The sequence below is a fragment of the Marmota monax genome, unplaced genomic scaffold (assembly GCF_021218885.2).
Source record: "Marmota monax isolate L192 unplaced genomic scaffold, Marmota_monax_Labrador192_F-V1.1 WCK01_AAM20220418_F8-fsc00039, whole genome shotgun sequence".
NCBI classification, from domain to species: Eukaryota; Metazoa; Chordata; class Mammalia; order Rodentia; family Sciuridae; genus Marmota; species Marmota monax.
In genome coordinates, this window is record NW_026693602.1 from 1,445,990 (window position 1) to 1,518,078 (window position 72,089).

At 37.9% G+C, this 72,089-nt stretch overlaps 1 protein-coding gene across 2 annotated transcripts; it reads left to right on the plus strand.

Moving 5' to 3' along the window:
* Positions 1-13,715: 13,715 nt before the first annotated feature.
* On the plus strand, positions 13,716-43,629 carry LOC124103095 (glycophorin-A-like). 2 transcript variants are annotated; one of them, XM_046459582.2, is made up of 8 exons: positions 13,716-13,884; positions 15,705-15,782; positions 16,824-16,898; positions 34,549-34,638; positions 36,173-36,208; positions 37,633-37,718; positions 39,076-39,154; positions 42,383-43,629. In XM_046459582.2, exons 1-8 carry the CDS (start codon positions 13,848-13,850, stop codon positions 42,385-42,387), a joined length of 486 nt encoding a protein of 161 aa, XP_046315538.1. In that variant the 5' UTR covers positions 13,716-13,847; the 3' UTR covers positions 42,388-43,629. The 2 variants fall into 2 exon arrangements, with proteins under 2 accessions (XP_046315538.1, XP_046315539.1); XM_046459583.2 differs by lacking the exon at positions 16,824-16,898 and having other exon boundaries at positions 13,719-13,884.
* Positions 43,630-72,089: the final 28,460 nt, after the last annotated feature.

The window sequence follows — 72,089 nt, forward strand, 5'->3', positions numbered from 1 at the left end:
ATTCCTTGGCCCTCTTGCCTTTGTGCCTGTGGTGGCATTATGACAGGCAACATTATGTTGACAGGTACATTATGACAGGCAACCTATGGCAGAAGAGGCTGCTCATCTCATAGAAGCCAGAACGCACAGAGAGAAAAAGAAGGAATCAGGGCCCTGATGTCCCTTTCAAGGCCATGCCTACAATGATCTAACGTCCTCCCAGTAGGCTGCATCTCTCAAAGGTCCCTACTGCCTCCCCATAATAACTTGGGATAGCTGTCAAGTCTTTAACACATGGCTTTTGAGTGACATTTAAGATCCAAATCACAACACTACCTCTCTCGTCCCTCTTATCCACTTAAATACAAGATGATCCAATATTAAGTGCTAAAGTTGTTCAATCAGTTCAACTGACTCTGCAAAGTCATATTGGATTTACTCCCATTTCAACTTCTACAGACTTCTTTCTGTTCTTGTCCCCAATCTCTCTTCTCCAACCTGTAGACAGCCTGGCTCTGCCCAGCTGCATGGCTGTCAGTGGCTCACCGGTTGTGATGACTTTTCCCACTTCTCATTCTTTGATCCATAGCCATAGTGAGCCAATATCACTCCTCTAAGCAGCATGTACCTGCCTGAGGATCCCGAGAGAGGCATCTATCATTCAAAGCCTCTTTGAGCACCCCTGTACACAGCAGCGTCCTCATTCCAGTATTTGACCTATCCCTGCTGCTCTGAACAATGCTAACCGACTTTTTGTCACGTGATCTCATTCAGCAGAAGGGAGTGCAGCTTACAAAGAATAAACCTGGGCTTGGATGACGAATGGCCTGGGTTCAAATCCTGGATGTACCACATGCTGTGGGAATGGTCCCTACCACATAGAATGATGAGGAGGGATAATGTGTATCCCATAAGAAGTACTGAGGACAATGCCTGACATGTGGTTAATACTCAATGACATTTTTTTTAATTATATGTTTGTCAGCAGCAAAAGTAACAGAGCCCACAGAGTAACAATGTGGTGAGCATTCCCTGCATTATAATCTAAAACTAAATGTATTACAATCTCTGGGCTCAGCAGAGTTTCAGGGTCTGGAGAGGCTCATTTGTATTTGTTGCCACCAGTTTCTGCCTTCTGACCCCAAAGCTGCAGTCAAGAAAGTGGAAGTAGGAAGGACATTGGGATCTATAGTCCTAGAATTTAATGAAACATCACCAATTGCTTTGGGTCAGTTTTTAAAGCAACTGGCAGCCTGTGCCGCAGTCTGGCTGGGCACAAAATCACGAGCCACTCACAGCCTTGTAGATTCAAACAGCAATTCTTTATTCCCGAACTCACACCGGCACTCTACACACATTCTGGGGAAATCCACGTTCTCCGCCCAATTCACGTTCTGGGCGAAATCCCAAATACTCTCTGAATCCCTCGAGAACTCAATGGGAACTCAAGGAGCGGGCGCGCCTGAGGCAGCAGGATACGCCCTATTCCCAGCAGGGTACACCTTAAACCTGGAACCGCCCTAAACCCAGATTGTCCTAAACCGGGAACACCCTAAACCCGATCCGCCCTAAACCCGGATCCGCCCTGGTCCTTGAGCAAGGTCACCTTACATGCAATGTCACTGCAAATGACCTGGGTCATGCCATGCCTCATTCTTACTTAGCAATGGCCCTCAGCAAGCCTGGCATTAAAAAATTACAGTAGATGGGGTAGAGAGAGAAGATGAGAGGGGAGGGGAGGGGGGATAGTAGAGGACAGGAAAGGTAGCATAATACAACAGTTACTAATATGGCATTATGTAAAAATGTGGATGTGTAACTGATGTGATTCTGCAATCTGTATTTGGGGTAAAAATGGGAGTTCATAATCCACTTGAATCTAATGTATGAAATATGATATGTCAAGAGCTTTGTAATGTTTTGAACAACCAATAAAAGTCAATTAAAAATTAAAAAATAAATAAATAAAACTCCCACCAGAGACCTAAAAGCAGTTGATATACCCAATCATGTTTTGGAACTTCTAAAATCATGAGCCAAAATAAACCTTTTTTTTTCATAAGTTAAAAGAAAAACTGGAAATAGAAAAATGGAAAAAAAAATGACCCTTAACTATTTGCTGATTGATCATTGGAAACATAATATAACTACTCCTCTTTGGCATATTGACGAAAAAGGCAGGAATATCATCAGGAAAATTCCATCCCTTGCATCATAGAGAAGTCATAGGGAGGTTGCAGAGTGACATGGGGGACATTTCTCCTTTCCCTAGGGAGATTTCTCTTTATTTGTCTCCGGTAGGAACTGAGTAGATTGTGAACAGAAGGACTTTTAGGGAGTGGGGCCAGGGGCTGGGGGGATAAACCACCAGAGAGCATTTGGTGAGTAACTGGAGCAGCACATCAGCTTAGGGACCAGAGCCCCAGCCTCAAGGTTACTCTCCTCAAGGACACTTGCTGAGTGTTGGAATGGCACAGTAGGCTGGGAGGCGAAGTTGGAAAAACAGCAAATCCTACTAGAGGGGAGGGACCTGCAGTATATCATGATGGATCTCTTCCCCACGACATCTCCTTTGAAGCTGCATGGTGGGGGGGGGGGGCAAAAAAGAGAAGCTGGATGACCTACATGTGGGGCAAAAATCATTAGCCACTCAGAGACATAGAAAAGTCTGGCAAGTAGTCAAGATTTTTAAAAGTAGAAGCTGGTAGTTGTACAACACTGTGAATACATGTAGTGTTGTTGATCTGTACACCTAAAAATTGTCAGAATGGTAATTTTCATTATACACATTTTGTCATAATGAAAACATGAGAATAAAATAAAAAGCTGAATTATAGGTATCTAGATATTGGAATCAAAGACATTAAAATAGCTATAATGTATATGTTCAAAAAGGAGAGTAAAAGGTATCTAGGACAAATACGAAGAATTTCAAGTCTTAATTGGAACCTATAAAGTTCAATCTTCAATATCAAAAACCTCATGATATAACTTTAATAGCAGCTTAGACATAGTGGATAAGATTACTGGAGATCATTAAGAAGTACCCAAACTAAAAAACTATATGTAACAGTTTTAAAAGTTCTAAAATGTGTATAATTGAAGTCCCAAAAGGCGGAAAAAGACCTTACTTGAAAATATTTGAAAGGATAATGGTAAAAAATTTTTTGATGAACATATCAACCTACAAATTTAAGAGACTCAACAAATCCCAAAGAAAATTATCAGCAGACACATCATAATCATGCTCCTGAAAATTTGAAACAAAAAGAGAAATATTAAAGACAACCAAAGGACAAGAACACACCTGGTCTTCCATGGAGGAACCAAAAGACTGAGTTATGTTTCAATCCAAATTGTGGAAGCCAGAAAATAAAGCACCAATGTCTCGTACCTAATGAAAAAAACTGAAAACCTAGAAATCTATACCTACTTAGGATATCCTTCAAAAATTCAAGAAAAGTAAATCTATATATTTAAAATGATAACATACTAGGTATAGCTTGTCTTATTCTAGGAATGGGTGGTTGTTTCAGAATTCAAAAGTAAATTTATGAAATTCATTCAAGTAAATAAATAAAAGAGAAAATCACATAACAGTTGCAATAGCTTCAGAAAAAAAGCATTTGATAAAAGTTAATCTTTCATGAAAAAATGCTAAGATTAGAACTTCCTTGTTTGATAAAAGTCATCTACTAGCATCACTTTATGTGGGAGGCCGCCATAACATGTGACCAGCATCTTCCTTTCCTGATTGGTGAGGCTCTGTCAGTCACTTCCCATGATCTGGCCACATCAAAGTGGCCAGACAGTGGCCCTGACCCTGAAAGTCATAAAAATGTTGCCAAATGTGTCTTCATGCATGGGCGTGCCTTCCTACAGCCCCAGGGGTTGAGTTACCTTACCTGTCCTTATAACCCGGCCCCTCTTGATCTTTATTGGATAGAAATTTCTAAAGAATGAGAGTTCCCCAAATAAAAGACCACTCCCGAACATGACATTCATCGCTCCCCCATTTGGAGGGCTTGAGGCCGAGGGCAGAGGAGCCCTCCTGGGGCTTGAATTAAAGGTAAATTGTGTGTCTGTGTTTTATTTGATGCCTTAGGAAATTCACTCCAGCGACCCTACTTTAGCTGCCCACGCTGGTCGGGGGCAGCAACTTTATTAAACATTTTACTGGCGGTCCTAGTGTTACGGAGCTGGGGCCTTCTAAGAAACTGAGGCAGCGTGAAGATCTCCTTTCAAACCCCAATTCTTGAGATCAAGTCAGAAAGATTTCAGACAAGTCACTCAGAGTAACAGGAATGAGTTAATTGAAAGGATAGGAAAAGGGAAAGGGGACACTCTCAAGGGAGAGAATGAGTCCTCTCAGAGAGGAAAGGGACAATGTGCCTCTCCTGCATTCCAGTTTTATTGGGGATCCCAGAGAAGTTTCCAGAGAGTCCCACCCAGGTCCACCTCTTGGCTTTTGGTTAACAGTAGGATGACATCAGATTTTCAAATCCCCACTGTAATGACAACTCTAGGCCCATGCTGATTGGTTCTAATATAAGGATATATATATCCTTATATCCCAGAGTCACAGGATCTGGTCACAAAAGTCTCCTGGGTTCCTCACATCAACATTATATCGAGCCTGCATTTCTCCTGCAGTAAATAGGAGGTTCGCTGAGGAATGTCACATATTCTTTCCATTTAAGCCAAGCAGGGCTGCAGGTAAATTCCTTCTTGGAAAAAGAAACAAAACATGTGGGGTCAGCACAGTGGGCACATTTGATAGAACTATTCTCTTCACCTCATGTTCCCACCATCCTCATCTATCTGTTCTCTTAACACTAGGTAATGCAAAGTAGGCAACTACATGTGTATGTATAGGTGTGTGTGAGTGTGTGTGTGTGTGTGTGTGTTACATGATGTAAACTGGAAATATTGCAGATTGATAAGATTATGTATAGTGAACATACCAAAAAATCCATTAAAATTATTAGGATTAATAAGAGAATTTTAACAAGGTTGCTAGAAACAAAATTAAAATGAAAAATCATCATATTTCTTTCTATATACCTTTAACAAACATTTGAAAATTTAATGTTAAGCTCTTACAACAGCATAAGTTTAACAAAAACTGAGCAAGACTTCTATTCAAATAATTATTAAGCAATGATGAGAAAACTTAAAGAGGATCAAAATAAAAGGAGAAAGTTACTATTTATAGATTGGAAAATTAATATTGTTTATGATTTCAATTCTTCCCCCAAAGATTTAATGATTTAATGCAATTCTCTAATAGATTCCTTTGGTGGAAATTGGCAAACTGACTTCTGAAGTTAATATGTGAAAGGACATCTTTGCCCCCTCCAAATAAAATATGTAAAATAAATAAGGCTATATCAAAAAAGAAAAGCAAAAGAAGGAGTCTGACTCTACAGTAAGGTATGAAATCCAAACAATCCCATATGGGCACAAGAGCAGAGAAACAGAGCAGAACAAGAGTCAAGAAGACCCACCTGTTACAGGTCACCTGCTTTGCAACCATTAGCAATTCAGTGGGGAAAACAAAGGGTCTTAAGTTAGCTTGATAAACACAGGAATATAAAAGAAAGCCGAAAAAGCAACCCGAGTGAGTTTCTCAGGCCTTATATTAAGGAGGGAAAATGCCAGACACAAAGGGTTCATCCTGTACCCTTCAATTCCCATGAGGTTCAAAAAGAAGCAATGGTGTTAACAGAGGCAAGGGTTAAATGGCAAAGAGCAAGAGAGAAGTTGCTGGGAGTACTAGAAATGTTCTGTTTTCTGATCTGAGTGATTGTATGTTGCTGAAGTTTCAGTCCTTGTCCCCAAGGCCAATCCGATAACAAGGACACAGTTTTGAGAAAAAGGAAAAAAAAAAAAAAGGTTTATTGCTTTGCTAGCAAAGGAGAAACACAGGGGACTCCTGTCCTAAAGGATCTGATTCTTCCCATCAAGGGGAACCGGAGGCTTTTAAAGAGATGATTTAAAGGCTACATTCAACTCTGTTGAAGTTGTAATTCACTTGTTAATTTGGAAGATAGATAGTCATTTCTGAGCTCAACTTGTACCACCCCCAAAGTCTGAATTACTTCATTCCTATGGTGGGTGTGTACTCAAGAACAGATAAATTTGCCTAAAATGGGGAAGAAAAGTAATTGTGTTTCACCTAAGATTAGGGCCAGGGAGAGATTAGGGAGGAGAAACCAGAGAGGAAGAGAAAGAAACATGTCCATTTTAAAAATAAGTTGCATGGAGGAGCAGCAAAGACTGTATTCAAAGCATAAAGTCGACCACTGTTACATTTCCCCACTGAAGAATTCTACATTCCATTTCTATGGAAAAATGGGAGAGGGCATCTCCAAACTGCTTCCTGCTGAAAGGGGGCAAAGTTGGGGGAAGTGACTGTTGAGAGCCACAGCCGAAGGGGCCCCAGCAAACTTCCAGCTGCCAGCAAACTTCCGGCTGCCAGCTGATGATTGGCTCACAGCGGCCCCAGCAAACTTCTAGCTGCCAACTGATTGGCTCCTCTGCAGTGATGCTCATTGGGCTGTTTCCCCGCCCTTTCAGACCACTGGGCTGCTCATTGGGGGACTTTTTTGGGGGCTCCGCCCATGCGACCCAGCCAATTGGCCTCAAGAGCAGGAGGAGTGGGGGAGGTTGAGAGGCTTGTGGGAAGCCGGTGGTGGCAGTTGGGATCTGAGGGGATTCCTGAAGAGCTGTGTGGTGCGGTGTGTGTGTTCTAAAACTAAAGTTCGTTTCTTTTGACAAGTGGCTCCTGAATTGTGCCCAGCCAGACTGCGGCAAGTGATCCAAAGTCCTTGTTCTCTATCAGGTGGAGCAATGGATAGTTAAGGGCATTCAGCATCAGAGCAGTTCAGAGGTCCACTGTGACTGATGGCAGGTGATTGGACAAAGGATACACGGTCAGGGATTATGCTTAACCAACAGTAAATAAGAGAGCAAAGCATTACTTTCTTGTGAACAATTAGCACAAAAGCAATTAGTATTTCAGTTAGTGTCTGAAAACCATGAGGACAGTAACTCTTAATCTTATCAGCTAAAAATAGGGATCAAGTTTATCAATGCAGGAGGTTAGGAAGCTGTGTAGATCCATGAGATCAGACTCAAATTAACTCTGGCCAAATTTGCAACTCTGAAGTCCTCTGAAATCATTATTATTAAGTACTCTCACACAAGAATTCTTCCTTTATAGCCTCCAGCTTTTGGTAGGGCTGAGACAAGTGTACCTCTAAGTTACATTAAGAAAATCATTGTTTTTCCTTTTAAATGTTCATGTAGGACTGTGCTTTTAAGTTGTACTCTCCTGCCAGGTGTTTAAGACCAAGTTGGTCAAAACTGACCTTGTTCCTATCTATTTTTAAGGGTCAACTGAGGGCTAGAATTGTGGCTCAGTGGTAGAGCCCTCGCCTTGCATGTGTGAGGCCCTAGGTTCAATCCTCAGCACCCCATAAAAAATAAATAAATAAATAAAGGTATTGTGTCCAACTACAACTAAAAAATAAAATATGTAAAAAAAAAAGAATCAACTGAGATTCCTCAGAGATCACTATTGCAAACATGTGTGAAGCCTCTCGGCTCCTTTAGCTTTCCTCTACCAGTGGTGCCATCTTCTAGGATGGATCAAGGTCCTGCTGACCACACATGGTTTCTCTTGGAAGCATCCATTTCCAATGAACCTCCTCTTTGCAGAGTGTGCACTGATTGGCTTCCTGTTCTCTAGAGTCCTCTCCATCTCCCTGATCAGCAGATGGGGTGATTCATCAGAGTTGCAGAGCCCAGAGAGTCATCTGTCGTTCTCTGAGTCCTGGCTGACCTTAGAGGGTAAGGGCCAAAATGTTGGCTACTTTTTCCTTGGCCCTTTTACTTCCTTGACTTTGGTCTCCAAATTTTTGGTTTTAAAAGTCCAACAGGCCAGGTTCACCAGTTTTAAAGAGAGAATAACAGGTAATAACTTCAATATCTATAATTTTACAGTTACCACTTTCATTTAATTGGGGTTACTATTAGTACTGGAAGTATACTCCAGTTTTAGTACTGGAATTATATATTAGGTCCTGTAGGTGATGGCTTATTATTTCAAATTAACCCATGTTGTTTTTTGATTGTTTGTTTGTTGTTTGAAGCAGTACCTCTGCAAAACAATAATAGGCAACAGTTATAAAGTTTACAAGGAAAATACAAAATGAAATTAATAGAGCAAAAACATATTCAGTTTGTGTAATAGCTATGAGCCAAGAAGAATGATTTTTATAATCTTGAACCTTTACTTAGTTATATATTACATCCCCTGTTTGAGATCACAGTAATCTTTACAACAAAAATCAATCTTTTGAACACAACTTTAACGTGCTGAAGTTTAGCCTATTTTGGAACCATTCTAACATGGAGAGCCTTATCTCATGTAAGGTGAGGCTTTTCACAAATAACACAATACAACATTATATCCGAAACATGAACTGAAGAAAGGCTAAGAGAGCTTTTAACTTTCTTTTTGTGGAAAAAGTGGCAGAATGCTTCCATGTTTTACAATGTCACCTTTATACAGATCAGCTCTCATTATCTTCCAAAAATGCATTTAAATTCCAATTCCAGTGTGAATAGTAATACAAAATTTTACAAGGTATTTTAACCAGCTATGAAACATCAAATGACATAAATAAATCTCAACCATATTTGTTATTTCTATACAAGCTTGAGTCTTTTGCTACAGATACTTTTGGAGAACACCAAATTGGCAAAGTGCTTGTCTAAGCTTTTTATTTAAATAAGTTTAATATTTAAAGTACAAATTAGAATCCAGAGTGTATGGTATAAATAATCACAAGTCTGCATGGGTTAATGAAAATCAAAGGATAGCCTTAAATCTTTTATACATTAGGAAACAGTGTTAATGATCAGAAATTGACTTAGTCAAAGCAAACAGATATAAAAGGTCTTCAAATGACAGTGTGGCCCTTCTATATAGATGCAATGTATAAAAGAGTGCAGCTATTGGTTATCTTGACTGTAAACTTACATAAGCTTTTGTTTTATAAACTTTTATATAACACTTAGACAAGGCTTAGACTGATACAGTTCTCAGATGCATACATACACATTTTCACATATACTTAGAGTGTCAACTATATTGTTATAACTTAAGTAACAGTTGTTTGTTTAACCAGTTACAAAGGAATAATTTATTACTTTAAAACAGGTATAACCCTAATTCCTTTAAGACTTAGTTTCCCCAAGTAATAAAATGTAACATATACAAGAGAATTATCTTGATAAATAAGAGCAGATCAATGTTTCAGGCTTTGTTTTATATCAGTACATTAAAGTTCAAATAATTTTGACTGTGCTAATTACAGCCAATTGAATCACAAACACAAAGTTTTTGAGATTTACCTTGGACAAACCTTCTACAATTTGCTTCTTTCACACCTTGTTTTTGTTTCACATCTTTGTACTTTAGCTTGAACTTTAGCCCAAGAATACTTTACCAGACAAAATACTTTCTCATCCAGAAATATTTCTTTGACCTTATAATTTTCCATACTAAAATGTATTTATATACCTATAACCTTCTTTTATCTTTTCTAGTTTTGGATCCTTTCTTAAATTTATATTCTGAAACAATCCTTACAAATGTGACCTGTGAATCTAATTTCCCCAACAAATTTCATCCCAGGAGAGGAATCAAACAATCTGGAATATACATAAACTGTGTCTTCATCTTTTCTCTCTCAGGTGGCATTCAAGGGGTTGGCTGGAGTATAGAATATTTTTAAGCCTGGCCTGTTTGCCTTATCATTTTCACAATGCCATCAACTTAAGTGAGTTCCCCACTGTCGATTGTGCCCTGAGGTTCCTTTGGGGGCTTTTTCTTATATTAGGCATATTGATAATGCAACGGAGGAGGCCTTTCCATCCTTTTCTTTAAGGTTTCTTTAAAGATCCTTCTGCAAAGGCCTTAATTTCTGCCTTTTGCCTTTTCTGGGTGCAGTTATTTATTCGGCCAGTCTCCCCAGGCATTTAGTTTGATGGGACACTGTTATAGCTTCGCCCCAATAATGAATACCCCTGGCCAAATGGGGTATCCTATGAGATCTTAAAAGGGGAGACTATTCCTGACCCCAGGTCATAAACTAACAGTGCTGAAACCTACTAGCACATCCTTTGTGGCCACAGCCTCCACCTTCCATGGGCAAAAGGGGCTGGAAAGCAGGGCAGAGGCCAGGTTCTCTTTGACCAGTTTTCTAGGCCCAGGCAGCTATTCTGGGATATTTTCCCCCCAGTTTAGGACTCAAGTCCTTGACTCACAGTGAGATGATCTGGGGTTGCCTCAGGCAAGGCTTAGAAACAGTGCTGGGAGAGCCAGCTCTGGATTTAAAATAGTTAAATCTTTTTAAACGTTTCTTCAGGTGTCCTGCTCTCCTTACCCCATAAGTAGTGCCTTTTGGCACCTTCAACTTAGTTCCTGATGGTTCAGACCCCTTATCATGCAACTGCATCAATGCCTGTACATACAGAATCTCCTTCATATACTTTGCCCCAGACAGACAAATTTCAATGTCAAGATTGTATAATAATCCAGAAAAAAAAAAAAACAACGACATTTAAAGACCATATTGTGTTGCAGTAAACCCTCCTTCTCTTAGACTTATCCCTGTAGGTGGCCCAGGCAGCCAAGATCTCTCTGTTCAACAGACTACTGGTAAGATCAATGCAGCATGGCCCACGTCTCAAAGGGCCAGTAACCGACAAGAACCCAGACAAGAGAGGACCACCAAAACCAGGGCTGACAGATGGGAACCTTTAAAACAGAGAGACCCACACAGACAAATTTCTTCCACTTACTTTACCTTTGACAGACCAACTCCAACTGCAAGATGGTACAATACTCCAGAAAGCTATTCAAAAGCCAGATCACTACAGTAGCACATTATCTTAGACAGGCTGATACCTATAGATGGCCCTCTCTTCAACTCACTTTACTGCTGGCAGATTCTTATTTCAAGATTGCACGAAAAGAAACAGAGAGAGAGACAACCAGAGAGGAGCCCCAAAACCATGACTGACAGATGGGAACCTTTAACTTGACAGTCAAGATCTTTCCCAAGAATACACATAGAATCAATACAGTGCTGGCCATGTCTTAAAAGGGGCAGTAACAATACAAACCAAACAAACAACCAGAGGGAATTCCCAAGGCCAAGGAACAGATGAGAACCTAGAACGGATCAAAAGGGAGTAAATATCCCTACGTTCTCGAGCCATGCTTAACTGTGACTTCTATACCAGTGGCACTGCAGACATCCCTAGAAAGAGGGACTAAGTGTTCCCAAAAAGAAGAACCAGATGTGTGGAATCAAGAGTCTCAATGTGCACACCGGGGGACTTACCAAATGACCAAGTGTGGCAGGACTTTATTAAGTTCAGTTTCCTTTTTGTCAACGTGGACCATGATAGAGCAACCTGAACCATTCAGGGAGAGAAGGTGGTCTACTTTATGCTTTGAATTATAGTCCTTGCTGCTCTGCCACAGCAACTTATTCATATATATATATATATATATATATATATATATATATATACACACACACATACATATATGTATATATATACATATATATTCATATATAAATATATATATGAATGAATGATAATATCTGTTCTACCTCTTTAACAGGGTTGTTTTGAGTGTCAGATTTGTCTAACTATATATATATATATATTTGTAGATGGACACAATACCTTTATTTTATTTATTTATTTTTATGTGGTACTAGTGGAAGGACACTTGCAGAGTAGATACAAAGTCCAAAGACCAGTCCACACACCGGAATCTCACGCAAGAGGTTTATAGTCAGTAGAAGGAGACAAACCGACAAGGCTGTTCCTTTGGACTTTGAGTGGACTCTGAGAGTGTCCTTTCAGCTAAAGATCAAACCAACCCAGTGCCTCACAAGTGTGAGGCAAGTAAGTGTTCCACTACTGAGCTACAATCCCAGTCCTAACCTTATATATATTTTAAAACTTAAATGATATGCCAACAAAGAAGCTCAAAGGAAGTAATTAGACCACTCTGGCATAGCAAGATGGACATTCCTAAAGATAAGATGGACATTCCTAAGGTGATGAAGTACCAAGGAGGCTGTTAATGAAAACCATTATGACTCAACTTTCCTACTCCTCCCTTGTTTCTGGGTCCTTCACACAAAAATAAAAAGCAGATTTCTCCAGTGGCAGATCAGATTAACAGACAATCGTCTTCAGGAATGACCTGGGTCTGAGCCTGAAATAGTTAGGAAATAAGTATAGGCAAAAATGAATGGTTGGGGGCCTGGAGTTATATCTTGGCGGTAGAACACTTGCCTTGTACACGTGAGGTACTGCGTTCGATTCCCAGCACCACATAAAAATAAGCAAAATAAAATAAAGGACCATCAACAACTAAAAACTAATATTTTAAAAAATGAATGGTTGGTCATGAAACAGGTGAGATATTATTCTGTGTTGGTCCATCCAAGTTGATTTTCTGGTATGATATTCTCCTCTTTCTGTTTGACCATGTCATAACAGTGACTCATCCAATGACAATAAGGAAAAAAATATCCTGAGGACATATAGTACCAAGAAATTTTTATGTGATTATCGTATTTGATTCAATGTTTCACAAGTATTTGCTGGTTTTGAGGCAGATTGAAAATTCTCTAAATTGTCTAACACATTTGAATGATATATTTTATAGGCAGGATTTTATGATAATCCCGAACATGTGTTTTTGCAAGAATATAAAGGAGTCTGGGGAGATGTCTGAAAGTGAAAAGTGTCATCTGACCTGAATTTTTTCTTGTGTCTTTTCAGGACACACATTTTCCCTTGCATTATGCAACTATGCCACTAGAGGTCACTGTGCAGCTCTAGTCCACACCCCAGTGCCTGTTGTGGGTCTGACCTCTAATTTCCACAGAGAACCCAGCAGGGTTTGCCTTTCTTCAGTCCAGCCAGGCAGAGCCAACATGCCCACTGGAAGGAGGCTACAAACCTGTGTTAAACCAAGGTTATTGAGAGTCGGTTGGTCCTCCAGGGGACCTCCAGCAGAGCGTCCACTGCTGTCCTGGGCCCTATGCTCACATAGGAGCTGCCTATGATCTATACTTTTTTATTCTCTCTTCCTTTAACAATGATCTTCTTAAGATTTCCACACCTGTGATTTAATGTGCTTTACAACAAGGTTTTCAGTTTGTCTGTTTTGGGTTTTGAGCATTTGCATGTATTGTCTCCGTATTAATTCATTTCTCTTGTGTTTCTTTTATTATTATTTGTCCTGTCATGAGTTTCATAAGTTTTTTAAACCTCAGAGCACTCAAATGGTAAATAAAGTTCTCAAACGACTTATTTCACATATAAGAAATAACTTCATCTTGGACCTCAAGGATCCCCACATATAAATGAGGAGATTCATAATTTCACAATAGCCTGGCCGGTACTCTGACCTCCGGCCTCTTCAGTCTGATCCTTTGTCCAATTGAGTAGGTTTTGGTGACTAATTCACCATGCCCACTTAACTTATGCAAAGTAAGTTTAACACATAGCAGCCAGTTTTTTGAAGATTTTACTTACCACTTTTATAGTTACAGTTAAGCAGATATTTGTGTATCTTTATTAACAGGCACTTAACAACTATGCACTATTTAAAATGCCACCCACTACCTATCAACAGATGGTGGCCTCAGGATGGTAAGCAGGAAAGATAACAGAATCTAGGTGGGGCCAGATGCTGATACTTTCCGCCCTCATTGGTGGTTTTCTTGCTCTGACTTTGCAAGCCTGTTCATAATTCCAGTATGTATGAGAGAATAACAGTTGGATTACTATTGTCAGGTAAGAGACTTTTGTTTTAGCTTGATGCTTTTTTGGACATGGCTCATGGATTAAATGTGAGATGCCCCCATTTTAGTTCTCTTACTTAAATAAGTTTAAGTGAATAGTAGCTCAGATTCCGTTCTGGTAGATGGATTTTATTGGGATTCAACTGACCATGTGGGGCAGTGGCATAAGGGAACCCAGTACTGGGGTGCTGATTCAGTATTTTTCAGATAGGAAAAGCTTTCTTCAATTCTTGCTAGAATGAAAAGCATTTTATCAGATATGAGAAATACCTTTGTGTGAATAAATTTGTGGCTTGGTTTGAGTTATGAAGAGATTCATTTCCAAATCAAAGAGTTATTAACGGAAATTATGGTCACCACATGGTTCTCTGTTTTTAGAAAGTGTAATTTCCTACTTCTCCTACCAAAAAATGGACAAGCCACAGGCTTAAACTCTGAAACCACAGGGAAGTCATTCCCTCTCTCTGTGGATCTGTTTATTGAGGTCTGATGCAGGAAAAATGAAAACAAAATACAAAATTTTTATTGACTTAAGTGTTATGTAGTTTGGTGAGAAATCTAAATCTATTCATTAAAATAAGGAAATTGCATGGAAGTATTATTAAATTCTATTAAATTAACCTTATTTGGGGCCTCTATCTGAGGACATTATAGGTAATGTCTGTTCAAATTCAGTGTATCTATGTTGGAAATACTAGCACTCAGCTTGTGAATAAGGAGCAGCCAGTTACTTGAAGTCTTTTTAGCCCATTGGCACATAGACATTGCCGTGACCTGTAAATATTAAGGATCTTTTGTAGACACAGGGAAGAGAGTCAGCATCGTCTAAGATATCCTAGGGGATGAAAGAGAGTAAGAGCACAGACAGAACTGCATTCAGATCTGCTTCCCCATTTGAATTGGGAAACCTTAAGGCACAATACTTACCCCTCTTTGCCTCAACATCCTCCTCTGTAAAATGCTGGCAATGTTGGTACCTGCCTCACAGCAATAGAAGAGGGATTGATCAAAGTATTTAGTGTAGTGCACTTAACTCCAGTGCTTCATATGAGGTCAAGTCCTATTTACTCACTGCATATTATCTACAGTAATTATCATAATTAACAAGTGTTAATAATATATATGTTATTAACACAGATATTGGTTTTGCTAATAACGATGGACTAGGGAGCAAATATGAGTGCATGGCTGAATAGTACTCTGTTATGTACACTACCATGTTTTCTTTATCCATTCATCTCTTGATGGGCATCCAGGCTGATTCCATATCTCAGCTACTGTGAGGAGGGCTACAATAAACATGTGCGTTGAGGTATCTCTTTGGCATGCTGACTTCATTTCCTTTAGATGTATACCCAGCAGTGGGATTGCTGGATCACATACATGGTGGATCTAGCTTTAGTTTTTTAAGGAACTTATACTGTTCTTTATACTGGCTGTATCCATTTACATTCCCAACAATGTATAAGGAGTTACTTTTTGCCACATCCTTTCCAGCATTTATGTTATTTAAATAGCCATTCTAACCGGGGTGAGATGATATGTTGGGTTTTAATTTGAATTTCCCTGATTGGTAATGAGAGTGAGCATTCTTTCATATGCTTGTTGGCCATTTTTCTGAAAAGAAGAAATACATTTTGGATCATTTTCACATTTTTATTTGGACTACTGGGTTTGTTGTTGTTGTTGTTCTTGTTAAGTCTGTTGAGTTTCTTATATATTCTGGATATTAATCCTCTATCAAGTGAAGAGTTAGACGGTATTCTCCCCCATTCTGTAGCTTTAAGTGATTTCTCCACCTCATCTTTACAGGTTACTTTTTAACAACAAGTGCCAATGCTGCACTTACAACCGAAGTTTCTTCAACTCATTCCCTACAAGCAAGAACAGGTGGGACCTATATTTTTACATAAAATTTTAGCCTTTGTTATCATATTCATATCTTTAAAATGTACTTTGTGCAGTTTTCTGATAAATGAGCTAAAACTAAAATATTGAAAAGAAATCCTCCAAAGTGATCTCTAGGTGATGGTATTGCAGGTAACTTTTTTCTCTTTTTTTTTGGGGGGGGGCAGGGAGGGATACCACAGGGATTGAACTGGGGCACTCAACCACTGAGCCATATCCCCAGCCCCTATTTTGTATATTTTAAAAAATAAATTGAAACAATTTCTGCTTGCTAAAAGGTCTATATCATCGAGCGCAGTGACAATGAACATAGAAAACACATTGCTAATAGTTTCCCCAGTTTCAGTTTTTGTAGGACTTGTTTCTATTATTCATTACCAAGCCTCACCTCCAGTAACAAAGACTATCAGGACATATTATTATCCAAGAAACTTCTACCACATCCCAGGAATCAGGCAGTGTTCCAGTCCAGCCTGCCTCAGCAGTGAATGACCCCCCTGGCATTCTGAATCGACAAAGCATAAGACATCATCCACCCTTCCCTCAATCTCCCACCACCATGCTGGCCCCGGTGCAAAGGGTCATCTCTGTGACTTTGTCTCTTTTGATGCTTTAGGCCAGAGTCAAATTCACCACTTTGTTTTGAGATTCCAAAGTAGAAGAGCTGAGTTTCTCTCCAAGGTGTGTGCAGCCCTCTGAGGGCGTCACTACATGTAAGCAATTAACCAGATAAAACAAGAAAGATTCATTGACCCTGGGAAGAAACGCTTAGATCCCTGGCAGTCAGCCTGGGGGACAATGAAGTTAAAGGTGTTTTCCAGTTTCTTCCAGTTCAATTTGAAAATGGACAACTGGGTTTTGTTGTTGTTGTTGTTGTTGTTATTGTTGTTGTTATATCTGTTGAGTTCCTTATATATTCTAGATATTAATCCCCTATCAAGTGAATAGTTGGATGGTATTCTCCCCCATTCTGTAGCTTCAGGGAAGTACATTTTAAGTGATTTCTCCACCTCATCTTTCCAGGTTATTCTTTAAAAAGTACCAGTGCTATACAGGCAACCGAAGTTTCTCCAGCTCATTCCCTACAAACAAGCACAGGTGGGACCTATATTTTTACATAAAATTCCAGCCTTTGTATCATATCCACATCTTTAAAATTTCATGTGGAACACTAGGCCTTTTAACTATCAGCCTCCTATAAACTCGGCTGGTCAAGGTTTCTTAACAGTTTTCAAGCAGGTAGAAATTGCAGATCTTCCATTTTTACTTGTGAACCCACCGGGGACCTTAGGCACTATGTATCCAGTGATTAAAAAAAGAAGAAGAAGAAGAAGAAAAAAAAGCATCCAGTGGTAGAGAAAATGAGTTCTCAACATCACAAACATCAGACATGAAGAAATTTGATTTTATTGCTTTTGTTTGGGAAGGGTTATGACCTATATCTTAAGATTTCATATATCTGTCTTGGAAAAATGAGAATTTACAGATATCAGTAGTTCTACCAGGTGCCATGCTAAGCCTTTTTACATGAATTATTTCATTTTATCCTGACAGTAACTCAATAAAGTGGCTATGCCCCCATTTGCACAGATGAAAACACAATAAAGAAAAAACAAAAAACAGAAGTTCAAAAAGTTTTTTTAAAAAAACTTGTGTAAGGTCACAGAGCCAGTGAACAGTGAAACTGGAATACAAACCTAGACTGACTGGAGAACCCTCGTGCTTAACCAACAGCCTTCTCCAAAAGAGGATGACAATTATTTGGTATACTAGCTAGCAATAAGCCCTGTTGATATTATGGTACGACTTTCTCAGACACTTTTTCCTACATGTTTATAAATGTGTACTTACAATTACTCTTTGTAGTACTCTGAAACCTGCCTTTTCTTCATGCAACAATTTTTCAATATTACAAAATACACATGTAGAACATTTTAATGGCTGTACCGCTGTAACATTAAAGCATTATGAATGTGTGCAGCTGCTGAATTTGGCAGGTCGGATTGGATAGACAATAAAGACATCCTCTTTATACAAGATGGCATTTATCTTAGTAATAATATGGAAGCAAGAGCAATAGTAAAAGTGATAGGTGAGTGCGGAGAAGAGAAGAAGCAGGGGTGGGGGGTGGTATCCACAGAACAGGAGGAGAAACACCTGATCATGTGCGTGGGGAGTCCCAGGGCAGCTATTCAGGGTCTTAATTAGGAAGTGCAGGGCAGAACATCCTCTTGGCAGTGAGACTCCAAAGGCTAATTCCCTAGTGGGGTTCCTTAAGTACAAATTAGAGTAAAGAAAGCCCAGCTCTAACAATCTGCATGACCTAGTGATCTCCTCAAGGATTGGCCACATCCTGAAGGGAGGGGGTGATAGCTTTGAGATAAGTGAATAACTGTGAGTTCTCCTGCATGAGCCAGTGAGTCAAACACATTCTTTAGACATTCCTTTAAGGGTGGGTGAAGGTCATGGCAGGCATATATTTCCCTTAGAACTTTAGCAGTATGACCTCTCACACACAAAACAAGTTGACTTTGCTTTTGAATATTTGTTTCTACTTCACTGTCTTTTAAACAACAGGGGGATGGGCACATTGGGTGACTCCTTTTTCTTCATCAGAGTCTGCACATTTTACAGGGTTTGATGATTACTACCAAATTTATTTCTAAAAAAAAAAAATCATCCTCACTTAGACACCCATCAGTGAATCATGAGAGTGTCCACCTCCGTGTTCTTTTGACAAATTGTGAAAGACGTGTGTGCTTGCAATTCAATTTTTGATTTCCTTGACTATGAGTGAAAGTAAACCACAACTCTGTCGCTTTTTAACATTTAACATGCGGGCACTTGGATGCACTCATTCAGAGTGTAGCAGTCAGAACTGGGACCAGGTGGAGATGTGTTGTGCTCACTCAGGGTCCCGAATTCAAAGGGAAACCAAAAGATTAATAAGGAATTGATGTTTTAATGCAATCATGCAGAAACCCAAAACTGATTTTTTAAATACTGGATACAATATTAAAAACTTCAAAACAGGATCCATCAGGGTCAGCTTAGAGTGAGGTAAGTCTAGCCAGGGCCAGCTCAGATCCTGGAAGAGGAAAGTGAAGGCAATCCATCAGCAACTGAGGGAGTTGCAGTCAGCATGCTGTCTTTTCAAGGGCTCATTCCTGCTTCCAGTCATCCCTCCTTCCAGGGATAGCGGAAAGCTGGTGGTGAATGCCAGGCTCCCCTCTCTCTGCTTCTCTCCACATGGGGTGCTTATTGTCCTGGGAACCTCTTTGACCCTCCCTGGGTTGTAGGTTCACCCAGAGTTTTCTCTTACTGTGAAAGGGGGACCTGTGTGCCATGGGCCAGCCAGCTCTCTCTAGAAACTAGGTTCTCTATTTCTCCAGTTTCAGAATCATTTGGGAAAGTTATTCTTTAGACACATGGTTGGTCCAGTGTTATCAGGATAGAAAAGACTTCAAGGAATTAATTATCATAATAAAATTATCACGATTTAAGTCTTCAAATCAGGAGCACGTCTTACCAGAGTCATGTCTTCCTAGATGTCCTCTGAAGAGTTTGACACTGTCTTCAGATAATTTTATGTATTTTCGTTTTTGAGATTTATTTCATCCATTTTGTTATTGTCTTAATTAAAACATCTTCTTTATCTTTTCAACCTGGTTGTTGATGACACAAGATGAATCCATTACTCCGTGTATGCTCATAACTAACTTTATTTGTTATAATAGCAGTTTCTTTTCAGTTTCCCAACTAGACAATCATGTTCTTCATAAAGATGATAATGTGTTTCTTCCATTTAAATATTTATTGCCACTTCTTTTCTTATGTCACAGTTGTTAAAACTCCTAAAACTGTTATATAATGATATCATGATGATGATGTTAGTCATCCTTGTCCTGTCTGGAATATGAATGTCCTACCATTAGTTAGGTCTCTTACTGTGTGTGTGTGTGTGTGTGTGTGTGGTGCTGGGGATCAATTTCGTCTTATTTTCAGTAGGTAACCTTTATTATATACCAAGATTGCCCTAAAGTAAGAAATTTAATCAGGAAAGATATTGAGTTCTATAAAATAACAATATTACTACTTATTCTGTATCGTAGTTGAAACGTCAAATGCTCAATCCTATGGTCCAATGGCATAATTAATGTTAACAATAAAGTTCCTGACAGCTACCGAGAGACAGAGAGAGAGAGAGAGAGAGAATCTTTTATCCCCACTATATTAAAAACTCTTTCGAAGCTTTTGATTTATTTTCTACAAGAATATCTCTTAGCTTTGTGTTTATATTAGCCTCTATCAGTGTCACTATGTCTTCTTTAATATCTTATGAGTTCCATCAGTGGATATTTTAATATTGAACTATCCCTCCTATTCTGATTTAAATTACATGGCCACTTTACAATATTGTGCTGCAATCAATATTAGTTTTCTAAGGTATTGCAGGGTTTAAATTTTTTTCCCTTTAACGATTTTTTTTCTTAACTTTTTTTTTCACATGAATTTCTCATTTTATTTATTGTACTATGGATTCGATTCTACTGTCTATGTGATTTCTACTTTGGGTTATTTATTAAAAATTTCTTTGTAACCCAAATTATTGTATGGAAACACTGGAAAAGTAGGTGCAGCCTTTGTTTATAGTTTGACAAAGTTCTATAAATAGATATTTAATACACTTTGATATGCTCATGGCTGAGTCTGTTTGTGTTGGTATAACAAAATACCTGAGCCTGGGTAATTTATAAGCAATAGAAATTTATCACTCATGGTTCTGGAAGCTGAGAAGTCTAAGATCAAGGTGTGATGGGACTGGTGTGTGGTGAGAGTTGTTGTCTGCTTCAAGGTGTTGCCTTGTGGCTCTTCCTCCAGAGGGGAGGAGTGCTGTGTCCTCACATGGTGAAAAGAAACAAACCCAGTTCCTCAAGTCCTGCTATAAAGTCCCTAACCCAGAGCCCTCGTGAGTTAATCTCTCTTAAAGGCCCTGCTATCCAAGTAGCTAATGAATTTCAGTGGATGGATTTGGGGGTGCACAATCAGAGCCTAGCAGTTTATCCCCCAGATTTGGATACAATAAATTAGTTTCTGTAGGTAGTTAGGTTCTGAATGACAAGAGCCAACACGAATAAAGCACTTACTTTGTGCCAGTGACTAACATACACTTACAGTTTTTAGTTAGAGTGAAAAACGAATGACACAGTGTTCATCACTGTGACTACTTTTCAGTGTCTGGTTTGGTGGCATTTAGTAGTTCACTCTACACGTTTGTCAGCACTATCTTGTTTCAGAACATCTTCAGTATTCTAAAAAGGAAATCCCAAACCCATTATCAGTCTCTCACCATTCCTATTCCCACCAGCCCCTGGATCACCAATGATTTGCTTTCTACCTGGATAGATTTACCTGTTTTGAATATTTTATGTAATAGAACTGTGCAATGGTAGCCTTTTGCACATGGCTTCTTTCACTTAGGATAATGTGTTTCAGGATCATTCATCCACATTGAAGCATACAGTATTCATTTGTTTTCATGGCTACGAATTGTCCCATTTTATGGATATACCAAATATGTTTATTCATTCATCATTGAGTAGAAATTCAGGTTATTTCTAACTTTTGGCTATTATGAATTATGCTACTCTGAATATTCCTGTACTAATTTTATTGGAACACACAATTTCAATACTCCTGGATATATACCTAGAGGTAGGATTGTTGGACCACAGTATTTTATGTTTAGCTTATTGAGAACCACCAAACTGTTTTCCACAGGAGTCTACTATTTTACATTCCCACCAATAGTGTATGAGGGCTCCAATTTCTCCACATATTTGCCAACCCTTGTCATTTTCCATTTTAAAAATTACAGATGCTGCTCTACTTACAATGGGAAACCTATTTTGACTTACAACGTTTTCAACTTACAATGGGAAACCCGTTATGAAAATAATACAAGTCAAAAATGCATTAATCCATATAGAGCACAATTTTTCAAGTCACTGATTGTACACAAAGTATTTTCACACCATTCGTATCTTCATGAATTGCATTCTTCCATCATGTATAATAAATTAGAATAAATAATTTAACTTTAAAAAGTATCTGAAAAGGGTAAAAAATATGCATTAATACAACTAAACTACTGAACATCATAGCTTAGCCTTTCCTGCCTTAACACATACATTAGCCCATAGTTGGGCAAAACCATCTAACACAAAGCCTATTTTATATTATAAAGCATTTTGTATCTCTGTAATTTATTGAATACTGTACTGAAAGCAAAAAAAAAAAAAACAGGATTGTTCTATGGGGTGTGCTTTCACATCATCATTTGCTTAAAATCATAAGTCCAACCATCGTAAGTTGAGACTCTCTATAGCCATTCAATAGAGATTCTAACATGGAATTTCATTGTAATTTTAATTTGCATTTCTCTAATATTCATAGATGGTTCAGCTTTTCATATGGTTTTGTATTTTGAATATATTCTTTGGAGAAATGCTTGTTTAATTTCTTAGTCCATTTTTTTAAAAAATGTGTCTTTTTGTTGTTGAGTCAAGAGAGTTCTTCCTGTGTTCTGGATATAGTCTATTGTCAGATATAGAATTTGCAAATATTTTTTTCCATTCTGTGGGTCATCTTGACTACTTTAGATGGCATCCTTTGATGCATAAAAGTTTTTGCTTTTGATAAAGTCCAATTTATCTCTTTTTTTACTGCTTATGCTTTTGATGTCATATCTAAAAAACTTTACCAAATTCAATGCCATGAAGATTATTCCTATGTTTCCTTCCAAGAATTTTATAGTTTTGATTCTTATATTTAGATTGTTTATTACTTTGAGTTAATTCTTGAACATGGTGTTAGGTAAATGTCCAACTTCATCCTTTTGCACGCAAATATCCCAGTTGTCCCAAAATCACTTATCGAAAATTATGTTCTTTCCCCTCTTTATAGTCTTGGATTCTTTTTCAGAAATCAATTAATCATTGATTTCCTCTAGAACCTCAATCTTATCCCACTGAGCTTTAGTCTATCCGTAGGGTGACAACAAACTTTTGATTACTGTTATTTCATTGTACATTTTGAAATCAGGAACTATAAGACTTCAAAGTTCATTCTTCAAGATTGTTTTGGGCCACTTGAGTTTCTAAAAGTTCTTTATGAATTTTAGGATTGGCTTTTCCATTTCTACAAAAATTTACATTCATTTTTAACTTGTTAGATCTCAGCTAGTCTTAGTTGGAGTAGTTTAAACCCAAGCAGTCTTAGGCTAGAGTCTGCACTCAGTGAATCCATTGTATTGAAAGTTGGCTCTTGTTTGTCTCACAACATTATCGCTTATTCTGCTTGTTTTCTCTAAGGTAATATCTTTCATAAGAGTTGATGGCCTGTCTTCCCCTTGAGGTATAGCTAATGGATTAAATATAATTACTATTTTAGGGTTTTTTTTTTTTACATGAGCTAATTGCTTTTAAAATCTGGGGGCTTTGATGTTACCACTTATTTCCCTATGGTTATTATATTTGAAAGTCAAAAGACAATAAACATAAAATGCAAAACCTGAAAAGCACAACTACTCAAGATTCCTGGATCATGGCTCCATGAATGTATCATGGCATTGATATTGCCTCTTGTTGGGAGAAATACCGCAGAAATCCACCCCTTGTCTTCTTTCTGAACTATTCTGTCAGATACAGATCTCAAAGACATTTCTTCAGGCAGTGCTGCCGTGTCCCTTCAAAATGCATATATGGGGTTGGGGATGTGCTCAGTGGTACTGCACTTGCCCAGAATGGGTCAGGCCCTGCATTCAATTCCCAGTATTGAAAAGAAAAAAAAAGGGACAAAGTGCATATATGTGAAATGTGGAAGGCATGATGAAGTCTACCCTCACTTATTCAGAAAGAAGTAGAAATAAGTAGCTTGTGATGGCAAGGCAGATATATTTCTGATCCTTTCAGTGGTTTTTGTTTGTTTGTTTGTTTTGTTTTGTTTTTTTAATCTGTCACAATTGGGGACATTTGTTAAAATTTTTTATTGTTATTATATTTCTGCCAATTTCTTTTTTCTTTCTTTTATTGTACCAGGGATTGAACCCAGGGTTGCTCAACCATTGAGCCACATCCCTAGATTTATTTTTATATTTTATTTTGAGACAGATATTTTATTTTAAGTTGTTTAGCACCTTGCTAAATTGCTGAGGCTGGCCTCCTGCCTCAGCCTCCCCAACTGTTGGGATTACAGAAGCACAGAACCATGTCCAGCCCAATTTCTTTTTTGCTTTCTTTTTTGTTATGGGGCTATAATAGGTCATATTTACCTGTGCAATGTCTCCTTTAACAATATAAATTTGTTCTCTTCTTCTTTCCAATGTCTTTGCCTTTAATCCTACTTTGTATAATATTAACATTGTGATTTGTTGTTAGTTCTCTACTTTTATTTATATAATATACCAATGCTCATTTTTAAAACACATTAGCCTTCTTTTGTGTTCTTCATGACCTAGTATGCATCTACTGAGGGTTTTTTAACCTCTTTAACCTTAATCTAAAGGTTTATGTCTTTTAATACAGAGAATTAGGAATTCATGAATGACACTTAGAATCCTGTTTATGTTATCTTTATTCCACATGTTAGTATATGGTTCCTCATTTCTTTTTTTTTCTTTTTTATTTTTTAATTTTTTATTGTTGGTTGTTCAAAACATTACATTGATCTTGATATATCATATTTCACACTTTGATTCAAGTGGGTTATGAACTCCCATTTTTACCCCATATACAGATTGCAGAATCACATCAGTTACACATCCATTGATTTACATATTGCCATACTAGTGTCTGTTGTGTTCTGCTGCCTTTCCTATCCTCTACTACCCCCCCTCCCCTCCCCTCCCCTCCCCTCCCCTCTTCTCTCTCTACCCCCTCTACTGTCATTCATTTGTCCCCCTTGTATTATTTTTCCCTTTCCCCTCACTTCCTCTTGTATGTACTTTTGTATAACCCTGAGGGTCTCCTTCCATTTCCATGCAATTTCCCTTCTCTCTCCCTTTCCCTCCCACCTCTCATCCCTGTTTAATGTTAATCTTCTTCTCATGCTCTTCGACCCTACTCTGTTGGTTCCTCATTTCTAATCTTCATATATATACTCTAATTTATTTCTCTTAGCCTATAGTGTGCTTCGAAAGGTAATTAACATCACCATGTCAATTATCCCATTGTCTGACTTTATGTTTTTAAAAGCATCTATCTGAGAAATCCCAGACATTAACTTGCATCACACACACACACACACACACACACACACACACACTTTACCTGCTCTCAGGATTCTGTATAGACTGGATAAAATTGTACATGTGCCATTTGGCCAATGGCTTGTGGAAGCCTTGGATGGATTTCAGGTGCATCATGAGCTATCAATTCTCTTAGCCAAATATTCAGATAGACTACACTCAGGCATATCAATCTCAACACATAAACAGGTATGGAGAAACAGTGAGTGAACACTACAAGTCATTAACACACATGCATATATATGTGCATGCACGAACCAAAGTCCCATGAAACGATACCTGTCCTTATGATGTGTAACATACTTTGATCTTGTCTGCTTTGTGCAACTTGATTTTTTTTTAGCAACAACCCAGTGAACTTATCTCATGGCCCATTAGTGCAAGAATGCACTACCTTTTTATTTTTCATTAGAATTCTTTTCATCCTGTCCAACTTCCTTCAACTCAAAATGTGTGCAGAATTCAGCTACAGAAATGCCAATGTTGGAATCATCTCTGGAGATGCAAAAAGTACTGGGGATTAGCTTCCATATCCAGGGATTCTAATTGTACCACTGCAGGGCCCAGCAAACTATGGCCTGTGGGCCAAATCCAGCCCACCACCTGCTTTCAGACAGCTTTGCTAGTTAAGAATGATTTTTACATTTTAAAGTGCCTAAGAAAATATCAAAAAAAGGAATAATATTTTGTGGCACATGAATATTATGTGTTCATAATTCATCTTTGGGACATGGCCATACACATTCATGTGTGTTGTGGTTTGCATATCAGCTGTAGCTGCTTTTGTATAACAATTCAAAATGAAAACATTAACAATAGTTTATGAGTAGTCATAATAGAGAGCTTCTGGCCTGCCAAGCCTAGAATTTTTATTTTCTCTCCCTTTGCAGAAAAAGGTCCTATATATACTCTAATTTATTTCTCTTAGCCTATAGTGTGCCCTGCCCTAAGGGATTCCCCATCTATAATTTTAAAAGCTGAGTAGTAGGCTATCCAAGCAAGTTCCTGTGGAGATTCTTGAAGCTGTTCCCAGGTGGCAGTGAGGCTCCAGGCTACATCCAGGTCAGCCTCCACCGAGCAAGTCAGCTTAGTCTGATAGCCACATTAAGGAGCTTATCCTTGAAAAGTGCTTAGTGTGAAATTGTGTGTGTGTGCGTGCATGTGTGTGTGTGTGCATGTGTGTGTGTGTGTGTGTGTGAATATGCATGTGATGGGGGAGGATGTGATGAGGGAAGGGCTCTAGAACAAAACCACAAGAAATACCTTCATTTAAGATGACAAATGGTGGCCTGGGGATGTGGCTCAGTGGTTGAGTGCTCCTGAGTTCAATTCCTGGTACCAACAAAACAAAACAAAAAGATGGCAAATGGTGTTGTTTCTCCAAGTAAATCAGACCAATTGCACAATTGCATCCCAAAGCTGTTTAAGTTCTCAATAAAGGGAACATAAGAACCTTATCTTAGTTTATGTGAAGTTTCTTAACATAAGATTGGACCTTGAAGACCAGGGAAATAAAGTTTATGTATGCTAGTCTGGGCTGGAGCATCTGCTCTCATGACTGGCAACTCATTAGAACCCAATGCCTGGACAGCACAGCCAACTCCACTATGCAGGCAAGAGCAAGAATGTCTACCCTGGTTTCTATGTTACTGTATGTCATTGTTCATCCAGCATCAGGAAGTGTCCATCGGTGGTGTGAAGACTTTGGGATAAGTTTTTATTTTTCATTAGAATTCTTTTCATCCAGTCCAACTTCCTTCAACTCAAAACATGTGCAGAATTCAGCTACAGAAATGCCAACATCTTTTTAAAAAAAGCTGACACATCCCAAATAGGTGAAATCCCCTTTTGTTCTGAGGATCCTTTGATAGGCGGGAGGAACCAGAGTAGCATATGTTTGGCTGGATAAAGGGAGATTCCAGTCAACAAATTATTGCTAACTAGAAATATCTGCCTTCCAATATGTGGCTTTACTACTCCAGGTCACCCTGTAATTCCGTGTTAGAGGCACGGCCCTCCCCTCTCTGGCTATGAAGAAGGTGAATTGTTTTATTTGTATCTTTTCTGTTATCCTTGACTTGCTGTAAGTGAAGCCTTGCTTGAGAGTTAGTTGCTTATCATTTGGGTACAATTTAAGCTACTTGTAAAAAAATATAGTTGGTGCCCTCATTCTTTTTATTCTGCACGAATCAGAGTAGATATTGGCAGATATTTTTTTCTTTAAACAGATCTGTATTCTGTCACTTAGCAGCTGCACGACCTTGAGCAAGTTAAGCAATGCTTCTGGTCTTTGTTTTTCTTTTCTACAAATAATAATTAATATTATTATTAAAAATAAATCATCCACAGATTGCTTTGAAGGTGACAAGAGTGGGTATCTCCTGTGCACAATTAGTGTTAACTATATAATCTTTGTAGGCATACAGATTTTCACGGTTTTGAAATAGTGAGGTTCCTTAGAAGATCCATCCCATTATTCTCACATAAGTGGGGAGACAACTGAGGCCCAAATAAGTACAGCAACTTGCTCAGATCCTCTGGTCATTTGGTGACAACAGCAGAACTAGAAATCTGATCTCCTTTCTCCCTGGGACAGTGTACAGAAATCTCCCTTGCTTTCTCTCTCTGTACTGAAGGTGTACAGTTGCTGGGATTGCAGGCTGACTTTTCTCTCCAACCCTACTGCTCAGGTATGGTTTAGGACAATGAGGATGACCAGAAACTGGGCAGAACAGAGCCAAGCTGTGAGGTTCAGGGTTTCATGAGGGGAGCTGCAGTCCTCCTAGGCCACAACAACCTCCAGCCAGTTTGGATAGAAAGTTATTCTTCCCCAAGTCAGGGAAGGCAGCAGTGTGATCAAATGGGTGCATGGAAACTGTCAACACATGCCAATCCATAGGTGAACAGAAACTGGCTCACTGTATTTGGCAACTGTCCCACCAATTGCACCAATTAATAGGCTATGCTCTTCCATAAAAGCTGTTGACTGGAGAGTTCATACAAAAGGTGCTGAGGGTGATCCAAAACCCATGGCTCCAATGCTAACACATGTACCACTTTATTCTTTAGAAAGTCCAATATTTCTAAAAAGCAATTGGCTGCTTCAGCTTAATAAAACCCTTCCTAAAAATAAAAATGAATGACAATGATATGGGCATCTGACTATATTATTACAATTTGACCCAGACTGAGCTTGTCAATTTTGGGGCTCAAGAAAAAAAGATACCGCCCTTAAAATACTGCTCCCTGGCAATGATCTTCAGACATCTCTTGACACAGGCAAGATTCCATTTACACGCTCATTCTGTAGAAGGCAATGAGATCTGTCAGAAAAAGCATAAAGTTGGAAGTCAGTGGATACAAATTTTTGTCCCAGTTTTACCACAAATGAGCTGCCCAAAACTTCTACTGATAAAATTTGTGGTCAATTTTCATGGTCATCTTAATGTCAAGAAACTGTGACACTTTAGAACATAGAGTTATGTGACTTGGAAACTATGTATAGCATTTTCTACGCAGGGTGTATCCTTGGAAAGGTTTGCTTTTGCAAGATAAGACTTGTATCAAGTGCAAGTTGGGAAGGAACTAAAACTAAGCCAGCAGCTGTGTGACCTGACTTTATCATATTGTGACAGGAGCCCAGTCACTAGAATTATTGCCATGGAGAAAACTGCAGAACATTTGTCCAATAGTGCATTTGACTTCTATTCTTTCTAAATATATTTCACATTAGAAATGTCAATAGGGTGGGAAGGATGGGTGATCCAATGAATAGAGCATAAAACGGGGGGCTCAGAGTTGCACCACCGTTCTTAGTTGTATCCTTAATACAACTAATTCTGGGTCTACAATCACCCTGTCCCCTCCTTGGTACCATGGAAATTGTGGCAGCAGCCTGCTCATGTTCCCTCCCCCACCATACAGACTTCACAGGGTGGTCAGTTTTTGTGAGCAAATGTGATTTCAGAGAAGTGAGGATAAACAACAGTAGAGGTGAGATATTCAGAAACACCTCTGATGTTATGCACAGGAAAGTTATAAGATGATGTAACTGTACACATTTGGAATATTTCATTTCCTGGGAGGTATACCAATTCATTTCACTCTTCCCAAACTCAAAATTTTATGATTCAGTTTAGGGCACAGATATGTAGTACTTTGTATAAAGTACCATAGCCAATGCCATTGCATTTGGGGACTGGGAATGCGATTTTAAACTAGGTGTTTGAGACCTTGCTAATCTGACCAAACCTACCCTTTTAATTTCTTTTTTTTTCACTAATGTGTCTCTTGAGCCTTAAATTCTTACCAATCTCAAAAGGTTTTCTTGGCCTGATGGTTGCCTCCACATGAATGAATACACATTGTACTCTCCAGTCTCCTATTTTAGCCTGGGCTGTTTCTTTATCTAAATTCCCCCCCCCCCCCCCCCCCGCCGCATGCACATCTCCATCTAAAACTCTAACCCTCCTTCAGTGTTCACTGACAGATATGCTGAAACATCTAAGAAATCTGGAAGGTGGGAATAACATTGGGAATCAGCAGGACTGAGTCTCAGTTCTGTCCTTACCTGCTAGAGAATCAGTTAATTTTTTTTATGATACCAAATGTCTTATTTGTAAAACCAAAGAGTTGGAGTAGGTGTTCTGTGAATAGCCTTCTAGCTGAAAGGTACATTCTGAATTCAGCAGGATAATATTTAAGCCAACCTTTAAACTGGGAACAATGGAAAGAAGTTTCTGAATGCTGTTTTAGGTACAGAAAGCTAGGAGCCCTGAGCACAAAAAATACCCAAAGGAAGAGAGAAATTCTTCGGGAAACCCAATATTTAAGAAGTTTAGGCAAACTACGTTTGTTTTTTAGTAGTTACAAATTTGCTTGGATGTTTCCTATGAGTTAGTAAAAATCCCTGTTCAAAATTTACATATTCATAAATATTTTTGAGCCATGCACAACTGAATATGTCCACAGATGTCTTTTAGTTCAGCAGAGACTTAGAACTTAGGACAGGCAGATGGAAGTGTGGTTGTTGCTATCAAGTGTAGTATTTGAACATAACTTGGTGATTATTGGGGGAACACATTGTAGGACTTGAGTTTCCTTCCTTACCTGCAATCTTGAAAGTAGCTTAAGCATCTGAGGTTGAATAAACAGATATTTCTTTTGTTTGTCCTTTTAGGTAAACTGTGGGGTTTTGTTGTTGATTTGTTTTTCCCAACCAGATGCTGGTTTACTTAATTTGAGGATTGTTGATAAAATTCTTTCAATTGTCCCAAGTGAATCTTATCTTGGAATACCTAGCAAGTTATTTAAGTTTTAATTAATTACTAAAAAAAATGTAAGCAGAAAGAAAAGCTTATTTTTGTGATTGGAGCTATTGTTCTTTCAAGCTGACAATGTTTTATAAAGTACAGATTTTCAATAACAAGTCTCTGTGCCCTCCTGTTACTGCTAAACCAAACAGGGGTATAATTCCTGTTGGAATGCTTATGAGGTTTTCTATCTTTCTCAGACAATGGAGGAAAAACTATGACCAAGATCATTTTATAGGTCAGCTACTGTTATTAGATTATTGAGAAAATGATATTAAAAATGATTAAAATATTAAAATAAGGAAATAAGCATTTGTGCATTTATTTCCTTACTGTGTTGACTTAGGTGACTATGGAAAGAAATTGTATCAAAGCAACTAAATCTAAAGAATTAATCAAAACAAGTATTTTTAGGACCATAAATGGTAAATTTCAGTCTCAAATTTGGCCACCGATCCATTTTGTTAAGTGCAAAGATAAAACATGACGTGCTCAGATGGGACTAACGTGTGTACAGTTCTTGGAAATTGCCTCAAGGACAGTGTTCCCCTAAAGAATGTGTTGCCTTCGATGTCAGAAAGTCCCCAGGTCTGACTAAAATTTAGAACCTTGCTAGAAGTTTGGGTGGAAGGTACCTCCATCTGAGTTGGAAAGACAGGCACTGTGGCCCACCACAGGACAGGTTTTAAAGCCAGTGTCAGAGTAGGAATTCTGCTCTGTAAACTTGGGCACAGTTTTTGATCTTTAGAACTTCAACTTCTACTTCTTCTGAACAAAATTTCCACTCAATGCTCTTTTTCCTCTGAAGAATATTCTACCTGTTTGCTAGGGGGTGAAAATTGTTTTGATAAAGTTCAAAACTTATTTAATGAGCTTTTTCTGTCTTTCTCCTGAAACATTTTCTCATTTTGTTACTGCCCCCCCCCCAAAGTTACATATGCTTTGCTTATAAATGTAAAATATTCTTTTTACCTTCTTTGACTTTGTTTATACTTAAAAGTATAAAAATGCTAGTTTTAAGAGATTTAGATTCTATTTGGGGGCATTGGCCATATTCCTTTTTATAAATGGCTATAATTTTCTGTCCTTCTAAGTCCCTAGGCTACAGGCCAGCTTCATGGAAGGCAACATCAGGTAGTGATAAGCACCCACTGTAAGGCCAGGGTGGTGGTGAGGTGATTTGTCCACACAGGGGCTGCTTATCTGGGCCACTCGTGATCACACGAGGGGTGCTCTTATGCAGATGTCTGGGCATGCTTTCCTTTGCCACACACTTGGTGGTTGTTGGGGGAACACATTGTAGGGTTTGAGTTTCCTTACCTTGAATTTTGAAAGTAGCTTAAGCAGCTGAGGTTGAATTCTTCTCTATGCTGTTGACCCTGGTCTTCTCCAAATGGAAATTTGATTTAAACCCCGATTGGCTTTTCATTGCTGAAGGATGAAGTCCACATTCCAAAGCCTGGTTCCTAACATGTGGTGCTTCACCTGCTTCAGCCTTGCTCTCTGCTGTGCGCCCACATCTCAGTTCTTTTTTGCCACACATCATGCCACAGCCACGAGGTCACTTGCAGTTCTCCCAGTTTCCAGTGATATCTCAAATTCCAGGACATTGCTGAAGATGCTGACTCTATATCTGCATGTCCAGAACAGTGAGCTTGGTGACATCCTACACCTCTTTCAAGATAAATTCAAAGAACATCTTTTTGAGGTCTTTCCATGGTTTCTCCATCAAATATTTAAGTGTTGTCTCCCTTGTGCCCCCACTTCTTTCACCATCCTAAAGCACTTTGGTAGACTTAAATACTTGTCCTCTACTGAGTTAGAATATCCTTGAAAAAAAAAAACTTTTGTAAATGAATGGACAAATAAATGAACACAAAAGTTCTTCAATAGCCTTCAAGGCCTAAGAAACATACCTGGATTTGAAAGAGTCAGTCTTGAGACTTTATGGGGCCTTTTCCCTATCACCCTGAGCACTGAGGACTTCATGGAGATTTCAGATTAAATCTAATGAGGGGAGATCAGGGAAGTCCTTTTGAATGAAGTGATATTGAACCTAGACTTGAAAAACAGCTAGGCGAGGTTGGGGAGGGAAGGATTTCTGGTGCAACAAGAACAGGCACAAAGGTTTGGATATGGAAAGGACGTGAGGCTTGGAACATACAGCATGCTTCCACCCCCAGAGAGAGAGGAGCAGAGTGTCCAATCAAGCAGGTGTGGACTAGATAACACAAGGCCTCCTTGGTGTCCATGAAGAACAGTGAGGTTCCATTCCACAGACTGAATGCATCTCCCTAGTGGAGTCCCACAGAACCCCACTCGGGTGGTGCCCAAGGTCCTGTGGAACAGTTAGAAAACCTGGAAGAGGCATGTTCATAGTCATAGCCAGAACTCCTAGAGGGCCTCAGTTAAACGTTTAGCATTCAAACCGTTTAATACTCTGATCTTTATGTTTCATGCAAAGTTTTCATTAGATTTTTTTCCTTCTAGTTATAAAAGTGTGTGCTCATCATGGAAATGTTGAAAATGTTTTGTTCATCTTTTATGGACACAGATTTTTCTGATGGTTGCTCTCGTTTTCTATAACATACCCTTTGGCATTTGGCTTAATTCATTTTGTTCATTTGCAAACACAATCATTTCATCCTCTTATAATAATTTGATCACTTATAACTATTCATGTTTCACTGGACATCTTTCATGTTCCAGCACTGTTTAGTACTGAGGATATTCTAAACAAGCCAGCCCTGGAGTCTTGGGAACAAGTTTTATGTATTGGAAGAGTCCATTTGGTGTTCACAAGAGACTGTAGGTGTGTCCCCAGTGTGAATGACCTACACTGAATTGAAAGATCTACACCAGGAGTGGAGGCTTAAGGGCAGAAATCATAGAAGGGGGTGGTTGGGAATGGAAGGGCAGAGGAGGGAGCAAGCTTTATGTGCCTGTTTCAGTTGTATTCCTGTGCAGTCAGCCTGAGGCTGACCTTGAGTTCTTGTTAAAAGCCTGCCCGTTGCTTCTGACCTTCAGCACATCTGATTTCTTTCTTCTGGTTATTTTGCTATCTGTTCTCGTAACACTTTCATAGATAGATATAATTTCTCAAACTGCACACCTTTACAAAATACGATGGATAGCCCATATTCACCACTCTCTAGTAGTAGGTGGTAAGCTAAAGCTCATATCTAACTTTACTAAGAGATATAGTTTATTTTTCTTCATCCATTACTATTTTTATAATTTGGGCACTCTTTTATTGATTTTAAGGAAAATATTTCTTTTCATAATGATAATCTTAATATTTTCTGAACCTCAAAAATCCCTGTCACCAGGTTAGTAGTTAAAAAATATTTATATATTTATACCTGAATATTAAAGAAGAATTTAGAAACATTTAACAATTATTTTGCATGATATTTAGTTAATTTGTGTGGCAATTATTCATATATATGCAGTGGAATCATGTGGAAAGCCTGATTTATATTCATTAGATAATGTGTCAGTCTTACCATTAGCAATTTCAGTATCTGCTTTTAATAACCCCGCAAGTATTCATGAGTAAGAAATTGGCAAAGCGTCCTACTAAGGGAAAAGGTGTGAGAAAGTGTTGAAAAGGCCACCTATCAACTTGCATAAGAAGCAGTGCATTTTTTTAAAAAATGTAGATCTTTTCCAAGTAAAAGAACAAGGTGAAGAAAAATGTCATAAGAAGAGAAAACATTGTGGACAGTTTGGGGACAATGAATCTTGTCTCCATGATTTGGGGGCAAACGGATTACTGGCAGCTGATTTGGGTACTCTGCCCTACAGAAGCAGAGGTGTCAAAGAAGAAGTGACAGTTGTCTGTGGATTTCCCAGGAAACTGAGCGTGCAGTGACACTGGTACATCCCAGGTGACACTGTCTCTGAGGAAGCCTGCAAAAAAAGCCTTCTGCCTCCAGGCTGAGGCAGGTGTTATCATTTTACAGCTGTTTAGAAAATGAGTCATACCTTATCTGTATGTCCCTGCTGGATAGGGATTCTGGAGTTGGCCCTGGGAGGGATGTGGAATAAAACTGTCTTTGGCAATATGTTTTAGGGTTTACTCAGTCACCTCATTCTTGACCCCTTTCTCATTTTCTATTTCATACAGTAAATACTTCCCCAAAGGTCCCTCCTACAATGAGTGATGAAGAGGCTGCTGTCACCACCGTAGACCCCTCCTACCCAGGAGCAAAACAAGGTTTGTTTTTATTTTAAGGATTGGATCTGAAGTTCTTATGCTGATACAGTGCTACTTAATGGGACCTGACACCGAGAAGTACAGGCTAAGTAGACGCCTACAGCAGAGGAAGTCTCATGTTGTAGCTCCTCCAGGAAACTGTGCATCCAGCTAAGGAACCTAGGTAACGCTGAGATAGCAGTAGGGGTTAAAGAAATTAAAACTGTCTAACAAAACACAGAAATGACAAATGGGACCATTCATCCCGCACAAAGTGATCCCAGAGTGTGGTACTGAGAACACCTGTGGGCAGGTCCAGGGGCCTCAGAACTGGCTGGCCCTGTTCCCCTGTAGACCTTGAGTGAATAGTTTTGCAGGGCTTCCATCCCATAACGTTAAAAGGAAGCCAATAATGCTTGCCTCACAGTGTTTCCCGAAAGATTAAGTAGGACCTATGTCAAAGTGCATAGCTCACTGCCTTGTCACAGTGCCTCATAAGTGATAGCTGTAAACCAAGCTGCGTGCTGAGATAAGGGTGGGCAGGTGCCACAACTCTCTCCTGATGGATATTCATATGCAGTGCTATGCGCCATGTATTCTATAAGCAACGGCTAGCATGGCATTTTGCTAAATATTTTCAAGCATTAATTAATTTATCCTCACAGGAACCTGAAGAGATAGGCATCATAATCTTCTTTTTGTGGCAGGGGAATACTAAAGCACCCATAAATTAAGTGAGGCATCTACATTACTGAAAACCATCTGTTTTCCTCCAAAGCCTATATACTCTGCCACAAAGAAAGAGAGGATAAGCTTCAATGAACCTGTATACAATGAACATGTACATGTGACTGCTAAAAAATGACAAAGCATAACCAAGTCCTTGTCCACATGATACAACATAGTGTGAAGTATGGTTTGTAATGGAATTCAAGAAAATTGTGTAGCTCTGGTAGTCAGAGGGCTTCATGGTGCCAAAGGGCATGTGGAGACAACAGAAAAAGAAATTCAAAATGTGGATGGATGGGGAAGGTTAAAGTGATTAGAATCCTCAGGCAGTTCTAGAAACTTCCACAGACAGGAAATCCAGGGAGTCCATTGGTAGAAGCTCCAGTGGGACACAATAAGGATTTGGATTCCGACAGCCCTGGGGCAGAGAGTTGGATAATTGACAGCCATAGGACCCCTCTTTGGGTTGAACTAGTGTGGAAGGCTGTTCGGTGTGTCTCCTTTCTTCTTGTCATTTTTACATTTGTTTAAAAGGCTCTGCTTCTTGTGGATGTTGATAGGTGGCTCTTTCAGTACTTTCTCACACCCTTTCTCTTAATTAAATAGTTTGCAAACTTCTCTACTTGTTAGTTAAAATTGCAAACTAAAATTACTAAGGTAAGACTGACACCTTCTAATAATTTTTATTAGCTTGATGTTAAAAATTGACCAAAAACCTGTAAAGCATGGTTAAGAAAAAGAACCCCCCTAAACAATCTAATTTAAAAAAATGGTTTCTGAGACATATCTTACTTTTCTGATTTATGTTGAAATTTTGTCTTTTTAGGAAGAAATCAAATTATACACCCTTTCTCTGAACCAGGTACGTTTGCATTTGCTATGGAAAGATAAGAATTCCATTTTAAATTACATATTGCTGCTTTTAAATACCCAAGGAACAAGAAGTAGCCATATTAAAAAGCCAGAAGAGTCTATGTCCTTAACCTTAGCCACAGAAAGTTGTAAAAGCAAGTAAATCTTTTCATTTAAGAGTTAACAGAAGCACTTCTAATTTTTAAAACAATGTGGAAAACAATACATGACCTGATAATTTTCTCTTAAGAAAAACTTCTACTTGACCATGAGAAGAGTCTCCTCCCTTATAAAAACAATTGAACCTCCCTCTTCCCTAACATAAAGAAAGCAAGGAGCTTAAAAATCACCTAATCAATTGGCACTGTGTCAAAGCTAAACACACGCCCTTCATGCCTTAGTCATGATCCATCTTGGCCTGGGCTCCCACACTGGGGGCTCCTTTTACCTCCACTGTAACTGGCGATGCTCCCTGCTCCTTAGGTGCTGCTATGGATCCAGCCAGTAAATTTATGTTCTCGTTTACTATTCTGCATTTCCAAGTCTTCCTTCACATTTGGCCCGTGTCCACATTTCACACAGGGGAAAAAAAAATGGAGGTAGAACTTCATCACCATTTCATTCATTAAAGCCAAGGGGGCTACACAGCATCAATGGGAGGACAGAACTTTTTTAAAAGCTGCTTTTGCTTTTCTAATCAAGAATAGATCTTTTCAAAATCAATTAACCAAATAAGTACACCATCTTCTCTTATATCCCCAGCCTTCAGTTGTCTTTACGAATATGGAGATTTCCTCTAACTTAATCGGTTTAAATTGCTTCATTCTCATAATGGATTTGAAAATATTTTTGGTCACTGTATCAGTGACTGTGCATAAAAATGCTATGGAAGAAACACAAGCTCAGAGTAGAGGTGACCTGGATTCCATAGCTTCCCTGGGCTTCATTTACTATTTGTAAACTGTTTCTGCCAGTTTCCTACCAAACTTATGATTCTGCAACCCATTGACCGACCTTGGATAGCCTTTGATACAGTAAAACATTGTTTTCTCTCGTAATGTTCAACTCATGAAAGTGTTTGTGGTTTTCCCCCTATCAAGGTAGATTTTCTACTTAGCACATCTATGATTATTCCTTTAAAGAGCACAGGACTTGAAATCAGAGCTCTGGGGTCTTGTTTCTGTCATTAACTAGTTGTGGCTTGGGTTAAAAAAAAAAAAAAGAATTTTATCACACAGAATTCGATTTTCCCAAAAGTTTATTGTAAAAAATCTCAATTTTTGAAAATAAAATATGCATAAAATTATGCTGTATTATGTATTTTTTTCTGAACAGGCAAGGAGATATCACTTATTTTACCTGTTTGATTTTTCAATTGATATGTGGTAGTTCACTTCACACTTTCATAATTTTCCTGCTCTTTTTCTCTCACAGTGATAATATTAATTATTTTTGCGGTAATGTTTGGTATCATTGGAACAATCCTTTTAATTTCTTTCTGTGTCAGGCGACTGGTCAAGGTAAGAATTCAGTTTTTAATTTTGCTGTATTTATTGATGTGAACAATTTTCGGTGGGCTTATTCTTCTGAATACAACTAAAACACATAGAGAAGCAAAACTGCATCAAACTCCAATTTTTTTCTCAATTAGACACATGAAGTCACTGAGTCACTCTAACAGAATTATTGCTTCTTCTTCCCCTCTGCCTCCTTCTCCCTTTCCCAATTTAAGGTAACCCCCATTTAGAAATCTATCCCCTATTTTCCCAAATACAGATAAAATAGTCATTTTTTTTATTTATACTATTTACTTAGCCTACAAAATATTTAAAATAATATTATATATTTAGATTGTTTAAAATTTTAATGCTTTACTATTCTCAAATTTCCCAAAGCAGATTTTTCAAAATCTACCCATGAATTTTTAGCCTGTGATTTTTAAAAATCTCTAAAGCTATTTTTAAATGCATGTGATACAGCTTCCCAAAATACATAACCTTCCACCTAAGACACAACATCTATCTGTGTAGTTTTGATGCTGTCCCTGAATCTGTATCCTACATCCTAAATTCCTAACTATATTAGATGGGTACAGTTGGGTGTGCATTCATCTTCTATTCTTAATCTCGCTCTGTGGTCTTTAGACCATAAGCACTATCTGAACTCTTTTTTAAAAAAGCTTATTCGCAGGGGTGACCACACAGCTGTGGTGGGGCCATATCAACATGAATGATGGCAAATCTACATACAGTGCTTCTTGTCTGCTTCCTTTTAAAGTCTTTCTCTAGGCAACTTTAATAATCACCCAATCCTATGATCTATGGTCATTTTCAAGTAAAGTTGTTTATTAACCTGAATTTTGAGAGATTTTTTAAAGTATTTGAATATGAGATGAATTCTCCTGTCTGAAGTATAAATATCAGAGGAAAATCATCTTCTATTTGAGAATACTTGCCAAAAGTATTCTCTTTTGGTCAGTGTTACAAAACCTGAAAAAGTCAATGAAATAGTTGGCAAAATCTAGAGAATTTTCTACGTGTTTACAGAAGAATTTTGTTCTGGTTAACGTAACTAAGGAATCATACCCTCATTCTTTTTATTTCTATCTTCACTATTCATTACAACAAGGACATATGGAAGAGTCTGTATATGGGGTGCTATTGCACCTACTGAATACCAAACACATTTTATTTAGAAATGTAAATGTAAGTTTAAATCAATGTTTATTAATATCTGTTAAAAAACTCTACAAAGTGAATTTCAGCCAAAAGGAAAAAATACTGTAGAAGAAATATTTTTAATCTGAGGTGTTTTAATTTTTATTGTCTTTGATTTTGAAATGTGATGCTAATGGTTTTCTGGTTTTTTTATTCATAGAAAAGTCCACCAGTCATAAAACCTGTCTCCTTGGAAGACACAGACTTGCCTTTAAATTCTGTTGAAATGGGACAGACAGGTATTTGTGTTGTCTTTTGCCTTTTGGGAGGGAAATTAATTAGTAAGCTATTTCTTTCTGAGCTGGGGAGGGGATAACCAATCAGAATTCATTTAGATTCTATTTTATTAATGTTACTTTTATAAGATTAATTTTTTGTAATGGGAATTAATTTTTTTGTAATGTGAAAATTGTCTTTATCTTAGTGAGATTCTTCCCTAGGCACAGAGTGTCTTTAAAAAAAGAAAGAAAGAAAGAAAAAGTAAATCAAATATAAGTGAAAGAGAAAAACCAAGTTCTTTTGTGTACTTCTTATTTCCCAAACTTCGGTGTTATGTATCTAGGAGACCCAACTCTGGATATAATTTGAATAGTTCAAATCCATATTCAAATCCATATTCCAACATTTATGAGTGTTGTAACCTTAGGCAAGCTCCCAATCCTCTTTTAACATGAAGATAGTGAAGTATCAACCTTCTAGAGCTTAGTGAGGATTAAATGAGCTACCATAGGTAAATAAAGCCTTTAAAACTGTTCTCGGCCATTTTAAGTGCCCAGCCTGGGAGCTGCAGGCTCCGTTCCTCAGTGACCTCCTCTGCGCAGCTGGCCCAGCTCTGGGCCCTGTTGTCACTTCCACTCCAGGGTGTGAAGTCAATGTGGAGAATTGCAGGTACATTTTGTTCGTGCAGAACAGTATCGATCCACATAGTGTTTTTCAAAAAGAGAAGTTATTGCCAACCTTTAAAAAGTTGGAGATTTTTACATTTTGAAAACAAATCCAGATATTAGTATTCCCTTGGGGGAAAATGTACCCTCATATCATCATGACAGCAATTCATAAAAGCTGAGGAGTGGCTGCTGTTTCTCCTGCTTCTCTAAATCCCCAGTCCATCGCAATTATTTCATTGATTATGACTTGTCACTAAGAAAGCGTATAGTGCCCAGCACATTTTGCCTGAAGTGTAAACCCAAGTAATATCTATTTTGGAAAAGGTCCACACCAAGAACAAATTTATGGAATGAGTTTGAGTGCTCAGCAAAAGGGATCTATTCTGCTTTCTACAAAATCAAGTCAAGTTTTTCCCATAATTATCAAAACTCATGCCAGATTGTGGATCCTGAAAACCTCCAGATTTCAGTTTCCACTCTGGATCAAGGACCTACCTTCTAAGAAATTGCTAGGTTTTCCAGACTTTGGGATCATAAAAAGTTAAAGTTTGAAAGATCTCTACCACACTACACAGTTACATGCAGGATTTGGCTCAGCAGAGTATCCTGTGATTTCTTAAAATTTAACAATGATTATTACCTAATTCCACAGTCTTAGGAAGTTCCTGTTACTAGAATGAATGGAATAGCTGCGATTCTCATTTAAAAGGATTAATTAAACTCCATCTGCAGATACTTAAAACAACAACAAAAGCTTTTGAGTCAGATGCCACATTCACTCTTGATTACCGTATAATGAGACCTGCAGCTGGAACAAATATCTGTAAAATAGCCCTCTTCTGTCTGCCTTATTAAAAAAGAAAAAAAAGTTTTGATGCAATTTTAAAAATGGAAGGATTGCCACCTAAATCCTAATATTTTGTTTCCAAAATTACTGTGCACTTCGAGCTACTTACTTATTATGGTGACATTATACCTTTTTATGTGGCGCTGAGGGTGGAACCTAGTGCCTCGCGAGCGTGCTAGGTGAGCCGCTGTACCACAACCCAGCCCCCCCCCCCTTTTTTTTAAAGGCAATCTTGACTTTCTGGGCAGTAGGCCATAAAAGTTGGGGCAGTTAATACACCACAGTGTATTAGAATGCCCTTGTAAATTTAATTCAATTAAATACAACAAGCATGTATTAAATGCTTACTGTGGACTGGGTATTACACCCACATTATGTACTCATATGAATCTCTGTCTTAAGAAGTTGAGAGTCTAATGGAGGAAAGAGAAGTGGTTATTGAAGGGAGTCATTTTAAGATAGAAGAGTGACAGGCAGAGGTAGCTAAGGTTTCTGGAAATGGAATCACATGGGGTCATTCATGAAGAAGAGATGGATATGACCCAGGGCAGGTAGTTCTAGTGGAAGGGCAGCTTAGCAAAACCACAGAAGAAGACAGAATACAGTGTCCCCAGGAATCACATGCACTTCACATCAGTAGGATGAATGCTCTGATTCATTCTCTGTTTATGTCTCACATATGTGTAAAGGCGAACCAGTGTAGAATCATTTAACTTCCCTTAACTTCCCTGTATTTGTGTAAATGAAATTACCCGCAGCATCTTAGTAAGTTTGTGAAATGAGTTCTAAAACAGAATGCCCCCCCACAGGAAATGCCAGAGAACCCAAAATCATTGAAAATGTTTTTGTCCATTTATGAAATATTTTTCTAAACTGATTTACAAGTCAAAGGCATGAAAGGTGAGAGTGACTGTTCCTTCTCAACAAGAATCAATGTTAGGGAACAATTAAGGTAATGAACTACTTTAACCTCCTTGAACTTGCACGTGCTTTGTGCTTAGTGAGGAATGAGAGTAAGTCATCTGCCACATGTGACCCCACTGGACCATCTGTCATAGGGAATGTTTGGGGTATAGTTCCTATAGCACTCAAATAAGAGAAAAGTGGAAAATGCCCTGTTTCTATAATAGTAAAGACTCTCGCATCCCTTTAATGTGCTCTCTGGGACATAAAAATTAGTCCAACCTCCCAAAAAGAAGGTGAAGATTCTGGGTACAGTGGGGAAGACGAGCTTATTTTTGCCCTTCTTTCATGCACTAGAATCAGAAAGGAACTCAGAAGTAAGTTTCCATGCAGGAAAAAAGAAAAAGAAAGAAAGAAAAAAAAGCTATTCCTAAAAAAGATCTTATAGCCTTGAGAGCTTGTCATTCAAACAGGCATATATAATTCAACCCATTCTGGTCTGCCTCATAGACCAGCTCTCTGTTACCTGTTAGCTTCCCAGCTCTTGAGACAGTAGGAGCAGAATAATTATATTTGTTTCTTATATAGGCTTCTAGAATAGATTTGCTAAAAAAAAATCTGTGTTTTCTTTACCCCCCCCCAAAAAAAATCTCCAATACAGCTAAATTGCATGGAGATGCCTTTCATCTTGTTTTACTACTTATATTCAAAGACAACTGTAAGAATTTAGAATCCTGAAATTTATTTTGTGCAATGATTTCCTTATGTGTTTAAAAATAACCATGTCATGTAGCACTCTTTTATAGCTCCTGCCTCTAATCTTTCTACAGAATAACCAAAGAGAATGTGCTCACCAAGCCAAATTTTGGAAGAATTCAAAGACATTAGTCAAGTGAAAAATGATCACAGAAATTGGAACCATCAGTAGATTATGTAGCTACCTACGTTGTACCATTTCAGGAAGCAAATTTCATCATAATGTGTTTCAGAGATTCAACCAAGAGGAAAAAAAATCTTTGCTCATTAATACTTCAAGATAAAGAGTGTACATTTCCTTGCATGCTTGCTTTTGTGTTAGCATAATTTTTATAATTAATTGCTTTAGGATATCTGACCTAAAATTTCTGCTGAATTCATCTGCTATTTTTTAAGACTGACTTATTCTATCCTATTATAATCTTAATGATTGCACTGTCAAACGAAGGTCTTATAACATCTCCTTTATGTATAAGTTCTTCTCTTTCTAAACTCTTAGGTTCACTTTCATTGTTTTAAATAAACTACAGGGTCAATGAAGTCCTCATTGTTTTCCTTCATTGCTGAACAGACAAGATGTAGTATTGCATTAATGATGATAATAGTTTACTCACATGAATAAAGCTTGCACTGGAAAAATGCCATAAATTATGTAATAACACATTTACACATTTATCGTTTAATGAATAAATCAATTAAAAAGACTTTTCCCATGAAAAACACAAATGGCCCATGTAAAATAACTTGTCTGACAGCAGAGTCCAACAGAAGCTCTGGCTCTTGTGTTGTTCTCCACTGGAGGTGATTTGTGTGAGTGATCAGGGTGTCCTGAGAAAGAGAAGAATGAATAGAATTTTCTCATGAATGAAATTTAATAACTCTTAAGGGCAGCAAGATGTACAAACTTGACATGCTGTTTTAATAGCTGTCTCCATGTTTCCTCAATTAAATTCTTTAATCCATCCCATTCCAGTTTCTCTCATTAATAAAATGCTTTAAATTGCCTAAAAGAAGTTTCTAGATATAAGAGGCTAAGGCTTTGTGGCTATATAGCTGTCACTCATTTAGAGCCAAACTTAAAAAGTTCATATAAAGGTAAGAAAGACCTTCCTGTGATAGTCTATTTTCCAAAAGAATAAGAATCAATGTTGCTTTACATTGCTGTGTGATAATTAAGTAAATAATTGTGTATTTATATCTGGGCCTGGAAACAAATTTATTTTTTAATAAATTTAAAAAAAATCTAAATCTCATATTTTCAGAGAATGTTTTTGAATTAAATCACCTATTTAAAATAAAGTGAAAAAAGAAGACAACATGACTATTGGTATGTATTTTTGTGAAATAGCTTTAAGAATGTTATTAGGTTAATTTAATCCAATGAATGACCCAAGGGTCAAGGCACTTTCAAGTATACTTTGTAAAATAAACATAAAATGTTGAACTAAGAAAGGACATAAGACTAACCTTGTCTCTAAAGTAATTTATAAGTCACAGACAATAAGAGGTGAGAGGACTGTACTGTCTCCACCAGAGCAACAGAATTCAGAGGATAATTAAAGTACAAATTGCTTTAACCTCCTTGAACTTTTCTGGCCAGTTTCTCTGTCCTTCTTGATGTGAACTTTTCACATCTAAATTTGGTGTTTGTGGGAAGAAATGACCTTTGCTCTCTTTGTATTTTTAATAATTAAATAAGAAAAAAAAGTATGTAAGACAGAAATCTTTCCTGGGAAGGCAGCGTGAGCCCATGAATGACTCCAGTTGAATTTCTTAAAACTGGGGACTGGGCTGGTGAGGTTGAGAGAACATCTTACTCTTCGGTGCACGGTATTTTCTTGTATGGATGTGAGCAGAGGGTCTAATGAGTAGAGAAAAGTGAGGGACATTGAGAAGAAAAAAATATAAACAGCCAAAACAGTATGGTGACAGTGTCTCACTGATACTGATATGAAGTGACTGAGCATTAGTCTTCTGGTTTATTCTAAGCACTTATCCTATCAAGCGTAGCAAATTTCTCACAAGTAATTCCCCAAAGCCTCATGTTGTCCAGATAAAAATAAACAATTCTGCCCAGCAGTCTGCCTAGGCCTGTGACTGTCTTACACACTCTGGGGAACCTGGCTGATTGTGCTGGCCACCACAGCGTCACCTTCAGCTTTTAGAGTGAAACACGTCCTTGGGGCCTCACGTCACCCTACCCACGTTGTAGCCCGGCTAGGATCTGAAGTTCACCCTCAGTTTAAGTGTGATTCATTAAGAGCAAGGACTTTAATTCATTTTTTTTAAATCCCTGAGAAGCTTAACAAAATTTGTTCCTTACTTCAGGAACCCTGTCCTAATATTTAAAATGGTATTGTACATAACAATGTTATAAAAGGTTTAGTCAGGCAGGCAGGCATAGTGTAGAAAGAAAACGAACTTTGGAGCCCAAGTTGGAACCTTGACTTTCTTTTTTGTTGGGGGTAGGGGTGAGGGTGAGCTAGGGATTGCACCCAGGGTCTTGCTCCTGACATACCCTACCACTTAGCGACATCCCCAGCCTCTGAACCTTCACTATTAATTCACGTAACTTCAGTTTCCTTATCTATAATACGAAGATTAATGTAGTTAAACTACCTTACAGAAGTGTCATGAGGTTTATATGAAATGAGGTCTGCAGGGTAAACCTGCACCACCTAAGTGTTCAGTAAATGGCAATTCTGATCATTGTCACCTGAGACCAATTCTTGCTTGTTACCGGTCAGGCAGCATACAGTTCTGCAGAGAGGTCACTCCGAATACGCCATGGAAATATTTAGCCTTGAAAGGCAATTCCTAGGATTCTTTTGGTCATCTCATTTTTGTGCAAAATTGAGCAAATAATATTCTTTTATCATTATTATAATTATTACCTCATGTGAATCATACAAATTAATGGGTTTCCCTGAATTGCTTACATCACGTTGTGATCATGTCCACGCCCTTTCTACCCTTTCTGCCTTCTCCCTCTGTTCCTCCTTTCCTTCCCTAACAGTCCTTTTTTACTATCAGGTAATTTTTTGTTGTTGTTTGATTCCACAGATGAAAGAAAAATATGATACTTGTCTTTTCAGGTCAGGGTTGTTTCCTTAACATGATGCCCTCCAGTTCTACCCATTTTCCTGCTAATGACATAATTTCACTCTTCTTTATAGCTGATTAATATTCCATTGTGTATCTATATCACAACTTCTTTATCCATTGTCTGTTGATGGGCATCTAAGCAGATTCCATATCTTGGCATTTGCAAACAGGTCCACAAGAAACATGGACATGCAGGTGAATGCTGACCTCTTTTCTTCACAACCAACATTCTTTATCTGTTGTCATCGGAATATTACCATATGCTCTTTAACTGAGTAGATGTACAAGAAGAAATGTCCACTCACTCTGGACATTTGCAATCTGATATATATATATATATATATATATATATATATATATATATATATATATATATATATATATATATATCCTGCTCTCTAGAAAACCTAAGTTGCTCTCCTTTCACCTTAGAGAATTAGTTAAAAAATATGTGGAGGTTCAGGGCTTTCATGAAAGAAATGCTTGCAATGTGTATATAACAGCTACTAATGGAACCAACACACAAATTAAGCACTGTGGAACTCCTAAATGCAACTGCAAGATACACAATTTTCCTTGAAAAAAAACACTTAAAAAGTCAAGGCTGGGTACAGTGGCACAAGCCTGTAATCCCAGCAGCTCTGTAGGCAGAGGCAGGATGATCACGAGTTCAAAGCCAGGCGCTAAGCAAGTCAGTGAGACCCTGTCTCTAAATAAAATACGAAATAAGGCTGGGGATGTGGCTTAGCGGTCGAGGGTCCCTGGGTTCAACCTTCAGTAGTATAAATGAGTCTCCTCCCATTTCACTTCAGGTTGAGAGCTCTCGAGGTCTGTGGATGAGCTTTCATTGTCCTTTGAATGTAAGAGAAATTTGTCACTTGAGAAATCTGAAGGGGAAATAGGTAACCCTAGTCTTGCTCTGAAAGTGCATTAGGAGACATTATGAAGCTGGGAGTGACAAGAATTCTTGCAGGTTTGGGTGGTTATAGAGTTTCTTGTAGGCTTTATATGGTCCATGTGGGGAAAAAAATCGCTGGTATTGGTTGTCTTTGGTCATGTTGAAAATGACTTGCTGGATTGGGGAACAGTTATTAATAGAAAGAAGAGTGTTGCCAGACACCTAAGGACAGAAGAACACAGGAGACACATGCATTTGCACAAGTCCAGAGAACTCACTGAGACGTGGGTTTGCACAAGCTCAGAGAATAGCAGGAAGGTCCCAGTGGTGGGAAAATTCTGAGCAACCCACAAAAGCACCTACAGAGGAAAGATCTAGATAAAAATCTCTGCCAAGTGTAAAATGCTAGACCAACACCAAGATATCAGTCTAAACAGAACATTCTTCCTGTGTTCCAACTCCAGAGGGGTTAGAAGCTTTTTGGGTAACAAGAGGAAGAAAGAGGAGTTGACCACACTATCCACATCCTAAATCCAAGGAAGAACAAGAATAAAAACATTAATTTAAAATCAGAACGGAAATTTAGATTATGGTATTTATGTATATATTTTAATCAGAAATTGGTGGATCATGTGTATTGCCTAAGAGTAACCAGAATAGTAGTGAAGTCTACTCTGGTTTTGACAGAGAAACAGTGAAAAGATCAGTTCTACAAAATACATTTTGAAGGACACAGGAAACATGACTAGAGTTATTTAGTTGTATTCTAAAAGTCTTTTTCATTCAATATAACCAATATACTGTAGAACTATTAATGTAGAAAAATATTTTCTGATAAAATAATAAAGTATAATGGCAAAAAACTTACCTATGCATTGTTTGTAACTAAATTTACTCAGAAATAACAGAGCAATGTATTCCCAAATTCATATTTTGGCCCAGGAGTTCCATTTTGAAGAATATACTTCACAAAACTGCAAAAAAAACTTATAAATTATTATTTTGCAATTTATTTTATATATTAGTAGCAGAAAATAATAACAAAAAAAAATAGCCTTAATGTTCGAAAACTTAGTATCACCTGTGTATTGTCATAATTAGTAGATTAACAAAATAGATAATTAGGCAGCCAGGAAAAATTACAAGTTTACATGTGAAAATGTGTGTATAAGTAGTATGTTTATCCTGAACTAAACAAAAATACAAGTGCATAAATTTAAAAGTTTGGAAAAAAATTGGTAGCATTATTCAATCATTTCTTCTTGTTTTTTAAGAACCAGCACTACTAATTTAAATGTAGTTCAACATCACTGGCTCCTGTTGAATATCCCAAAGCTAGGGCTCTACTTCCAAGCTGAAGACCAGGGACATCATATCTCACTAAGCATATGTTTTTTGGGGTGTGCTTAAAATGCACAGTGACTCTGCAAAATTAGCCTTTGAAAGCTGAAAAACGAATGTTTCTAAGAAAGGGGAATGGAAATATTTTTAAGTTTGCTCTAGGAAAAGGGTGATTTCTAGATAAGAACTAGACACCCATATTGCAATGACCATGGTTCCCATGGGGGCTTCTTAAGAAAAGAAAAGCAAATAGGTCTCACTGGGAACATTTGAGCAAAAGATGTGAGTTTTATGTTGCCTACATCCCCTGATGTAAGAGTCTTATTCACTTCTTAGGCTGACTCCAACCTTCTGAGAAATGATAACCATGTGATAATATTTTTTTCAATGCCAGGGGTGGAGCACAGGACTTGCTACCTGCTATGCAAGTGCTCTAACTCTGAGCTATTCCCTCATTCATTTGCAATTATTTTTCCAAAAAAATCTTTAAAAATTTGTTTTTTAGACACTGCCTTGAGGTTTTTATAAAATTTCCATCACATAGGAGCTCAAGGTCCAAGTATGCTTGCCTTATTCCTGATAAACAGCTAAAAATATGACCCCAAGTAACATGTGAATGGTTTACTTTTCTCTTACTTCCCAGTGCTACCATGAGAGCCTTGGGGTGATGGCATGGCAAACATTTTCACAGCTCCTTCATGATGTCCAGAACAGAGGCCCCCTTTCTTATAAATCCTCCCCCAGAATTGGAAAGTGGACCTCAATTCTTACTCCTTTGCCTGGTTCCTGACCACCCAGGAAGCCCTCTTCTCCTAAGTAGGTTCTTCTCTGTATCCTTAGGTCCCCAACACAATCCCAAATACAAACCTGCTTGGCCTGTTTATTGCCACCCGTTTGAGTTTGGGCATGGTCATAACCTGAGAATACTGCTGCATTATCAGACCTACTTGATTGTATATAGTATTAATGAATGCAGATTAAGACCCAAAATGTAATTTTGCTAACACATAAATTTATTTCTTGCTCAGGTAATGGTGCAGGAATATTCCAGGACAGTGGGAAAGAGGAATTACCTTTTTATGAACATTTGTGGATCTTTATGATTCTAAGTTGAGAACATGTAGCTAGAAACCAGTATCTCTTGCTACTGAATAGTGTTCTCACTAGGTTGAAATCTAGTTCTTAATGGTTAGACAATCTATAAACTAAGAAAACAAGTTATCCACCCCTTGCCATATCCAATACACAATGGTGGAACTGGGCTAATATATAGGCAAAAAAAAAAAATCTGATTCAGTGGTGCATGCCTGTAATCCCAGCTACTGGAGAGGCCCAGGCAGGAAGATCCAAGTTTGAGACCAATCTGTGCAATTCAAGGAGAACTTGTCTCAAAATAAAAATTTTAAAAATGGCTGGAGATATAACTCAATGGTAGAGCCCTCCTGGGTCCAATATGCAGTAAAATATTTTAAAAAATAAAGGTTCAAAAAGAGAGATGAATGTGAAAGACACATCAGTCATTGGATCATAGCAACGAGAGCCTCTATTGGACAAACATTGTGAAGACTCCTTCCCTGGGAGAAGAAGAAATACCCGCTGTTCTCCAGGCTTTTGGACTTGCACTTGGAAAGGTTCTCCCTTGATTGGTTTAATTCCATGGCCACATTTGTAGTGTTAGTGTGCTCTTATTAGGAGCCGTACAGATATTGCAACTCATTGTTTAATAGGGTTACAGTTGTTTTCTAGAGAAAATAGATAAAGACTTTTCAAACCAGACTCGTGGTTACATTGGCAATTCAAATTTCTTAGAAACTTCAGTGACTTCTAGTCAATTTGCTTTGTCCACTCCATTTGCCTATAGCTGCATGCAAAATTATTTCCAAAACACAGTTCTAAATCTCCTTATTTTTGTGTGTGTATTTGTATTCATCTTTGCCTCAAACAATGGCAGCTTCTCTGAGGCATCTGAAATAACTGGTCAGACTAAAAAATGATATATTCTGTGTCATCTTAGCCATAGGTTGAGTTCCTTTGGTTCCTGAGAAGTTCTGGTATGTATTTTTCCTCTAAGCTTTCTTCAGTCTTATCTCCTACTGTTTTAGGTCCAGAAGCATTTTTGGTTTCTCCAACATTCTGAGATCTTTAATTTCTGAATATTTTTTCTTGAATTCATTTTTTTCCTCAAAATATTGTTAAAAGCAGTAAATAACCATCAGCAAACACCAACACTTGGGCTCTTTCTAACTGCTCCTAAACTATAGGTACAAAAGACAAGTAGTGTTCCTTCCAAGCCATTGAGGACAAAACTCACTCTACAGCCTTCTCAGAAAAGCATGAATAGGTTGCTTTCCAGCATTTGAGACCAATTTTTTTGCTGATACCCAAATATTAGCCCAGTTCCACCATTGTGTATCGGATATGGCAAGGGTTGGATAACTTGTTTTCTTAGTTTATAGATTGTCTAACCTAGTGTCATATGTGGCAGGGTTTTGTTTCGGTGGCAACCCACTGTAGCAAAAAGCCTGTTGTTTTCCAGGCTCTTGGGCAATAGGAAGGCTGAATGCTTAGGTTTGAAATTTAAGGATGCTGCACAATTAAAGTTGGTTGTTCTGCTTACATAACTCTCCCGTGTGGACCCAGAAAGGGAAAAGGGAGATTTTGGCTCCACACAGTCACGTAAGGACCTGTTCTTATTGTGCCTCTTCAGGCTGCCAAAGTCACTTCGGACATCACCTTCCCAATTGGCTAGCAGTTGAGAGAAATAATGAAGAGGTGCTCATATGGGATTTTCTGGGTTGGACTGTGATATGAGTATTAACCTTGGCTCCCATGCCTTGTGTGACAACATCAAACGGCCAAGGGCACTAGGAGCTGTTTTAGCCACTACCTCCAATAATTACTTGAACAATAGCAGTGAGAGTTGGCATCCTTCTTTTCCCTTTTCTTAAAGGGATTATATCCAAACTAAAGTTTCTCCATTAAAAATGATGTTTACTGTAGATTTCTACTATAGAATTATTATTGCCTTAAGAAAGTTCTTTTTAGTTGCTAATGGATTTTTTTTCATCAGATGTAGTTATTGAACCCTATCATGATTTTTTTTCCTGATGCTATGAAGAATTTATAAATTTAAGAATTCCTCTTGCAACTGTTATTTGAAGACAACTGTATTGAAGTCCAGAGTAGGTGTCCCCTCAACACACACACACACAAAAAAAAAAATAACTTGGTAAAACTCATAAGAAACCTCTATGCAATATGGGAATGAAAGTATAATAGGAATAGTAATAATAAAAGCAAAAACATGATGTCCACAGGGCTCTAGGAGTTGAGATAGGGGAGAGATCATACTCAACCGTGGATTTCAAGAAAGACTTGAAGTTTGCAGATGAGGGACAGGCATCCAGAATGAGGAAAATATGAGGCCTGCATAAGAAACTGAGTTCAAAAGCAGGGGTCAAGATTGGACAAGAAGGCTGAGATCAGGCCACAAGTCATACTACACAGACTCAGTGAAGGCCACACTGCTGTAGGTCCAGAGTAAAGGTGGGCATTTAGACCAAGAGGGCACCGTGAACAGGTGAGTTCCTATTCTCTCCTATGTGAAGTCTCCACCTTACAACAGCAAAGGATAAAAACAAAATGAAAAGAAGAGACAGAAGAATACAAGATGAATAGATTATAAGGATGTGGAAAACTGAAAGCAAACAAGAGGGTGTTGACAAAGGAGAAGGGGATGTGTACCTTCCAATTCCCCTTAAGATTGCGTGCCCCATGGAGAACACCAAGCTGGCCTGTGGGGGTGTCGCCATCTTGGCCTGGAGGGAGCAGCAGGAAGAGTTGGAACATGGAACTGTTGAGGAACAGTGGAGTGGTTAAAAAGACCATTTTTATGAGCTCTGCATACGGGTGGAAACCCAGGTTATGCCACTTATTGGTTGTGAGGTCCTGGACAAATTATTCGACTTCTCTAGGACTCAGTTGTTCTTATTTGGAAAAAGGGATGATAATAACAGTAGTATCTTCTCAAAAGACTGTAGTGAGGCCTGAGTTAACACATGAAAAGCATTTAGAATGGTGCCTGGTGCACTGTTAGTGATCCCTTAATATGGGCTGTTGTGATTGTAATGTAATTCCATGAAAAATACATTTGACTCAGAACAAAGATACTGCTTCTTTCCCCACCTCTCCCTCCTCATCGACCTCTGATAAATACCATTGTACTCTTTACTTCCAAATAAAAATAACAAAATAAAATACAAAATATTCACACGTATAGCAATCACGGTTTTGTTATTTCAATATTTTTTAAAACGTAGAGCCCATCACTGTAGGAGAGTCCTGAGCGAAGCAAACAACACAGGACAATGCAAAAGGGGAAGGAAGTCTTCAGGCTGGACACTGAGTGGCCCTACAGAATCAAAGGAAATCACACGTGAAGTATTTTGGAAAGGGAAGAACACAGAAAAACTAACACCTCGACAAGTAACCCAGAGGACTGGCAGCTGAAACTCTACTGTATTCTAAACAAGCCAAAGTCCAAGTTTATTATACTCTGAGATCTCCCAGGGCAAGGACTCAATTTCACTCTAATCTGTGTTTGAACCAGGGTTTTCAGTAAGACTTCCATTAATATCCACTGATCCTCTTTATAATTATTCACCTTCCTGGAGTTTAGAGTCTTCCCTCAAAAGAAAAAAAAAATGACTGGAAAGGGGTGAGAAAGGTCAGAAAGAGGCATGATCTTGAAATGCACTCACTCCCACCTGCATAACAGATCCTGCTGAGAATGCTGGTCAGACATCTCTGAGGAAACTTAGGAGGCCCAGAATCTCAAGAACAGATCAAACCAAGGGACCCAGGGTCCCTTAATCACACTTTTCTGCCTTCCCACAGTCAGATACTCTGCCTGCATTACCTTGCAAGTAAGGGTGTGGAGTCTTGAGGGTTATCCTCTCCCATCCTAAAATATAGGAAATGTGAGGCTCTAGCCTTTTGTCACATTCTTCCCCGCTTTTTGGAGGGTACTGGGAATTGAACTCAGGAGAACTCAGCCACTGAGCCACATCCCTAGCCCTAGTTTATATTTTATTTAGAAACAGGGTTTCACTAAGTTGTTTAATGTCTCGCTTTTGCTAAGGCTGGCTTTGAACTTGTGCTCCTCCTGCCTCAGCCCCCCACCGAGCCTCTGAGATTACAGGCATGCGCCACTGTGCCTCCCTACATCCCTTCCCTTAATTGACAATAAGAGGACTGTCACAAATCCATTCTGTTCAGCATCAGCATGTGAATAAATGTATGTTATGACCACCAAAGTGACTGCTTTGGATGTAAAAGAGCATTACTTTACAGTGACCTCATGACAAAGTCTGCAAGTCCTGACGACAAGGAATGGTCCTTTCCATATGTTTAAAAGATTTCAAATGGGTTTTACATGGACAGCCTGTGTGTGTGTGTGTGTGTGTGTGTGTGTGAGAGAGAGAGAGAGAGAGAGAGAGAGAGAGAGAGAGAGAGAGAGAAAGAGGTGCACCAATGTTTTCGCAGAGCTTAATTTTAGGTGGAGGATTATAGCTAATTTTAGTCTATTTGTTTTGCTTCTTTAAAGCCTCTTAATTTTCTATGGTAAGCCTGGATTGCATTTTTATAGAGAAAAATATAATAGAGTCCATTGACTTTTTCAAAGTTAAAAAAAAATTATAACAAGATGGTTGCTAAGGGGATATATATCCCCAGGGGACAGTCTACATGGGGTCTTCCTTACAATGGACAACAATGGTCACCCAAAGCTCTGAACTGTTTGACTGTGTTCCACGTCTAACATTTCCAGCGACTGTGCAATTGTGGCTTACAGAGAACTATGGCAGCTTAATTTAGGGATAGGAATTCCAGACTCTTATGAGGCATCCAAAGAGTTCTTCAATACAGAAGGAATTTTGGGAAGAACTATTGGGAATAGAACTTGAGATGATGAAAAGGTATTGGGTGTTTTCCATTATTCTTAGTGTGCTATTGGTCTTGTCTGCCCCTTAGAGTCACTCTCTGAACTAATTTCATGCTCAGGTCAATCATTTCACAATGAAGAACATACAGTTTCTCAGACTTCCTTGTTTCCAAGTTTGTGAGTGGAGTTCAACCCGAGTTCACATTATCAGTGGATGGACATTACTCAAAGGAGCTTATTAACTCAGAGTGTTGTCTCCGTGTGGGTCTCTTCCAAGTGGTTCTGTCAAATGTGATCAGTGCATCATATATTAGGAGAATATGTTATTTCTGCCTCCACTTAAGTTACTCATAGATTGTCCTTGGCCCTTCTCTTGGGGATGGTTTTCTTATTACCATCATGCTCTGAAGACCTTTTTTATTCAACTGAATAAAACCGAAGTTGAGTAATGATTTCATATATTGCCAGCCATGTGAAAATGAATTCCATTCTCGGTTCAAAGATACCTTTAAATCGAAAGCAATCAGTATAATGTAAGTCTTATTTAATGTAAATCGATTAAATTCTCTCTCAGCCTACTAAAGAGTTAGGGCACTGAATATTTTAATTTGCTCAGATGAAAGTGTCCCTATCCCTGATTATTTTGAGATTAAAAAAAAGGTGACTACCATGATTCCTCCCTACTCTAGATGAGCTTGCCTGCAATAAAGAAAGAGCTCTGCACCTTGTCTCACTGCCTCTACCCTCCTTTTCTGTATTCCATCACAGGACAATCTGATCATTTTCCTAAAACATAAATGAGACCATACTTCCCCTCTGTGAACTCTCCAATGGGCTTCCATTGCATGAGGGTAGAATCCCGTCCCTGTGCTTATCAGAGATCAGATGTGACAGATCTGGGGCATGTGGACATGCCCAGCTTCACCTGAGCCACCCGCTACTCTCCCCAGCTCGCTCTCTCATGCACCAAGTTCCTGCCACTGAACTTCTTCCTGAAACTTCAGCATGTTCCTTGTTCCTTGTTCCCTTTTTCCAGAAGTTTGTTCTATTTTTTTTTCCTCAGATCTCTTCTGAGCAGACTCCTTCATCTCATTCCCATCTCATACCTTCGAAGAAAACCGTTGGGGATTTTATTTTTGTCTGCTTTATTCAAATTTGAATCCTCAAAGTCCCGAATCATGAGTGGATTACAGGAAATCTCAGGAAAATTCTGTGGAAGGAAATAGGTCTCTCTTGCCAACCCAAAGTAAAAGCAGCTTTATCTTTTCTGCCCTCATTAAATTCCACATTATTTCTTTTATTTTTTTTCTTTATAGTGCTCAGTTCCTAGGAGTATTTTCTTCATTTGTACAACTAGTTATTGACATGCATCGGTTCAATTTTTTTTTCACTTAAGCTGTGTGGAATATACCTTTCCTTTTCTGTATTCCTTTTCTTTTGAGAGGTAAATGACTTCCTGGAAGGCCTTGCCATGAAAACCCCAGTTCTGTTCTTCCCTTCTTGCTCAATTCAATTGTTTTCATCTGTGGACCCTATTGTCCAATTATGGAAGAACAGGAATAATCTTATATCCTGTTTTTCTAAAGTTTGATTTGTCTTAGTGGATGGCACTTAGCAGCTGTGGAGGACGAGTCACAGTCGGAAGAGGAAGAGGAGGTGTATGCAAAACTCTAAAGTCTACCTGGAAAGTGATCTGCCCCCCTGAAGAGGTAGCAAGCTTCCACAGGAAAAAAAATTACACTTGCTACCAAGGAAGATGATGATGATTAAGAAAAAGAAGAGATGATGATGATGATGATGATGATGATGATGATTTTTTTTTTAGAGAGAGAGAGAGAGAGAGAATTTTTTAATATTTATTTTTTAGTTCTCCGCAGACACAACGTCTTTGTTTGTATGTGGTGCTGAGGATTGAACCCGGGCCGCAGGCATGCCAGGCGAGCGCGCTACCGCTTGAGCCACATCTCCAACCCCGATGATGATTTTTGATGAGGACAAAACTGTAGAAAAAACACCAGTGAAGAAAATTACATAGAACACTCCAGCCCAAGATGCACAAAAATCAAACAGAATGGAAAAGGCTCAAAGCCATCCACACCATTAAAAAGTCAATAACCCATCAAAAGACAAGGAAAAAAAAAACCTCAAAGACCTAGTTCTGTAGAAAACATTAGACCAAAAATGTAAGCTACTATGGGAATGGGGTTCTCTTCTCGAAGTGGAAGCCAAGCTCATCAGTTATGCGAGGAATTGTTCCAGATGACTGATCAGGAGGCTACTCGAGATCCCTGGCAGTGTAGAAAGTTTCTTAAGAAAATAGTTTAAACCACTTGTTAAGATTTTCTCTAGTTTAATTTCTACAATAGCGGACATCTGGCTGTCCGTTTCACACAACGCAGGATGAGAACTTTCCCTGTCGTGCTGGGTAAATGTGGTCCAGGTTCCACTGCCAAGAATATGTTGTCCAAAATCCCAGTTCTGTTTTTAAAGATGCAACTCCACCCTTTGTTTGATTTTAATCATACAAGGATGTTAAGAAAAGTCATAGCAGCATAGGTGATCCCACATGGAAATGGCAGGAGGACAAGAATAACACATGGGGCATAAGCTCAGTATTTTAATGAAGCACTTTTTAAAAAAGAAAGCAACAAGTATTGGCAAACATGGTGAGAAATTATGATACTTGTGTACTGTTAGTGGAAATATAAAATGATCTGGCCACTGTAGAACAGTATCGTGGTTCCTTAAATATCAGATATAGAATTAAAATAGAACCACTTCATCCCACAATTCTACTTCTAGGTATACATGCCAAAGATTGAAAGTGGGGTCTCTAAGAGGTATTGTATGTCCACATTTATAGGAGCATTATTCACAGCAGCCACAAGTAGAAGCAACAAAAGTGTCCATCAATGGATGAATGGCTAAATAAAGTGTGGTAAACAGATAGAATGAGATATTATGTATGCAGCTGATGAAAAGAAATTCAGACTCAAGTTACAACATGAAGGAACCAACGGGATATGACATCAAGTAAAATAAGTTGGTCACAAAAAGACAATTTCTGTATGATTTCCCTTATATGAGGCATCTAAAGTATTTAAATTATCAAATTCATAAAAACGGTGAATATAATAGTGGTTGCCAGAGGGATTAGTGGAAGGAGAAATGGAAAACTGTTTAATGGGTGTAAAGTTTCAGAGAAGTATCGGTATAGGGTGCAGGGTAGAAGGGTATAGGTTATAGAGAAGATGAAAAAGATCTGGAGATGAGTTGTGCAACAATACAAATATACTACTGAATTACATGCTCAAAAATGATTAAGATGGTCAATGTTATATATGTGACCCATCATTTTTTAAAAACTCTTAACATGGAAGAACTGAATAAATTGTGGATATGTGGATAGGTGGAGAATATTTTATGGGATAGTCAGAAGGTCATCCATCGGGTAACCTGGCCCATCCTACTAGTTGTGTGGCCCTCAGCCTCACAGAAATTTCAGTCCCTGGTCTCCAAAAGAGATACCTTCCTCAGAGGTGTACTGCAAGGCCTCACTAAGCCATGTAGGCAAAACAAATGGCCCCTTGCTTAATTTTACTGCACATGAATCATGTAATCAATTACTCAATTATCATCTAATCTCTCTCTCTCTCTCTCTCTCTCTCTCACACACACACACACACACACACACACACACAGTCTTCTCATGAAGGTTAAATTTTCCAGAAGTATCACATCTACTGTCAATATCAATTATCTGATTAGGAGCCAGAGTTCTAAATCACAATTACAGAATGACATGAATACAGAGAAGTGCCTTTCCATGCTCAGTAGTTTTTAATCTTTCATAAATGATTATGGAACAATCACAGGTACATTATACAAAGACATAACTCTCTTCCTCTCCTGTAGGACACGAGTCTTTCCTGTCATTTCCCCATAGTGTTCCCATGTCATCTGTTGAAGGCTGAAATCAATGTGTCTTGTAGGTGGTGGGAGCAGGAACTCAGATTTGATCCCTTGTGGCTCTGGAGGAAAGTATGTTTTGCCCTCTTTGCTTAGTGCAAAATGAAGCTCATGTACAGAGCAGTAATTCTAATTTGTTTTTGGCCATCTTTCTTCTAGGAAATTAAGCACATCGCAGTAGAACAACTTGGTACTAAATAACACTTTGTCTCAGTAGGAGTAGCTGGAGGCTCACTTCATCTTTTAATTTTTTTGAGACAGGACTCCCTCAGTTGCCCAGACTGGCCTTGAACTCAGCCTCCTAGGTAGCTGGGACTACACGCACGTGCTGTGGGGCTCACTCTGACTCCAGATGACTGCCGATTCAAACGGAAGTAAGAGCTATGGCTTCCTGGGACTGCCATTTGTTCACACTGTTGTAGGGACAAACGAGGCAAGGCACCAGAGTTAGCAGGTAACAGTTTTATTTGGCTGCAGCCAGGTTCAGAGGGTACAGCTTTTGCTATAATCAATTAATCCCCTGAACACCGAGTTCAGGGAGTTTCAGAGTTTTATACCCAGCATGTAGGGGGAGGGGCTCAGAAGTTCACAGTCTGCAGAAGTTCACATAAAAGCAGCTTTTTCTTTCACTGTTCTGGGCATGTTAACTCTTCAAGGACAACACCTGAGAAGGCGAGAGCTTCTTCTCCCCTTTCTTTCCTCCCCCTGCCAGCTGTTACCATGGAGCCCATTTGTAACTTATCTTAAAAATGTAGACATCTCTGTGAAGCTCAGCTCAAGGCCAGAGGCCTTGTTTGCACATTTCTTCAAAGTATTATACTGCATATGTTTGTGAAAACTAGGAAGTGGGTGTCCAGCACCTGGAGTGCTGGTATCTTCTCGGCCAGTGGCCAAGTAAAACAGGGTGACACGAAAATAGGAAGTTTATCTGCATTGAACTCTTTTGCAGAGACTCTTTTGCTGACAGTCCTAAAATCAGCCATGGTGAGGATGGCTTTTCTGTGAAGAAAGGGGGTGCCACTTCAACACCTCCCTGCTCCTTAGACATCCAAGGGGAAGTGAACCCAAGGGCATCAGTGGGATGTACCTGGTCATTAATATTGAGAATGTGTCAAATTCTGTCTGCATCTGCCAGCTTGTCTGTTGTTTTAAATCAGTCAGCTTTGAGAAAACATTTTGGTCACAACAGCAAAAAATGCTGACTAAGATATCTGTTAAAATGCCAACAAATAAAAACAAGAGGACACTCCTGAGCTGACTCATTCTTGAATGAGCTATGAAGTTTCAAGGACAAAAAGACTAAAAATCCCCATGCTTCTCAAGACACCTCCTTTATGACCATAAAACAGACCAACAATAATACAAAGTTTGTTTTAAAAGTACCCAGACCTCCCTGTGAGTGGTCAGTGATTGAAACTGGAGTGGGAGATGCCTTCTGCTTCCTGCTGCTTCCTCTGATCTAGACTCAGCTGCCTTCTTCCCAGAAGGAGCTTTCTTCCTTATTCCCTGTGTGGCGTGGCTCCCAGCCTCTTCACATCTGGGTAAGAGCTTGTCTGCAATGCCCCGCTGAAAATAGGGTGTCAAGTCGTGCTAAGTCTTGTTTCTATAGCTGGGACTCAGGTCATATTTGTATTTCGATGGTAGCCGGGTCATATGATTGGCACAGATTGGGATATATTTTAAATATTTGTATGTCGCTCCTAAAATACATGTGAAACGGTGGACGAGCCCCTCTCGGCACCTTTTCTGTTTCCCTCTGTGTATCACAGGTTTAAACTTACATACATTCTCTTAGATTTCATCAATTATCTTGCGTATAAGTCTTTCCTAACCATCATATAGATACCTTGAATACAAAGAATGTTAGATGCTCCCATATATTTTTCCCATGTTAAACGATGGTTTGGCACATAGCAAATTCTCAAAAACAAACAAAACTAAATCAGATTTGCTTAATTCCATGAATTTTAACTTACTTGTATGCAAACATATTTAAGACCTAAATATTCAACACACACAAAAAAATAAGGCGGCTAAAGTAAACTAAGTTTTGCTCAATAAGAAAATGATCAAATAAATTGTGACACAGCTGTATGATTGTATACTCATTCAATAAAGCTGCACCATAAACTATGCTCAATAACTTTAAAAGTTTAGGATATAATGCCATGTTTTAAAAACAATACACAAAAAATTAGGCATGTATGTATTATTATTTACCCAACCAAGTTTGTTAATAATGGTTTCTAGATATAGTTGATGTATTTGTCCAAATTCTTGGGGGACTAAGCAAAAAGAAGAATTAAACAACATGGTAGTAGGCTATTTCATGTGACTTCATAGGAACAAGAAAGCATTGGGCTTCAGGAAAAATCAGTCAAGATGCTGCCAGGAGTCTCTCCTCTGCCTCCCTTTTCCTCTCTGCTAAATCTCTCAATAGCTTGTCAATTCTCTCCCCATACACTGAGCTTTCTCCACAGGTTGGCAAGCATGAATTACTGAGCACCCCATTGTCTAGCTCCTATTGAAGAGAGGGACTAGTAATCTAAGAATTAAAATTTTAAATTTTCTTTTAAAATCAAATTTGTTTGACAAGAAAACTGTCAGTCTGCTAAAGCCAGAAACCAGATATCAGTGATGCACAAAAAAAGATGGCCCCTGGGTCCATCTCTATGTATTAATGCTCTAATGCAACTTCCTGTCCATGGGGTTACACAGATTTTATATTGCAACAAGGACGTTTCTAAGTATCCCACCATATCTACTAGGAGTATGCATTAGTGTCAGAAAGAAAAAGAAGAAGAAATCCACATTTTAAAAAAACACATTTTAAAAAGCTACTGTTTATGTTGTATGTAAAATATATACAACTAATTTATAACAAAATCAATAAATGTACAGGTGCATACGATTCATTAATCCAACATCAAAAACAGCGATATGAAGGTTTGCATGTTGACATTGGGCTTCAGGAAAAAAAATATTAAGATTTTTTGGCAGTTCTTAATTATCCAATTTTTAGCCTATTTACTTTATTGACTCAGTAATGCATGCCAATTGGTGTCATTTCTTTCTTAGAGTAAGGGAGTGGTTGTTGGAGACATTCCTGCTTTCTTGCACAGCCTCTTCTGTGCTCAGTGTCAGCCATTTGTAAGATGGGTGGTCATAGTCTCACATGAAGCATGGGGCAGGTGTGTGGCATCATCTTTGATTCTCATGCGGTAGAAGCTTGATTCAATTTCAAGCTGTACTGAGACACTAGTTCAGGTCATGGAGCTTCAAGACAGTACCTTAGGGAAAAAGACTCTGCCCTAGAACTAAAAAAAAAAAAAAAAAAAAAAAATAGACACATCTTAGCAACATCTAAAACCAATTCTTGGCAAAAGACTTGACAATGTAACTTTCACAATATGACTCAAAAATGACAAAAAGCGTAAATGGGAGCAGAAACTGCAGATGACCCAGATATTGCAATTAGCAGAAGAGGACTGTAAAACAAATATTATTAAATGTTAAAAATTTAGTGAAAAGGGTGAACAGATGGTGACTGAATGGTGAATTAAGTCATTGGAAACTTGCAGACGGCTGCCTTCTCCCAGGGTGCTCAGATGGTCTTCCCTCTCTGCATGCATGTGTCTGGTGGCTCTGTGTGCACATTTCCTCTTTAACAACACCAGTCAGATTGGATTAGGGCCCACCCTAATGGCTTCATTTTAACTTCATTACCTTTTCAAGGCCTTATCTCCAAATATGGTCACATTCTGAGACTGAGGTTCAGAAAGTCAAAGCACAAATTCTAAGGAGACAGGATGTATCCTGGAACACATCAGAAGAAATTAACAACAACAACAACAAGATGTAAACCTTCTCTAAAATATTACTGAGAGAACTTTTTAAAAAATAAATAGAAAGCTCTATCATATTCAAGATGGAAATGTTCAATCTTAAAGATTTCAGTTCTCCAAAGACTGAGTGCTAGTGATATCACAATCCCAGGGAAATTTGAAAATTCCAGTAAAATTTGAAACTTTGATTTATAAATTTATATGGAAAGCAAATATAGTCAAAAAAAGCCAGGTGTGGTGGCTCATGCCTGTAATCCCATCTGCTCAGGAGGTTGAGGCAGGAGGATCTCGAGTTCAAAGCCAGCCTCAGCAAAAGCGATGTGCTAAGCAACTCAGTGAGACCCTGTCTTTAAATAAAATACAAAATAGGGCTGGGGATGTGGCTCGGTGGTCGAAGTGCCCCTGAGTTCAATCCCCAGTACCCAAATAAATAAATAGATGTGTGAGTGTGTGTGTGTGTGTGTGTGTGTGTTCAAAACAATCTTGAAGAGCAAAATTGTTGGATATGGACTACCTCATTTATGATTAATTTACATTAATCAGTACAATGTGATATTAGCATTAGGACAGATCAGTAAATTAATAATAATAGACCCCAGAATTAAATACACACACATATATACGTGATACATTAACATATATTCTGATCATTTAAAGACATGTGGATTTTGAACTAAATTAATTCAGACTCAATACCTCTAAGGTAGAGACCTCAAGAAGGGGAAGAACTCTGGAAAGAGACATCTGCATTTCTTTTTAAGTCCTTGAAGTGTATCTTCATCTGTATCTGTATAGTTACATGTGTGTGCCAGTCAGTTTTCCCTCACTATAACAAATGCCTGAGATAGTCAACTTAATAAGAGAAAAGGTTTATTTTGACTCAGAATTTCAGTGATTCCAGTCTACGGTTGATTGACTCCATTGCTTTTAGGTTTCAGGTAGGGGGCAGCACAACGTGGCAGAAATATAATGTAGTAAAACTTCTTACCAGGTGGCCAGGAAGTGGAGAGAGAGAGAAGAGGGAGGAAGACGAAGAACCTGAATCCTACAGGACCCTTCAAGGGCACACTCACAATAACCTACAACCTCCCTCTAGGCCCCACCTCTTAAATCTTCCATCACCTCCCAGTGCCAAGTTGGGAACCAAGACTTTTAACACTTTTAAAGTCTTTTAATCAAGACTTTTAACTTTGGGGAAATTCTAGGTCCAAACTATATTAATATGTGTGTATGTAAATATTGTTTGATAAGTTAACTATCAATATCAAGATAAAGTCTTAATATAATTTAATATACAAAATAGGAAAATACACATAATTTCAATAGGTACCAATATCTTCTGCTCCAAAAATAGTCTTAGTAAATTAAAGAAGAAAATGCATTAACTTGTTGAAGACTGTATATTATTTCATCATTGATATTGTGCTTACTGATAAAATGTCACAAAGTAGTACTGTTAAAGCAAGGAATTGTGTCATTATCATCATTACTATAATCATTCAACATTGTATAAATATACAATGGAAAGAAGATGACACATAATTCTCATTATTTTAGTTGAGATGATTGTATGTAGAATTAAAATTCTTAAATAATAAATTGCACAGTTTTAAGTTCTCTCTGCAGTAAGATTACAGATGATTCTTTATTTTTTGTTTATCTGTAGTTCAAATATTTATCATGAAAATTATTATTTTATAATTTTAAATATTTTAGAATTATAAATATTAAATACTTACCTGAAGTGCAGACATAAAAAAAATCTATGTGTACATTTATAATTTCAAGTTTTCATGTTTCATTTAAGCATTAATTCTAAAGATCAAAATGCTAAGAGTTTAAGAAGTCTAAAAAGAACAAATAAAAACATGTTACCATTAAAAAGAATTAGTTAAAAATAAAGAGTTAAAGAAGCATTTATAGAAAAATGTACATTGTATTACATTTATGTCATACATATAAAATTGAATTTCTCACCATTGGTTGAAAGTTTATTCTAATCTTAGAAAATCTCTCATTTTTGCAAAACACTAACATGATTTCTTCATGGTAAAAACAAAAATATTAGTGTTTGGGCTGCTGTCACAAAATACCATAGACTAAGTAGTTTATTAAAAAGAAGAAGAAGAAGGAGAAGGAGGAGAGGAGGAGGAGGAGGAGGAGGAGGAGGAGGAGGAGGAGACAGAAATTTAATTCTTACTGTTCTGTGGACTAGGAAGTCCAAGATCAAGGTGTCAACAAATTTGGTGTCTGATAAGAGACCATTTCCTATTTATAAATGATACCTTCATACTATGGATGGGAAGCGGTCTCTCTGTGTTTTCTTTTATAAGGACACTAATATTATAAGAGCAAAAGCCTCATGACCTAATCACCTCCCTGTGATACCATCACATTGTGATTAGATTTCAATGCATGCATTTGGTGGTGGTGCATAAATGTTCAGACCACAGCAATGAGGCTCTCTTACATTTCAAAAGATACAGTCCATTTAAAAGAAATGCAATTTTAAAAGATTATGAGGGAAAATGCACTGGCATAGTTGAGATTTTTAAATGTCTCCCAAATGTCTATGTGTTAAAGGTTTGGTCCCTAGGATGGTGTTTTTGCAAAACCGCAGAACATTTAAGAAGTAGAATCTAGTGAGAGGTATTTAGGTCATTTGGGATGTGCCCTTGAAGAGGATAGTGGGACCCTCTTCAACCTCTTCCTTCCCAATCATTTTCCACTTTCATCATAATGGGCTACCTCACCCAAAGCAATGAGAACAAAAGTATGGACTGGAACCTTTTAAACTATTAGCCAAAAACAACCTTTTCTTTTTGTAAGTTGATTATCTCAGGTATTTGTTATAGTAATGGAAAACTGACTAACACATTCACCAAGTATATCTTAAATTCAATAAATTTTGTCTCTGTAATTTAATAATAATTTATAACATTCTACATTCCTTCAAAATTCATCCCCTTCTGAATTAATGTGAGCAAAGGAGATATTTTTTGATTCCTGACTCCTCTTATTTCCCTTTTGGCCTGGGAAAGTGGTATAACTATCTTTCATTCCCTTCAGACAAAGTAGTCTGATAAATTAATGATGTGTCTTTAGTGACATAAAACTTAAAGCAGTTGGCAGTATTGAGGTTTAGATAATTTAGATTCAGTGTGGTGAGGCTAATGAATGATGTCTCTCTGGTATTCAATGACATCTTTTATTCATGACACTTGATCTGTAAGGGCAGTTCACAATCTGAATATTTCTCTTTTGAAAGTAAATCAGCATATTATTTAATTTTGAAAATCCATGAAAGTTCCATAATAGGATATTTGTCATTATAGTTACAAATTGCATTTAAAAATAATATTTAAAGAAAAATAACTAACTATGCTATAGTTCTCTAAAACTTTAAGATCAAGATTCAAGCATGGATAGGTATCTCTCCAAATCAATGTTGTTTTGTTTTTAAAGCACATTTAAAAGTCTTCCATAAGAAAGCCTTTAGTGGACTTTTTTGGTCTATGAACTTATTTCAAATTCTCCCTCAAATTTGAATGATTGCTATTTTGATATTAAGCGATAGTCAACTTCTAAGACTGGACTACCTCCTTATCCTTTAATGCCTCTTTCTAAAACAAGTGCAGATTTACAAGTGAGTTGAATGTATTTTTTATTGAAGTCCTTTGCTCAATAAGTTTTTTCATTTTTCCATTTTTGAAAATCTCTTGACAGTGAGTGAGACTAACTCTAAAAAATTAATTCACACACAGTTCTTTTATAGCATAATCAAACCCTATCTCTGCACTCTGTAAATTTGGGGTCCTTTAATGTCACAGATGGGTCTATAAGGTCTCATGAACACCTAAAAATTTGGGGTTGAAAGCATATTTTTTAACAAAAATAGTCCTTAATTTTCATCCAATTCAAAAATTATCAATGACACAAAAAATTGTAAAGATAATCATATTTTGGCCAAAAGAGTGATCTTTATTTTATACTAACAGTTTCTGACTCCCTAGAATAACAATTTTGACCAGTTCTATAATTTACTATATAATTTTATTGCTAATACAGGGACAAATTCATCGTGCATTTAGAATTTTGCTACAGTGTATGATAGTGTTTCAGATACAACAACAGTTCCTTTATGACTCTCTTTACAACTTTAAAACTATATTCTGTGTTATTCGTATTTGCATGATGCTTCTATCATCTCTAGCATGGATCTTATCCATATCATCATGAAAGATAATCAAATTTCGTCCCCTGCCTAGATGTTTCCTGTATATAGAACTCTCTGGATTTTGAGTTCTTCCAATAAATTGTTGGTAGTTCGAATTATTAGGAAGGTATCTCTTCCATAGAACCCACGAATTCAAATTTTATTCTAAAAATGAAAGGAAATCATTAAAAGGTTTTAATCAAGAAAAAAAGACCAAATTTATATATTAAAATATACTCTCAAGTGCAGAGAGTGAAATGAAGCTTTAAAAAAACAGTCAGTGAAGAGGTCATTTCAGATACTCACGGAAAACATCAGTGTTGTATGGATAAGGTTGACAATAGAGAAAGAAATTTTAGAAGTTTTTTAGAGGCTAGAAACTACCATATTTGGTAGTTGGATATAATTAGAGGGGGAAAGACTAAAAAAAGATGACCTTCAGGTTTCAGAGTGAATAGTGGGATGATAACTGAGAAAGTCAAGCAGATTTGGAGAATCATGATGAATTTGTGGCAGCTATAGGACATACATGAAACTCAACCAACAAAACTGTATACAAAATATGTATTTCAGAGTCATAAGAATAAAAATATAACTCAAGTCTTAAAAGTGGTTGAGATTACAACTCAACCAGACAACTCAATTTAAAAATAGGCAAAGATATAAATAGACATTTCTCCAAAGATGAAACACAAATGGTCAATAAACTCATGAAAAAATGTTGACCATCACTAGCCATCAGAAAAATGAAAATCAAAGTGACAAAGAAATACTATTCCACCATTTTATGCTAAGATAATTATAATCAAAATACAGATGATAACAGGTATGGGAAGAATGTAGAAAAACTGGGACACTTGTACGCTGTTGGTAAGAATGAAATATTTCAGCCTATGGGCCATCAGTTTGGAAATTCACTAAGAAGTTAAACATAGAGTTAGCATACTACCTGGCAATTGCACTTCTGAACATATACTCAAGAAAATGCAAAAACATGTCCCCACAAAAGTCTTAGGAGTATTATTCATAATTGCCAAACTGTATAAACAACCTAACATAAGTAATCTGATGAAAGGATGAATAAAATGTGGTAGATGAGGACAGCAAATATTAATATTCTTCAGCAAAAGGAAGGAATGGAGTACTGGTACCTGATACAACATGGATTAACCTGGAAAATATTTTGCTATGTAAAAGAAGACAATATAGAGGACTGCATATTATATGGTTCCATTTATATGGAATGTCCAAAGGGCAAACATATGGAAACAGAAAGTTGATTAATAACTGGCTATGGTGGAGAAGGACAGGAAGTGGTGAATGGCCTCTAAGGAAGCTTACTCTGGCAATGATGAAAAATGTTCTGAAGTTGATAGTGCCAGTGGATGCACAACTCTGGAAAAACCACATTGAATTGTACCCTGTAAGTGAATGAATTGCATGAGAGGCAAATTACAAATCCCTTTAAAAGAATGAACAAGATTATTCAGGAAGATCTATCAAGTGAAAGAAAAGGAAAGCCTAGGGCAGATAACTGTAGAGAAATGATGTTTAAGAAATAGGCAGAGGAGGGGAGGCCACAATGCCTACTGAGCAAAGTGGATTAAGAAGCCAAGGGGAAACGCATCTGTCCGTAGTTCACTGAAGGCAGCTCCGAGAGAACCAATTGTTACAGATTCATGAATGGTGGGAGTGTTTATACCAAAGAAATGGGCAAATAATACAAATATGGCTTCCATTTTTTAACAAGCCAGTTTACCAGCACACCCTTGGCTGTAACTTAAGTGGTTCTGAAGTGCCGAGCATTATGGAATCACCTTACATTCATTCCTTCATTGAATCCTTACTCTGTGACATAGGTTCTAATTCTATCCCCACTTTCTATAAGGAAATCAGGCTCCAGAGATGTTAAGTGACTTACCGAAGGTCATAAAGGTAATAATGACAGAGCCAGGAGTTGAGGCAGACAGACTGACACACAGGAGAGTTCAGCAAGGACAGGAACAACAGTGCTTCCTGAGAAGAGCTGTACTTAAGAGGGCCAAATGCTGTTGAAAGGTCAAATAATTAAATATAAAAAGGTCAAATAACTAAAGGTCAAATAACTCAAGTCATCAGTCACCTTAGCCAGAACATTTTCAATGGCATTGAAAAGATGTATTTTCTATTAAATGAAAGAGGTTGAAGGATTAAAAAAATTGTGTTGCCTCCCTAATTACTTCCTTCAGAAACCCCGGGAAACATCCCCTCATTGAAGACAGGTAGTTAAGGAAGCCTACAGGAGCAAGAAGCTCACAGTAACACTAGGGAAGTCGCCGATTTTGAAATCAATTTTGAAATTCGATTTTGAATTGAAGGAAGTAGAGTTAAAAAATAGTTTATAACCTTTTAGATCTCGTAAGCAATGCACTTATTTATGATAAGAAACCAGCATGTATCAAAGACACAGCTAAACAATTTAAACACGTTTGAAATGATTATCATATATTTAAAGTGGAACTATTTATCATGCTTTGGAAAACAGATTGGATCCATTATCTTTAGGGAAAATTTTATCTTAGTTAATAGACATGATTTGTTTATTCATTTTTGAATGAAAAAAATGTATGGATCAAATAATGTCAAAATATGTTTCAAATATTTAATTCCTTGCATCAGTCTTATGCCCAAATTAAACTAAAATTCCCATATGCCAATACTAGCGATTACCAATAAAAGAAGAACTTACTGCCTAGGGAAATTATAAAATTGATTATATACATAAATATGCACATATGTGTCTACACATAGATATATATGTATATATAGACAAAGATACTGAAGCAGAGAAATAGAGCCACAAGGGCAAAATTTTAGATATTATTTATGTGGCATTCACAAATCTTTTAGCAGCTTTCAATTTTTCTTTTCTTTTTTTTTTGGGGGGGAGGGGGGTCTAGTAATATCACTATTGGTAATAAAACCAAGGAAAAAATAATTCAAAATACCAACATAAAATTTTGGGGAAAAAAACAGTTAAAATTTAAAGAAACCAAAATATGCTTGATATTTTCTTTTGATCCACAAATGTGGCACACGTGCACACACACACACACACACAAACACACCAGCTCCACTGGCCTGCTCTGCCCAGCGGGAAGCTGACCTGTTCCAGTTGTATCAACCATCCCTTCTACTCCGACTTCAATTGTGTGAAGTCAATGGGAGGCACAGCAGGGGGACCTTCAGGAGCAAGCGGAAGAAAAGGTTAGAATATCTCTTGCCTGAATCTCTCCCTTTTAGGTCTCCAAACCTTGCCTGGGTTCCTGTGACCCTCTACCCAAGCCCTTAACTCCACAAGCAGCTCAACCCATAGAGCTTCTCTCTTCAGTATGATTTTCCTTCACATACCCCATCAATAGGTGCAGGGTATGATGCCAATCCTGGCTTGTTCTCTAAACCCTGCCCACATCATTATAATTCATACCTCCATAAGAATCTTCCAGCGGGCTGAGGTTGTGGCTCAATGGTAGAGTGTTTGCTTATCACATGTGAGGCACTAGGTTCAATCCTCAGCACCACATAAAAAAAATAAATAAATAAAATAAAATTATTGTTGAAAAAATCTTCTGCTGAGGATAGGAACTCTCATTCATTACTGGCAATGTATATCATGGCATATCTAGTTAAGTTTTGCATCAAAGTAAGTGTATTCTTACTGTATGTATGATGCAGGAATCATAATCTTAGATATTTATTTACTCAATTGATCTGAAAACATTGTCTACAGAAAAACCTGCAAATGAATGTTTATAGCAGCTTTATTTCTGTTTACCAGAAACTAGAAGCAATCAAGATGCCCTTCAATAAATGAATGGATAAACACAATATGGTACATTATACAAGGGAATATTATTCAGCAATAAAAAGAAATGAGCAATCAAATCTCCCCCAAAATGAAGTAATCTCATTTGCATACTGCTAAGTAGAGAAGACAGTCCAAAAAGTCTACAGACAATATGATTCCAATGATATAATTCTGTATTCTTCTTTAAAAAAGAAGATAAAATTACAGATAGAGTAAAAATGACCCGTGGTTTTAAGGGATTTGGCGTGAAGGAGGACGGCATAGATGAATCACAGAGGACTTTTAGACAGTGAAACTATTTGGCATGGTGCCGTAATGGTAATTACGTTGTGTAATACATTTTCCAAAACTTCATAGAACTTGATAGCACAAAGAGTGAATCTAGTACGCACATCTTAAGACATTTGTTTAGGAGATCAGTGGATCCTAGGATGGAGTGCAGACTGTGACAAGAGATTGTATCTGATTGAAAATACATGAAATGACCTCAGTGAATGGAATGGGAGGAAGGGTGCTGGCTTAAGTAACTTTGTGAGTGGAGTGTTACGGTTTAGATGGGAGTTGCCCCCCCAAAATATCACGTGCCAGACAATGCACGAAAGTTCAGAGGTGAAATGGTTGGGTTAGGAAAGCTTTTGACTGATCAGTTCTTTAATCCTCTGATAGAGATTAACTAGGTGGTAACTGTAAGCAGGCAGGGTGTGGCTAGAGGAAATGGGTCACTGGGGGCATGTCTTTGGGGTATATATTTTGTCCCTGGTAATTGGAGTTCTCTCTGCTTCCTGATTGTCATATTCTGGGCTGACTTCCTCCCTCACTCCTTCTACCATGATGTTCTGCCTTACCGCAGGGCCAGGGCAATGGAGTCAGCCGTCTATGGAATCATGAGCCCCAAATGAACTTTTCCTTCTTTAAAATTGTTCTTATTAGGGCTTTTGGTGAAAAAGCTGACTAAAAGAGTGGAGTCTATGATACTAAAGGCAAAAAGAACTACTCATAAGCACTGCATTCTATTTGATGAGATTTCCTACATGAATATAGGTTAATAATTCTGATAATTAGAACAAATAAAAAAATTGCAGAACCTAAACAAATAATAATTCTGATACTGCTATATAGATCTGGAACTAACAGTAAACAGATAGTAGATGCTGGAAACCATGTTCCTCATGGTTGGAGTGGGAATTTATAAACAAGGGGAAGAGTCTAAAATAAATCATGGGGTAATAGAGTTAAGACATTAGTACAAAGTCATGTTCAACTTAATAAAAATACAATTTACATAAAAAATATGTATAGATATGTGCTTATGCATAAGTTGGCATGCCCCATGTTTCTTTGCTTTGTTAGTTGACTAAAAAAGAAACATCCCAATAATAAGGAGCATATATCTACAGATATACTATTAATTAACAACTATTATTAATCTTAGTTGCTAATACTATTCTCCAAAGAAAGGAATCAGGGTTCCTTGGGGAAAATGACTGACTATACAACTGGGACAGGCAATCTGCAAGATGAACCTAGAGTATTTTGTGGTGTCCAAAATGAAGGAAGAGCTAAAAAAACAAAACAACAACAACCAAAAAAACCTGACATTTAAGGGTATGTGTTACAAAAAAGCCATTCACTCAGGATTTTCAGATGCCCCAAGAGAGAATCCAAGCTCTCAGATTCATCAAGAAGAGATGACTTGTTTGAGAAAGAGTCTTCCCAACCCAAGTTCAGCCGTGGTGCTTTGCCATAATGACCACCTGTGTAAGAACATGATCTTCAATGAGAAACAAGGTGACATACAGTTTATTGGTTGTGAATATTCTGGGTACTACTACTACCTGGCATATTGGAGGTCATTTCAATGAATTTGGAGGTGATTCTGGTAGTCTATAGGCTCTATTTATACAAAAAACACAGGGCTTATGGCTGCATTTTTTCCTTGAGGCCTACACAGAGTATAAGAGCTTTGGCACTGACATAACTGAAAAGGAGGTAGAAATGTTCTTTATTCAAGTCAGCTTACATTGGCTTCTAATTTCTCTTGGAATTATGAACTTTGATTCAAGCTAAGTACTCCACTAAAAAGTTAATTTCTTTGAGTTATGTTTTAGTCAGCTTTTTTGTTGCTGTGACCAAAAGACCTGACAAAAACAATAGGAGGGAGAAAAAGTTTATTTGGGGGCTTATGGTTTCAGAGGTCTTAGTACATACCTAGCCAACTCCATTGCTCTGAGCCCAAGGTGAGGTAGAACATCACGGCGGAAGAGTGTAGTAGAGGAAAGCAGGTCAGGACATGCCCACCAAGAAGCACAGAGAGAACTTCACTCAAGGACAAAATATATAGCCCAAAGGCATACCCCCAGGGACCTGCCTTCTCCATCCATCCCTACCTGCCTGAAGTTACCACCCCATTAATCCCCATTAGGGGATTAATGATTGGGTTAAGATTCTCATGACTTCATCATTTCATTTCTCAACTTTCTTGCATTGTTTCAACATGAGCATTTGGGAACACCTCATATCTAAACTGTGGGAGACCAACCTCGAAGTGACTGAATTAACTCCCCTGAGATGCGGCATCAGGCGGCAGCCATGCTGCTAGACTGCCCTGCTCTTCTAGGG

Bases quoted from the DNA above. Each gene is read 5' to 3' on its own strand.
- LOC124103095 (XM_046459582.2), top strand. From the start codon at position 13,848: ATGTATGAGAGAATAACAGTTGGATTACTATTGTCAG. The intron at 13,885-15,704 runs GTAAGAGACTTT...TCATCTTTACAG, and splicing joins AGTTGGATTACTATTGTCAG to GTTACTTTTTAACAACAAGT. The intron at 37,719-39,075 runs GTAAGAATTCAG...TTTTATTCATAG, and splicing joins GTGTCAGGCGACTGGTCAAG to AAAAGTCCACCAGTCATAAA.